The 72089-nt window shown below is 43.2% G+C and overlaps 1 protein-coding gene across 2 annotated transcripts; it reads left to right on the plus strand.

Annotated features, from left to right (window-relative positions):
• Positions 1-4650: 4650 nt before the first annotated feature.
• METTL16 (methyltransferase 16, RNA N6-adenosine) lies at positions 4651-57798 on the plus strand. Of its 2 annotated transcripts, none has more exons than XM_069944495.1 (10): positions 4651-4746; positions 8651-8785; positions 12339-12538; positions 24514-24654; positions 27047-27162; positions 29627-29769; positions 34240-34309; positions 38483-38572; positions 52034-52201; positions 56920-57798. In XM_069944495.1, the coding sequence occupies exons 2-10, from the start codon at positions 8658-8660 to the stop codon at positions 57481-57483; spliced, it is 1620 nt and encodes a 539-aa protein (XP_069800596.1). In that variant the 5' UTR covers positions 4651-4746; positions 8651-8657; the 3' UTR covers positions 57484-57798. The 2 variants fall into 2 exon arrangements, with proteins under 2 accessions (XP_069800596.1, XP_069800597.1); XM_069944496.1 differs by lacking the exon at positions 4651-4746 and adding an exon at positions 4778-5041.
• The last annotated feature ends 14291 nt before the right edge of the window (positions 57799-72089 follow it).

The following is a 72089-nucleotide window of genomic DNA, read 5'->3' on the forward strand; positions in this document are numbered from 1 at the left end:
AATCTTTGCTCAAAGCATCTGACCGCATGAAGGACCAGGCGGATAAGAGAAGAAGACCTGCCACGAATTTTCTCCCAGGTGACAAAGTCTGGCTCTCAGCCAAATATGTCCGACTCAAGATTCCCAGCTACAAGTTGGGTCATCGATTCCTCGGTCCTTTCTCGGTGCTAAAACGCATCAACTCTGTCACCTACAAACTCCGCCTACCCCCTACTATGCGGATTCCGAACGCCTTCCATGTTTCCCTCTTAAAGCCAGTGTCCCTCAACCGGTTCTCCAATAAGTCTTCGTTCACTGCTCCACAAGCCGTCTCTGACGACGTCTACGTTGTTAAAGACATTCTGGCCATGAAAACTGTCAGAGGGAGATGGTTCTTCTTGGTGGACTGGAAAGGATTTGGTCCTGAGGAGAGGTCCTGAGAACCCGAGGCTAACATCCTGGACCAAGATCTCATCAAGAGGTTCCTGCAGGCTAGAAAGAGGGGGAGGCCAAAGGGGGGGGGGGTACTGTCATGGTCCCGTGCTCCGGGCCGCCGCCGCGACCTCCCTCTGCCCCATGCAGCCGCCAGGGGCCTTGTGCAGGGACCCAGCGCTGCTACCTGTTCGGCCCCGGGGGGCGCCTTACCTCACCCCGCTCCTGTCTCCGTCTGTGCCGGCCGGCGCGCTCGTCCCCGCCTTCTAGGGCGCGCGCGTGCTGGCTGTCTCAGATTTAAAGGGCCAGTCCGCCCCTAATTGGGTAGTTGCACTATCACTCCCTATAAATTCCAGCCCTGCCCCACTACAGGTGTTGGAGCCTCTGCATGCTTCCCATAGCGTTTGGCCCAGCTCCCTGTTGTTCCTGACCTTAGTCCTTGTCTCTTGTTCCTGTCTGCAGTCCTTGTCCCTAGTCCTTGCCCGCTGCCTTCCCATTGTTCCTGAGTCCTGTCCGCCACCTGCGATCACGTCTACAGACCTCTGCCTGCACTATCTCCTGCCTACTGCTCCTGCCACGCCTCGCCTGCCCTCACTAGCAACCAAGCCAGGGGTAGCGACCTGGGGGTCGCCTGCCGCAGCAAGTCCATCCCTCCTTGCGGCGGGCTCTGGTGAAAACCAGCGGCCCCTTAGACTCCGCACCCTGGTGAGGTTCGTGCTATCGCTAGTGACGGTCCAGTGGATCCACTACTCCAGGCGTTACAGCCTGATTCATACCCTCCCAACCTCCAAGCAAACTCCTCAACCGCATATTCACATCCTGTGTATGATTTACATCTGTCAACCTCATATTTACACCTGAGTGTGATTTACATCCTCTCTTTCACATTCACTCGTGCAGACTGTGATTGCGGCACACCAATAGAAGTTTATGGGATAGTCCATAATTTGCAGACGTTACTGATCTGTAATTCTAGCTAGTGAACATTTTGACTATTCCTCCTCTTTTTTTTTTTTTTTTTTTTTTACAAGCAACTTCCAACTTGTTTTCCCCCCAGGGATCTACAAAAAGTATGGGTGATACAGACACATTACAGATAAACTTGTGAATGTAGGCTAGATGAATCTATTGCACACAGGGCGCTGAGGATGAAGGTAAGTCTCTAACCTTCATCCTCGGGGGCTGTTCCTGAGCTGTTTGTACTTTAATCTGACTTCTAGTAAGGCTGTTTGGAGCAATGAGGATGAGACTACCGCTCCTATAGCACCAATCCGGCCCACCCCGACCGGTCGGCTCCACTGATAATCACTAAAAGGGGTGGCCTGGCCAGGGGCAGATTGGAGCTCTGGGAGCTGTAGCCCCACCCCTAGTGCTTTAATTGGCCCTTCTACACACCGGACTAAAGTACAAACTGCACAGGAACGGTGCTGAGGATCAAGATAGCAGACATACCTTTACCTCGTGCACAATAGAGAGCCATCAGAAAGTTAGATTCGTCTAACCTGCTGATACAAAGAAGAAAAAGCTGTACCTTCTCTAACTCAGTAGTTAAAATAGCATAGCTTTATATGTACATCAATAAAATGCTGACGCGTTTTGGGTCTTCTGACCCTTAGTCATGGCAAAAAAAAGGTGTATACAAACTCATATACTTGCGAATAGAAAAATTATATACAGCTGTTAGAGACAAACATAGTTAAGAGAGTGTTGCCATACAAACCCATCACATTCCAGATAGTTTACCAGTTACATGACAAAAGTGGAGAAAATACATGACTACAGGATGTTTTATTTGGCTTTTCTCTAACCATTATACCCTTTCGCTTAAACCCTTTCCTCCTCCCGCCATTACCCATGTTCACCCCAACCACAAGGTGCTGGAAGCATTCCGCAGAGATTTTGGTCCATATTGACATGATGGCATCACACAGTTGCCGCAGATTTGTCGGCTGCACATCCATGATGCGAATCTCCCGTTCCACCACATACCAAAGATGCTCTATTGGATTGAGATCTGGTGACTGTGGAGGCCATTGGAGTACAGTGAACTCATTGTCATGTTCAAGCAGAAATCGAGACTCATCAGACCAGGCAACGTTTTTCCAATCTTCTACTGTCCAATTTCGATGAGCTTGTGCAAATTGTAGCCTCAGTTTCCTGTTCTTAGCTGAAAGGAGTGGCACCCGATGTGGTCTTCTGCTGCTGTAGCCCATCTGCCTCAAAGTTCGACGTACTGTGCGTTCAGAGATGCTCTTCTGCCTACCTTGGTTGTAACGGTTGGCTATTTGAGTCACTGTTGCCTTTCTATCAGCTCGAACCAGTCTGCCCATTCTCCTCTGACCTCTGGCATCAACAAGGCATTTCCGCCCACAGAACCGCAGCTCACTGGATGTTTTTTCTTTTTCGGACCATTCTCTGTAAACCCTAGAGATGGTTGTGCGTGAAAATCCCAGTAGATCAGCAGTTTCTGAAATACTCAGACCAGCCCTTTTGGCACCAACAACCATGCCACGTTCAAAGGAACTCAAATCACCTTTCTTCCCCATACTGATGCTCGGTTTGAACTGCAGGAGATTGTCTTGACCATGTCTACATGCCTAAATGCACTGAGTTGCCGCCATGTGATTGGCTGATTAGAAATTAAGTGGTAACGTGCAGTTGGACAGGTGTACCTAATAAAGTGGCCGGTGAGTGTATATATATTTTTATCCAGGAAGTAAGTGAAAAATGGTGATGTTACGCTCCCAGAGCTGTGCGGGCTGTGGCTGCTGGAGAGGATGATGGCAGAGGGATGCTCAGTGTCCTCTCAGTGCCCCCCTGCCCCCGTTACGATTACAACGATATATAACATGTATAACTTTCATTGTATCTGATGGCCTGTAAAAAATTCTAACCATTTTTAACAAATAATTCTTTAAAATCGTACCATTCCCAGGCTTATAGCGCTTTTATACTTTGGTCTATGGGGCAGTGTGTCATTTTTTGTGCCATGACATGTACTTTCTATCGATACCTTGATTGCGCATATGCGACTTTTTGATCGCTTTTTATTACAATTTTTCTGGATTTGATGCGTCCAAAAATCTGCAATTTTGCACTTTGGGATTTTTTTCCGCTTACGCCGTTTATCGTGCGAGATCAGGAATGTGATTAATTAATAGTTTGGGCGATTACGCATGCGGCGATAACAAACATGTTTATTTATTTTTATTTATAACCTGGGAAAAGGGGGGTGATTCTGGCTTTTATTAGGTTAGGGGGCTTTTGATTGACAACAACACTTTTTTTTTTTACACATATACTAGAAGTTCCCCTGGGGGACTTCTAGTATATACACTCTGATATCTCATTGAGATCTTTGCTGTATACTTATACAGCATAGATCCATGAGATAGGCACTCGTTTGCTTTCGGCTGCTGCAGCCGAAAACAAACGAGTGCCGAGCCGGGATCAGCGCCATCTTGGCGGAGACCCCGGCGGGCTGAAGATACGGAGATCGCTCCTCCAGGACAACATCCGATTACCTGACTAATAGCCGCAGTCCCGGGCTACATGCGGGACCCGGGATTGCGGCGGTTTAGAGCGGGGTCGCCGCACGGCCCCGTTCTGAACCACCTTAGGGTGTAAATTTACGCCCTTTGTCGTTAAGGGGTTAAGTGTAATCCCACATTGTCAGCAAACAATGGCCATTGTTTATGGCAAAAATACAATGTGTGAACCTGGCCTTAGTCTATGTTCCCACACAGTATTTTTGCTCAGTATTTTGCAACCAAAACCAGGAGTGGATTGAAAACACAGAAAGGCTATGTCCACACACCGCTGATATTGAGTGGATGGCCGCCATTTAATGGCAAATGGTTATTTTTTTTACCCTTAATTGCCGTTAAATGGCGGCCATCCACTCAGTTTCCACAGTGTGTGAACAGAGCCTTTCTGTGTTTTCTATAACTTTGTGGTAACCTAGCCTAAATGAGCTGAACGCTATTCATTTTAATTATTTCAATGTTTACTGCTTATTATAGTTCCAAAACCCATTGTAACATACAGGTCACATTAGTGTTCAGTTTACAGGTATAGCTGCATGTTACTTCTGAGCAGTCTGTCACACTGTGTATAGAGGTCACTACTTTCCTATGGAAAAATGCACATGACAGATACGTAAACAAACAATTGCTGATGCAACGCTCAAAGAGCGCGACATGAGAAGGTTTGTCCCAAGCTGCACACCGTACAGCACCTTCGTGGTCACATGACACAAGCAGCAGCGCGTGCATAGCGCAGCACGTGAGGCTGGCAGAGCAGGGTGCGGGGACGGGAGAACGCTGCACGAGTCACGTGAGTGTGTAACGTCACCGCTGCACGATCTAACTGCGTTATAAAGCGACGTGCAGACACGGTGCCTTCTGCTCATAGTACTCCTATCTGTTCTATGTCGTGTATACATGGTGCTCAGCACGTGTGACAGCATCGCGGTCTGAAAGTGGCGCAAACTGTCCACAGAGCAACCAATCAGAGGCCTGCTTTCATTTCAGGGCAGATATATAAAAATGCTTGCTGTAGTGTGATTGGTTGCCATGGGCAACTATCTGCTGTACAAGTCCTACACATGGAATGTGCGGCATCGCTGCAGGTGTAAATCCTGTGCTGTAATGTAGCTGCCTAGGTGTACTGTGACATCACTGTGTGTAGTGTCCCCCCTGTACTGTGACATCACTGTGTATTATCCCCCCTGTACTGTGACATCACTGTGTGTATTATCCCCCCCCCTGTACTGTGACATCACTGTGTGTATTATCCCCCCTGTACTGTGACATCACTGTGTATTATCCCCCCCGTACTGTGACATCACTGTGTATTATCCCCTGTACTGTGACATCACTGTGTGTATTATCCCCCCTGTACTGTGACATCACTGTGTGTATTGTCCCCCCTGTACTGTGACATCACTGTGTGTATTGTCCCCCCTGTCCTGTGACATCACTGTGTGTATTAACCCTTCCTGTACTGTGACATCACTGTGTGTATTGTCCCCCCTGTACTGTGACATCACTGTGTGTATTAACCCTTCCTGTACTGTGACATCACTGTGTGTATTATCCCCCCTGTACTGTGACATCACTGTGTGTATTATCCCCCCCTGTACTGTGACATCACTGTGTGTATTATCCCCCCTGTACTGTGACATCACTGTGTGTATTATCCCCCCTGTACTGTGACATCACTGTGTGTATTGTCCCCCCTGTACTGTGACATCACTGTGTGTATTAACCCTTCCTGTACTGTGACATCACTGTGTGTATTGTCCCCCCTGTACTGTGACATCACTGTGTGTATTAACCCTTCCTGTACTGTGACATCACTGTGTGTATTATCCCCCCTGTACTGTGACATCACTGTGTGTATTATCCCCCCCTGTACTGTGACATCACTGTGTGTATTATCCCCCCTGTACTGTGACATCACTGTGTGTATTATCCCCCCTGTACTGTGACATCACTGTGTGTATTATCCCCCCTGTACTGTGACATCACTGTGTGTATTATCCCCCCTGTACTTTGACATCACTGTGTGTATTATCCCCCCTGTACTGTGACATCACTGTGTGTATTGTCCCCCCTGTACTGTGAGATCACTGTGTATTACCCCCCCCCCGTACTGTGACATCACTGTGTGTATTATCCCCCCTGTACTGTGACATCACTGTGTATTATCCCCCCCGTACTGTGACATCACTGTGTATTATCCCCTGTACTGTGACATCACTGTGTATTATCTCCTGTACTGTGACATCACTGTGTATTATCCCCCCCCCCGTACTGTGACATCACTGTGTATTATCCCTCCTGTACTGTGACATCACTGTGTATTATCCCCCCTGTACTGTGACATCACTGTGTATTATCCCCTGTACTGTAACATCACTGTGTATTATCCCCCTGTACTGTGACATCACTGTGTGTATTAACCCTTCCTGTACTGTGACATCACTGTGTGTATTATCCCCCCTGTACTGTGACATCACTGTGTGTATTATCCCCCCTGTACTGTGACATCACTGTGTGTATTAACCCTTCCTGTACTGTGACATCACTGTGTGTATTATCCCCCCTGTACTGTGACATCACTGTGTATTATCTCCTGTACTGTGACATCACTGTGTATTATCCCCTGTACTGTGACATCACTGTGTGTATTATCCCCCCTGTACTGTGACATCACTGTGTGTATTATCCCCCCTGTACTGTGACATCACTGTGTGTATTATCCCCCCTGTACTGTGACATCACTGTGTGTATTATCCCCCCTGTACTGTGACATCACTGTGTGTATTATCCCTGTACTGTGACATCACTGTGTGTATTATCCCTGTACTGTGACATCACTGTGTGTGTATTATCCCCCCTGTACTGTGACATCACTGTGTGTGTATTATCCCCCCCTGTACTGTGACATCACTGTGTATTATCCCCCCTGTACTGTGACATCACTGTGTATTATCCCCCCTGTACTGTGACATCACTGTGTATTATCCCCCCTGTACTGTGACATCTCTGTGTGTATTATCACTGTGTATTATCCCCCCTGTACTGTGACATCACTGTGTGTATTATCCCCCCTGTACTGTGACATCACTTTGTGTATTATCCCCCCTGTACTGTGACATCACTGTGTATTATCTCCTGTACTGTGACATCACTGTGTTTTATCCCCCTGTACTGTGACATCACTGTGTGTATTATCCCTGTACTGTGACATCACTGTGTATTATCCCCCCCGTACTGTGACATCACTGTGTATTATCCCCTGTACTGTGACATCTCTGTGTGTATTATCCCCCCTGTACTGTGACATCACTGTGTATTATCCCCTGTACTGTAACATCACTGTGTATTATCCCCTGTACTATGACATCACTGTGTATTATCTCCTGTACTGTGACATCACTGTGTATTATCCCCCCTGTACTGTGACATCACTGTGTGTATTATCCCCCCTGTACTGTGACATCACTGTATTATCCCCCCTGTACTGTGACATCACTGTATTATCCCCCCTGTACTGTGACATCACTGTGTGTATTATCCCTGTACTTTGACATCACTGTGTATTATCCCCTGTACTGTGACATCACTGTGTATTATCCCCTGTACTGTGACATCACTGTGTATTATCCCCCCTGTACTGTGACATCACTGTGTATTATCCCCTCTGTACTGTGACATCACTGTATTATCCCCCCTGTACTGTGACATCACTGTGTATTATCTCCTGTACTGTGACATCACTGTGTGTATTATCCCTGTACTGTGACATCACTGTGTATTATCCCCCCCCCCGTACTGTGACATCACTGTGTATTATCTCCCCCTGTACTGTGACATCACTGTGTGTATTATCCCCCCTGTACTGTGACATCACTGTGTGTATTATCCCCCCTGTACTGTGACATCACTGTGTGTATTATCCCCCCTGTACTGTGACATCTCTGTGTATTATCCCCCCCGTACTGTGACATCACTGTGTATTATCCCCCCCTGTACTGTGACATCACTGTGTGTATTATCCCCCCTGTACTGTGACATCACTGTGTGTATTATGCCCCCTGTACTGTGACATCACTGTGTGTATTATGTGTATGCTGTGGCATATTGTTTCTATTATCCTCAACTTTGATATCACTGTTGTTCACATGATTACTGTGCTGTAACTTCATTGTGTGCATTATTCTACTATTTGGACACCAGAGTGAGGTCTATTCCAGTGCCATGACATCATTGTGTGTGTGTGTTATCTCTGTGTATAAGGGAGCTTTTTCTGTTATGAACTACTTGCTAAAGGTCGTCATTTTAGGGTAGGATTATAGTCCGATAACTCTTAGGGCCTGTACACACTACGGAATAATTGCCAAAATTCTGTGGGAATCTTCCAAATGAGGAGTCGGCACTGAATCTTGCCTTCTATCTCTTTGATTGGGAGGGCACATCTCCGTTCTATGTGTCTCTCCGCTCAAAGAATTGGCATGTCAATTCTTTGAGTGGAGAGGCGCGGAGTGGAGGCGTGCAAGCCCTCCCATTCAAAGGAATGGAAGGCAGGATTCGGCACAGAGTCCGTGCGTGGGGGGGTTCCCCACGGAAATTTGCCTCCAATTCCATAGTGTGAACCTGCCCTTAGATTCACTCATTCTACTTGTGAACGACTTTAGTCAATAATGTGAATATATCATATTCTGTCTTTTCAGGTAACAAATGGCTCTTAATAAATCCATGCACCCAAGAAATCGATACAAGGATAAACCTCCTGACTTTGCCTATTTAGCGTCCAAGTATCCTGAATTTAGTCAGCATGTCAACGTCAGTCTATCTGGAAGAGTTGGGTATGTTTGCTCTCTATAACATGGTTATTTAAATGGAAACTATGTAACGTATTTGCTGATATGTCCCACAACACAGATGGCCTTTTCCATGATATTAGGTGTTTAATCCCTATGCTAATAAGTAGAGATGAGCGAATAGTGAAATATTTGATAATTCGAAATTCAGTTTGAATAGCTCCCGATATTTGTATATTCAAACAAATATTGAATCCCATTATGGTCTATGGGAGAAAAATACTTGGGACCTGGAAATCAATATTTGACCACTAGGAGGTCACCAAGTGCCCAATGAAACCTCAGGAAATGATGCCAACACCTCTGGAATGCATCTGGGACAGCAGGGGAAGCACGCCTGGGTGCATCTAACACTAGTAATGAGCGAATATCCCAATGTTCGGTTCGTGTCCGTGTGCACCGAACATTCACGAACAAATTACGAACGTTAAGTAGAAGCGTATGTTTCAGTCTAGCGGTACGCACTTGCGTACGTATCAGTAGTAGCAAGATAACAGGTATTATCCCGCAATCACAGTATACAGCCGTATACCGGATATACAATTGTTTCTTACAATAATAAAATGAAAGAGCCATTTAACTCCTTTACAGAACGCAGACTGCGCAAATCAGTAGTAGCAGGAACCAGGTTTTATCAGTAGATGTCTGAACACACTGCCTGTCTCACAACTGCGTGTAAATCTCTGGTTTTTATAGTTTTAGCCCTAACAAGGGCTTTTGGGGGTCCCTTCCTACCTAACCTCACCTAAAAGCTCTCTCTCCCTGGTATACAGTCTCTCCCTCTCTAGCTCCAACCAGCAAGTGACACATCTGAAATCCCCTATTCGTATACTCAGGGGGTGACATAGTTTAGCCGGCCAATCAGTTAGAGGTTTTTTACTGTGTTATCATTCGAATATTCGAATACAATGGAATAGCATGAATAGCTTACTATTCGATCAAATAGCTATTCGAATACTATTCGCTCATCACTACTAATAAGTCATTTTAATATGTGGGGGGCAGAACTACCACCCTCCAGTGCATTGAACCACCCCAGCCCACTCTGCTGATATCCATTAGAAGGGACAGGCCAGCCAGGGACAGATAAGTGCACTAGGGGGTGAGCAATCCCCAGTGTACCAAAACTACTTATTAGCATAGGGGTTAAATTCTAGTATCACAGAAATGGTGCATAGGATGATGGAAAGAGACTTGGCATACTACCAACCTGCCAATAGTCTCCCTTTAATTTTATACAAAACTAGAAAATGTACCCGGCGCTGCCCGGGTATAAAGTGTCAGTGTGTTAATTAGATTTGTTCCAAGGTCGCCCAGGAGGCAAATCTATACCCTTGTTATTTTGTTTAAGGGGAAATTGCCAGGAGCCCTATATATCCCTTTATATGCTATACCCAGACAGTTCTGCACTGTTTATGTAAATTGTAGGTTAGAAATAAACTAAAAATTTTAAACATCCTAAATACCTAATTGCCAAACTGAGACGTCATCATGTGATCAGCTGGTTATATGCAACATTGACAGTGTTATACAGTATACAGCCTGGTGTACAACATTAACCGTGTTATACTGAGCCTGGTTATATACAACATTGGCAGTTTTATATACAGAGCCTGGTTATACACAACATTGTCAGTGTAATATACAGCCTTGTTATGTACACCATTAGCAGTGTTATGCTGAGCCTGGTTATATACAACATTGGCAGTGTTATATACAGAGCCTGGTTATACACAACATTGTCAGTGTAATATACAGCCTGGTTATATGCAATATTGTCAGTGTTATACAGTATACAGCCTGGTATACAACATTAACCGTGTTATACCGAGCCTGGTTATATACAACATTGACAGTTTTATATATAGCCTGGTTACATACAACATTGGCAGTGTTATATACAGCCTTGTTATGTACAACATTAGCAGTGTTATGCTTAGCCTGGTTATATACAACATTGACAGCGTTAGTGGAGGTCCTGTATACATGTAGTATATAGTTGGTGGAGGTCCTGTATACCTGTAGTGTGTAGTTTGGGGTCCCCCCCCCCGGTCGACGATTGCAGACCATAAGTAAGTTGTGTGTGCAGTAAACCTGCAGCTTATAATAATAAGTGCATACTCAATTCTGCATCATCATAATCTGGCCCTCTTAGGCACTACTTTCATCCTTGGTGAGGACAACACAGAAGAGGTTTCAAAGTTTCTATACACTCGTAGCCCCCGTACTATAAACACTCCCCGAACCCTTGCAGGTACACCTATTACACTCCCTCCCTGCAGGTAGCCCCCATATTGTATACACTCCCCCCCGCAGGTAGCCCCCATACTGTATACACCCCCCACCCCTGCGAGTAGCCCCCATACTCTATACACTCCCCCCACTTGCAGGTAGTGCCTATATTGTATACACTCCACCCCCGCAGTTAGCCCCCATACTGTATACACTCCCCCCCCCCCCCCCCCCCCTGCAGGTAGCCCCCATACCCCCATACTGTATACACTCCCCTTCTTCTTGCAGGTTGCCCCCATACTGTATACACTCCCCCCCCCCCCCCCTTACAGGTAGCCCCCATACTGTATATACTCTCCTCTGCATGTATCTCCCATACTGTATACACTTCCCCCCTTCAGGTAGCCCCAATGCTGTATACACCCCCCACCAGGCAGCCTCCTTTACTGTATACATTCCCCAACACCACCACCTGGCAGGTAAGCCTCTTACTCTATACACTGTATATACACTGTACACTGTTAGGGTGCCTTCATACCTACCGGATTCGCAGTGGATTTCCGTTGCTGATCCAGTGTCATTCAACCCTATGACACTACATACTCGCAGCGAGATTGACATCCCGCTGCGAGTATGTAAATTAACCCCCTTGGCGGCCGTAACGTAACTTACACTGACAAAGGCACCCATCATCCCGCTGTTAGATCGTGCAGGCTCCCCTCCAGTGTGTTCAGCGCTGTGCTGCTGCTCCCTCCTCACGGCTCTGGACGCTGCACGTTGCACGTCCCCTCCCGAAGCAAGCTGGAGCGGTGAAGCGGTGGAGCCGTGAAGAGAGCCGTGCCGGGCAGCAGCAGCACAGCGCTGAACACACTGGAGGGGAGCCTGCACGATCTAACAGCGGTCTGTGTGGGCGGGATGATGGGGGCCTCTGTCAGTGTAAGTTACGCTCCGGCCACCAAGGGGGTTAATTTACATACTCGCAGCGGGATGTAATGGTGAATATATCTGCTGACTCTTTGGATCTGTCTGGTTTTGCCATGATATCTGGAAAATTTTCTGACAAAATAGCGTTGCACCCTGCACTATTTTGTATAGACGTGGCTCTCCCCCCAAATTATCGTGTTACTTTGATAACTGAGTTGCTTTTATTCTTCCAATTGTATGTTTTCATCCACGTTTAGACCTCCGTGTACAGCAGCTTAAACTTCTTTGGCTATTCCTTGATTTTCTCCATTTCCATGTTTACATATTTTGAAAAAAATATTAATTAATTCATGTATTCATTCACTTTATTTTTCAAACCTAGCTTGAACTTCAAAGACCCTGAAGCTGTCCGTGCATTGACCTGTACCCTGCTGAAGGAAGACTTTGGTCTCACCATTGACATCCCCTTGGAAAGACTCATTCCCACAGTGCCACTTAGGCTCAACTATATTCACTGGGTGGAAGATCTAATCAACTTCCATGAGTCTGACAAAACCACAGTCCGACGAGGCATTGACATAGGTAATATAGTGCTTAGATTAAAGCTAGAATTTACCTGGTTTGCAATTGAATGCATTTGCCATTGGTACACGATAGGTCATTCTTTCTCAGGTGACCATTGTGGGTGAATGGAGCATTGTGGTCATTTATGGGGTTTCGCACTATTCCCAGTAAGCCAGAGAACAGATCATCTTATTGTGTTCATTTGGCTTGGCTATAGTGAATCTCATTCATGTCCCTCCTTGCTGAGCTGTCTGCACTGAGCTGCTGATGTTTCTTCTCGCTTGCCATCTGCTGCATGAGAGGAAACTGCAGGTCTCTGTTGCTTTTGTCGAGTCGACAGTTGTTGCTGTAACTCTGATAATTGATGGATCAGAGTATCCAGCATGCAAGCATTTGGATTGTTTTTTCTAAATTAAGCTTTAATGTTCTGTGAAAGTTGTCACAATTTTATGTCGTCATATCAGCCGACCTGCTGTTTTGTGTCGTTGGGGGAAAAAAAGTTTTTGAAAAGGCTATATTTACCTTAGTTGTTGTATTTTCCCTCTAAACATGCAATATGACACTTTTTTAAAATAATAAGCCTTCACACTATCTAATAGAATTGATGATTAAACATGTGTTTTTACAGTGTACTTGTCAGAGAGACATGTCTGTGCAGCGATGAGCGAAAAGGTAAAAGGAGGACTTCTCCTGCCTTATTCCTATGAAAAACAGTGGTGATAGCAATCTCTGCAGAGGCTGCCTCACATTGGTATCATGTTGGACAGCCTCTTCCCAGGCACTGTATATATGAATATAAAGTATACAGGGAAATAGGACCCTAGTCTGTATAGTGCTGTGCCGCAGTTTTTGATCAGAGCAGGTGATCAGGAACTGCAGGGCTTAGACAACCCTACAGTTCCCGACGCAAACATTGGTGGCAACAGGTGGGGCCTGTGTCGCCCTTACTGCTGCCACTCAAAGGAAGTGAATATATAAAGTAAAACCTATACAATTATTTAATGAAGTTATATTACAAAGTAATTTGGAAGGAGTTGCACATCTGTGGTAAAGTAGTCCCGTATTTGTGCACGATTTGAAAATCGTGGTGAAAATGCATCAAAAACACCATATGTGATCACAGCCCAAATGTCCCAATAAAGATATATATGTATATGACAGGTAGATGGTGAGGTAGATTGGAGGGGCTGGACATAGATGGGGACATCACTAGAGCTTGGAGACAAGATCCAGCCAAGCCTCCTGTGCAGTGCCGCTTCTGCCATGAGGCGCAATGAGGATTCTGCCTCGGGCGGCACAATCCTGCCCTGTCATTTTAGTAAGTCAGTCTGACATGCCTGAATGACAGGGCCTGGCTTGCTGGTTCCCCACTCCCCTACAACACATGTGCAGCAGGCTGCTGGTGACACAGGCAGGAGCCATGACAGGCTGGCCCCCTTCTGTGTGCATAGCTGCTGGCAATTCTCCAGGCCACAACACAGAAACAGCGGTGAGTTACTGGCACTGTACGAGCTAACCTGAGAAATTGTTCTGGGCCCTGAACAGCTATGCACATCGCTCACATTACTGCATTTTGCACCTATTTGCTCAAAATTGCAGTAAACTTACCGTGATTTTGCACAAGTCCGTCAGAATGCAATAATGTTAGTGATAAGCAGAGCTAATGAGGCTGCTTAGAAGACATAGAGGTTTCAGAAACTCTGTAAGGACCTGAAATTACCTTCCTAATGATGTCATCAGGTCCTTGCAGACAGCATAGAGAAAAAATATGTACACCGCATACACAAGACAGCATGTGAGTAAGGAAGTAATAGTGAAAGGGTAGGGGATGGGAAGTATATATGGGGGGGGGGGCAGTATAGAGGGATCATTATATGTGAGACAAGGTGCCATTATATATGAGAGGGGAGACCAGAGAGAGAAGTATCTGGAGTAATAGTGTATAAGGAACATTATATATGGGAAGGGGGGCATGGTAGCAGTATATGGCAGATAGGACCTATGGAAGCACCATATATATGAGAGAAGTGCTATGGGAGCTTGGGAGCAGTATATAGGGGATGCCATGGGGGAGAGGGGGTCACTGATGCTAACAGTGCTATTGGGTCTCTAAGGCTGTCACTATTAGGGAATCTCTCTATGCCACCACCCATGCAATATATTTACTGTTGGCATGCAGTAATGTATGCAATGCAATGTTCACTGCTGGTATATAGATATGTTTGAGAAAGTGTTGGGGGGGGGGTGCAGTTTCAATTTCCACCTCAGGCAGCAGAAAGCATAGAGTTGTCCTTCCTCCTTTGACTTTAGAAGATGATGATTTGTCTCATGAGAGAGGGAGGAGCCAGGGGGGTTGCTGAAGACAATACACATTTTAAAGTCCTTCTATTTTCCATTTCCTGTCAGGGGTGAAGCACATAAAAGCACACTGAAACCAGGATACCCTTTCAAGACCCTGGAACGATTGTAGTCCATATTGTAGTCCATCCCTACAGTAAGGGGTTTTTAAAATTGCCTGAAGCACCATACACATACAGTGCAAGGCACTGGCAAAAAGCGAATGTACCACTGGGTACATTGCCTTGCGTCTGTGTTTTTTTTTTTTTTTTTTGCTACTGCTACCTATGAGAGCAGAACTGAAAAAATAACCAATGCCTGGATAACCCCTTTTAATACACTGTGGATTATATTTAGCAAGTTTATTTAATATAAATAAATAGCCCAAATCTGTAGTGGATTACATTTGTGGAGCACACCCTCAGTGTAGAAAGAAAGGGAAGACAAAAAAGTAAAAAAAATGATTGGTCTCAACCACTAAAAATACAACCTACTTAAACGCTGCTTATTAGTATTCATGTTTCTGTAGTGTTCACAATGAAACGTGTCATGAACAGGAAGACTGGATTTTGAAAGGCAAGCACGTCCTTTTTTTTATTATTATTATTTTTTTTGTAAAAAAAACTATTATTTATCAGTGCACTCAAGATGTGACCTAACTTTATGTTCACAGATTAATTCACATTTATTGAAAAGGTTCTATTCAGCCTAATGGAAAGAAGCCAGCTATGCCCAAGTACATGATGATAAGAGATGCTTTTCAATTATTTTTTATAAACCTAATGTGATGTTAGTCGTTTTATTTCCTTTTTATTCCTTTATCTGTAAAGTGATGGCGGTCTTATGCACATGGCAGAAAGTTTAGTGTTGCAGGTGGTGAGAATACTCCCTGTAGTTATTGTGCTGTGTGTTGTACACAGATCCTCCATAGTATGCGCTGCTCCAGTGATCCCAGCACTATTTTAGACCATACGGAATGTTAGGACACACAGAGCTGTGAATTGATTTGCATAATCTTGCTGTCTTTCCCCCTGTACAGAGTGTTAGATGCAGCATTTGGCTTTCAAACCTCCTAAATCACAGTTGACTGCCTGTGCCAAGGCAATATTTTCAGCCACGGAAGGTGCGGCGGTCCCCTTTAGCACAAGCAGCCATGTGTGAAAATCATCCAGGTTGTGCGTCTGTGGCGAGTGCCTGGTTTTGTGTGGCTCCCATGTCTCATCCCATTTGTCGTGTAAGAAGTGCTGTGTCACCACGTCGACTGTGTCTGTGAATAAATTAATGAATCCCTGCCTACTAAAAAAACAACAGAGTACACTATTAACAATTCTGATATTATTGATCCATTCCCGCAGACCACAACTGTTCCATTTACAGCTTATTCTTTAAACAAGGTCATTACAACAAAGACATGCTCAGCTTATGTTTTGCAGAATAAAAAGGCAACTTTCACTTTTTTTTATAAGAATATTTTCCCCAAATCTTCCTCCCCCCTTCAATTTCTACATCAGCATCCTAAATCCAAAGGCCTCACTTCCAGCATGTTTAATGGGAGTGGTGCGTCAACATTTCAACATTGAGAAAAGTCTGACACTAGGGCGCAGGATGCAAACTGTTTATTAGGGGGGCGGGGAAAAAAAGGGAAGGTTGCAGACTGAAGCTTTGTACAACTTTTTTTTAAGGGGTTATCCAGGCTTAGAAACACATGGTCATTTTCTTCTAGAAACAGCAGCACTCTTGTTTCCTGTTTGTGTGTGGTTTTGCAGCTTGTTTCCATTGACGCTAATGGAACAATACCAAACATCTAAGGACAGTGGTGGCACTGTTTTTGCAAGAAAGAGGCAGTTTTTCCTAATCCTGGATAACTTCTTTAACCATAGACACATGCTAAAAAAAAAATCTGTATTTCCACATCAAAGGTGATCATAGCTTTAAAGGGGTTATCCAGGCTTAGAAATCACAACCACTGTCTTCTAGAAACACCAGCTCAGTGCCATTGAAATGAATGGAGCTAAATTGCAAATTGCATCAGAAGTGGTTCTTAAAGGACAAATCCGACGGGACCCCCCCCCCCCCCCCCCCCCCCCCCCAAAAAAAAAAAACAGACACCATACTCACCATCCCTCCGGTGACGATCGCCACTCCATTCGCCCGCCGTCTGCCTCACCGTCACCTGCGTCCGCCGTCCAGCGATGTCTCTTGCTTCCGGGTCCATGAGAGAGAAAAGGCTGCCAGTGCGCTTGCGCACCGGCAGCCTTTTCATTGGCTGGAGCGCATCACATGGCTTCCAGCAAGCTCAGCCAATCAGGGCTGAGCAAGCTGGAAGCCATGTGATGCGCTCCAGCCAATGAAAAGGCTGCTGGTGCGCATGTGCACCAGCAGCCTTTTCTCTCCCATTCATTCTCAATGAAGACACCAAAGAGGAAGAAGACCTGGACCGCCCCCCAGCTCTGACGTCACCCGACACCAGAGAAGAGGACCGTGACGACCATAATAGGTAATGTATACATTCTTTAACTTCCGGGGTGGGGGGTCGGGGGTCGGAAAGTGGGGGAAGGGGGCCAGACCGGGTATTTAACCACATTACAAAGTTATATAACTTTGTAATGTGTGTTAAATAAGCCAAAAAAAAATTTCGCCTGAGTTGTCCTTTAAGGCAAAGTAGGCAGGATATTAACCATTTTGCTCATCAGATATATATAGTATCAGGCTATGTTCACACACCATATTTTTTCGTATTTCTACGGCCATTGTTGCCGATTGCAACAACGGACGTAGTTAATACGAGAAAATATGTTGGCCTGGTGTCTATGGGATCATAAACGCTCCGTCGGGACCCCTAGCGGCGCTGCAAACAACTGACATGTCATGTCAGTGCACACTATGAAGCGAGCAGCAGCATCAGAACTCTGCGGGCCGAAAAATCATTCGGCTGGTACTGCAGTACCGGCTGGGATGATCTTTACAGAGACCGGCCGCCATGTGAGCATGGCCTCACACTATAAAACTGCTCTTGTGTACTGAAGAAACCAGAGGGTCAAAAACATATTGACTTATTGGGCCTAAGGATTTAATACATGTAATGCCTCCATAGATTTCTTTACTTTTGTCTATGTGTAGTTACTGGTATGGCTAAATACATGTAAATTAAAAACCCTACTGTCTGTTTTATATTTTGGAAGAAAGCTTGTGCACTAGAATGTGTGGAAGAATAGTGGGGAAAAGTCAGTACAGAGAGTGGCTGCTGTTGTTATTATAAGAAGTAACTTTTTAAATGTTTCAGTTTCATTTTCTGTTTGTATCTTGCTTTTACACCTGGCTGTTACATTTGTTCCTGCTTATTGATTTAGATCATTTCCCTCCTCTTTCCTAGGAATAATTTTTGTGTTAGAATCCCCTGTGATACTTCTTATTTTTGCTTCATGGCTGAGGTCTCCACATAATCCATCTGGCATCAGATTCCTTCCTTCTCCTGCTTGTCTACTTCATTTGGCTCCCTGCCCGCTGCTTCCCACAGCTATTCCTTGCAGGATAGAAATTAAACGAATGTCAGCGTGTGATGAGACTTGATGGGGGTACTACAGCTTACAGACGGCTGCTCCCCCCGCCCCCCCCCCCCTCGCCCTCTCCACTCTCGACCACATCACAAATGTAACTGGGGCACACATTTTCCCTTATAATTCAGCATTATGCAGTGGAAAAGATATTGGTTAATAATTTATAACAACTCATGAGAGACATGTAATAGTATTGCTATTCTTTAAGTTGTCACATTGTTAGTCTGTGTGCATGTTACAAAATTTTACGTACAGCATTATCATGTAAACAGTAATAGGTGAAATGTTAGGGTGCCTATACTCCTTCACTAACTGTCCGACAAACAATCAGCTAGTTATCTCTGCTGGCCTCCCTGTACCCATAAATATTCGGCACGGCTGAACGCTCATTTGTCCTGGGAGGGAAGGGGTAAGCCTCATCTAGCCGGCTCTGGTGCCGACGTATCCCTATGAGAACAACTGAACATCCAACCCTTCAGTCCACCAACATTATCTGTTGTAGGAGAGTTAGGGCCCTATTCCACGGATGATTATCGTTTGCATAATCGCTAACGATTAACGATCTCAAACGACCTCTATACATACATTTTACATTTTATACTGTTGGCTGAACATGCCACCAGCAGCAGGTTTGGCTGGTTTTGGTATAAAGTGTCCAAGACATTTTCTGCTCTGCACCGCCTATAAGGGTGCGTTCACACAAGGGAATCCAGGTGAATCTGTCACACACATCTCTGCCAATGCCATAGACTTTATTCTATGGTCAGACGGATTCCACATGTCAATTCTTTGGGCGGACAGCGGAATCCGCCCAACCGTAAAGTGGAGTTTATAGCAGGGCGAAGATGCAAGCGCCGGAATCTGCGGCCGCTTATCCGACCGGCTTCCATAGTGTGAATGCACCCTAGGGGTGCGTTCACACGTACAGGATCCGCAGCAGATTTGAAGTTGCATATTCCCTTGAAATCTAATCTGGGCCATCAAATCTGCTGCAGATCCTGTACGTGTGAATGCACCCTTAGGGTGCATTTACACTATGGAATCCACAGATCTGCAGCACTTTTTGATTGCGCAGATTTGAAGTTGCAGATTCAAAGCAAATCAAATTTGGGCCATCAAATCAGCTGCGGATCTGCTGGAGATCCTGTACGTGTGAACGCAGTCTATAAATCAGCAGTAATCCAGCACAGGCAGGGTTACAGTGAGAGGTGACACCAGTATATAGATAAGATGAGATCAGTCCATTCAGAGAAGGTTACAGTTCCCCTCCTGCACCGTCCCGCACACTCACCTTTACACAAGTCACAGAGCATGCCTAGAAAACCTTTCCATAGTCCCCTCCTCTGTGTTGTTTTCTATATTCATGCAGCTGCTGTAACTAATAACTCTAAATGCAGTTACCATAGCAGAATCTCAGGAAAGATAGCTGCCCTCTTTATAATAGATACAAAATGACACTAAAAAATAGAAGCACATAAAAAGAAACACAATTTTTCAGTGTCACTGGCTTTATAGTGTAAAAAATCTAGATGACACATTCCCTTTAAGGTGTGGAGAGACACAACAACGCACTGGATGGTACAGTTGTCAAGGCAGCCGTATGACATCCAGTGAGGATCATGCCTGCGTCTTGTTACTTAGAATAGGACTTGTGAATAACACTCGTTGCATGGTTCCTTGATGAATGTACCACTCAGTATACATAGTATACCCCCTATATGTGCCAAATCTGTATACAGCATTTGCACTGTTAATAAATTCCTCTGAACACCTTTGGGTTGATGTCACCAAATAGAGTAGTTGTAGGAATTATGAAGGTGCTTTTAGGTAATGTCTTGCCTCTTGTAATCATCTGCCTATTGTTATTGGGTAAGTCTGCTCCAGCAATGAAGATTAACTTTTAATTCAGCGGCTGTGATTAGTGATGTAGCAGGTGACTAGCCAAGCAGGGATATCCTCCGCCGCAGACAGCCTCTCCTTGTACACTGCTCAGGTTCAGACATAACAGGATTAATCTATAGGAACACTTAGTTCTGGGAAATATATGGGCTTCTGGCTTCATTCAGGCTGTCAGTCACATGTGTAATTACTCCGAAAATTGTAGAATTAGAAACCTCTTGAATACAAGTGGCTGATAATTGATTTTTTTTTTTATTATGCACGCCTTGAGCGGGCTAATAATTGATTGTACTGGGCAACAGGATGCATTCATTTACCACTGACACAAGAACTGGTGGATTTCAATATTATGTGATATTTATTCTTCTAATTTTGTCTTTTTATCTGTCATTTAGTTTGCTACCATAGTGGCTATTCCATGCCTAGATACACATTTCGCCAGATCAGTACAAGAGAAATATGAGTGTGCTGATTTTCTTATGAGAGTAGTAATCCACTATAGAAAATCATTCCATCCATAGCTAATATCTGTGTTATCCTAATCAATACCTGAATGGACATAAGGATTGTGAAGTTTTTTCAGCAACAAGCAAAAAAAAAAAAAGAAATTATAATAAGGCCAAAACTAGGGCCATTCATGTGGCAAAATTTCATGCTGTTTTTAGTGCACAGTTTAAGTTGCTCTCTTATTTATGACAGTGATCTTATGTGTACAAAGACCCTCGCCAATGCTGCAATTAATGGCTGGGGCATTCTAGGAGTAATATGCCTCTTTGGCTTCTATTGGCTGTAGGGCTCATGCACAATGCCAAAGTCAGGGTCCATAATACTTATTCAGGCCTCACTGATATTTCTTTGAGAGAAGCTGATGGATTGGGATCATTATCAGCCTCTATTGATGATATGCCAAAGCATCACAGCCCCTTCGGTCTAGCGATCCATAGGCGTCTTGGCTCCTGGATGCTCTGACACGTGTTATCGGAGACCCATGATTAATGGAGTACACACTCTTATTACTGAAGTCGAATTGTTGCACCATAGACATAGTTAAGTATTCAGTATTAAGAAATATGGACCTTGCTTCATCTTTCTCAAAGAGCCCCCTAATCTTCCAGAGCCGAATTAACTAATGAGATCTCTTCCCGGGCCTTTCAAGGACAAGTCTGCAGCTGCTTCCCGCTTCCCATATACTGCTGTATTATGATTTTAGCCCACATTCCCTGCTGTCTATTGATTTCTCTTATTAATTGTGGGAACATCATTTCATTTTCTGAGATTTAATACGTTTCATTACTTACTAACTTCAACACAATCATTTTGTTTTTCCTTTTTAGAGAAGTTGTAATGAAATGACATAATAATCAGATGTTAAATGGCAAAATGTGTTGATTAATAAGAGCGGGATAAGAGGCAGCATGGCTTGTCTTTAGCACAGTCAGCGTGGAGTCGGATTAATATACTGTGAGGAGCAGGTTTTCACCATGCTGTATCCTTCCTGGTACAGAATCTGTTTATACTAGGCAGCGCAGTCTGTCCCTTTTGTCTGTGTTCTGAAGAATAAGACTGCCCTAAAGGCCCTATTCCATGGAATAGAAGGCAACGATCAGCCGACATCATTCATGTCGGCTGATCGTTGCATCGTTTGTCTTTCAAACATGTTGAAAGACAAACGACTCATACAGCAACCATATGCTGCCATCGCTTCATGGAAAAGGAGCAGTGGCAGCAGACCTCTGCTGTATGCTATGGTCTGCTCGGATGATCTAGCGATCACCCGGGCAGCCCCTCCCACACTCACCCGCTTGCTGCTGCCGCACTCACCCGCTCGCTGCTCGCGGCGCAAACGATCGCTAATAGCACTCGTTTGCTCCTCTCATTCGGCCCTTGGAATACGGCCTTGACATATACGGGTCCATATCTATATCCATACTAGTCTAGATAGTATTTTCTAATTTCATTGTGGTTGTTCACTGCAAAAGATTATTAAGGTGTGTATATATTATAAAAGAAATTGCACAATATATTGTAGTAGTCCAAAAGAGAAATACGGGGGGCACTCACTGTCCGATGAAAACCTTCTTTATTTCATATCACAACAGGCTAAAATGTAGCATGCAAGAGCAAGTGGGGGACGCCACACGGAGCAAGTAGTTACAGCTGTTTCTACTTGCTACGTGTGGCGTCCCCCCACCTGCTCTTGCATGCTACATTTTAGCCTGTTTGTGATATGAAATTAAGAAGGTTTTCATCGGAAGGTGAGTGCCCCCCGTGTTTCTCTTTTGGACTGTTATTGTATACGTGATTACATAAAGGGATGTGAGCACCAGTCCTGAACCATTAACCCACTCCTTGCTCGCAAAAAGAACTCCCCGATACCGCCACCTGCTTTATCTGCCTTGTTAAGGTAGTGCCGGCCTTGTGTCTACTGTGGAACAATATATTATAGTTTATATCAGTAGGACAAATCAGCATAAGCCATCATTTTTGTTGTAGTTTTTATACTGTTAGGCTGAAATCACATCAAAATGTTACCACTTACGCAGTTTTTTTTCTAATACACCAGCCACTATGCTAAAAACCTAATTGAGCCCCTTTAAGGGCCCTTTTACACAGAAAGATTATCTGACAGATTATCTGCCAAAGATTTGAAGCCAAAGCCAGGAATGGATTTGAAAAGAGGAGAAATCTCAGGCTTTCATGTATGACCTGATCTCTGTTTATAGTCTGTTCCTGGTTTTGGCTTCAAATCTTTGGCAGATAATCTGTCAGATAATCTTTCTGTGTAATGGTGCGTTTACACAGAGAGATTTATCTGACAGATTTTTTAAGCCAAAGCCAGGAACAGACCATAAACAGGGAACAGGTCATAAAGGAAAGACTGAGATTTATTTTCTTTTCCAATCCATTCCTGTTTTTGGCTTCCAAAATCTGTCAGATAAATCTGCCTGTGTAAACGCACCTTAAAAGGGCCCTAAATCAGTGGGATCCATTGGATGCAGGTGTGTCCAGCATGTAAAGGATCCACGAGCACAATTTTTTTTTTTTTTCTGCACCAGTGTTGGAGCAGAACAACAAAAAATACAACACCGGTGTAAAGCCAGCCTTAAGGTGGCCATAAATATGCAATGGTTATTGGGTGAGTGTTCTTTCAGCCAACCACCGTTTGTCCCTTTCGCCCCATACACGAGTGCCCTTTTTAACCAAGTGTTTGTGTTTCAAGTGAAGAGAGGAGGCGTAAGCTGCTGACAAAACAAATTTTATTGGGAAGATATCTGTAACTGTACTAAATGTATTGTCATTTAGTACAGTTAGATATCTTCTAAAAAATAGTTTTTGCCATCTATTTAATGTACAGTATATGTTGAAAGGAAAAACTATGCAAATTGGAATGGAATGGATCCACATTTTTCTGTACATTAAAATTAAACTGAATTAGTGAAACAGATGGAACAACACAGTGTGAACCTAGCCTTATACAATACGGTATATATGGTCTCCATAGGGCTGCCTCATATTGAAAGTTGTAGTTTACCACTCCACAGTTAAAAATGTATGCTGTAGTGTGAACATTGCTTTCTTTAGCCTTTTTTGTGGTTTTATAGATTTAGTTTTTTGACATTAGGCTAGGTTTACATTGCATTTTGTTGTCAATTTAATATACCCATTTTATGGGCAAAAACGGAAAACACAAACAGACGCAGTTGTATGACAACCGCCAGGATCCATTTTCTATTGACTTACATTATAAGAAAATTAAAAAAACAAACCATGTTAACCACATTTTTCTGTATGTTAAAATTAACAGATCAGTTAAACAGTTAGCAAAACCGCAGTGTAAACCTAGCCCTAGGGTGGATTCAGACATACAAGATCCGCAGCAGATTTGATGCAGATATCAATGTAACTACATAACTAAACACGGCATGAAATCCACACCAACAGATCTGCTGTGGATTCTGTATGCGTAAATGCACCCTTAGGGTATAAACCCACACACCGTATACGCAGTGTATTTACTGCTGCGATACGCAGCAAATACGCAGCAGATTAGATCTAAATAACTGAACACAGCATCAAATCTTTCACCATCAAATCTGCTGCGTATACGGTGTGTGGGTTTGTACCCTTAGAGTTTTTAACAAAAGTGCTTTTCATTGAAATGTATGAATGAATTGAAACATTCTATTGTGTTGTCCACAGGCACTGGTGCATCCTGCATATATCCATTACTAGGGGCCACCCTGAATGGCTGGTACTTTCTCGCAACAGAAGTGGATGACATCTGTTACAATTATGCCAAGAAAAATGTGGAGCAGAATCATTTGGCAGATCTCATTAAAGGTAGGCATCATCTACACTGAACACTGGCATAGTCGTTAATTTATTCACAGTATCTGCCCTCACACACTAGTGTTTTACGTATTGTACCCCTTTAAGACGCTGGTTAGAAAAAATGGAGGAGAACATTGTTTGATACAAGCTGGGATGTTTAATAGCCTACCTCATGTTCCTTAACTGGCATACTCCTATCCAGGGGGTACAGCATTTACCTACAAACTTTGGTGTTCTCTATAGCAATAATCTTAAAGGGATTATCTGGAGGACCCAGGGTGACCTCACAGTACATGGCCAGTCCATAGATTTGAATAGCTCTCCTGTAATTCTTCATTTCTCCACTTCTCTAGTTCTTGCCACAGTGGCCGTGACTCCATGGACTCCATTGACTCCATTGAACTTTTGCTGTGAAGTTCCCCTTCAGATTACTGTCAGTGATTAGGGATCCTAGCCTCCTTGTAGTGATCTTATTGTTATCTTGCCTTTTTAACAAAAATCTGATATGTCCAAAGGAGCCGATCCCTTCCCGATGTTTGCATCATTCTGCCTTATAATAATGAAGACAACACAGGCCAGACATTACACTGCACAGGCCATTGTGGGCTGAAGGATTTCTTTACACAGTGGGTTATACACGTGTGCCTTAGACAACCCGAGCTGTGAATATTCTATATTTGTTTTCCTTTTTATATATTAATAAAGGATTTATAATTAAAGTGGAAGTGTAACCGTGTCCCTGGATGTAGCCATGGAAACCAGAATGAAAACCTCCATTGTTTACATTGGTGGCTGCATTCAGAGAACTGCAAAGCGCTTCACAATAGAATGAAAGGTTTATGTTAGAAACTTACCTCTGCTTTATTATATTTTCTATGGCAAAATAGTTTCTTAGAGAAATAAAAGCCACGCAAAGTTTTGTTCCTATTGAAATCTGATTTTAACAGGTATATTTTGCATTTCAACCGCTACACGATGTACATACTGGGTCATACTGAAAAGCTCAGATACATTCAATGTAACAGGTGCATGGGACACAGTTTCCAAGTTAGTTGACCTGTATTAGTTACCCTGCTCAACAGTAAGTGCAGTTATGGTAAGAGAAAAGAGCTCAACGTCCCTATACACAATAAGTAAAGAGCCAACCAAAAGTTTCACTATAGTGTAAGGAGGCCTCTTTCAAATCTCTGGAAGGTTTGGGTATGTTAAATATGACTTCCTTATCCCTTTGTTTTCACTGTATATAAGCCGTCACCAGAGGAAACTAACTCTCTGCATGGGCTGATCGAGTATTCACCCAAGAGCTATGGAAGATGTCCCGGCAGGTTCAGTCACAATTGCTAGGTTACACATGATTACCAAGTCGGGTATGCCTTCTCGAGTTTTTGTTTGTACTGTGGGATAAATTAGTTAAAAAACTTTTTTTTTTTTTTTTTTTCAATGAAAAAAAAAAAACAAAACAAAAACACATGATCACCAAGTACTGATGTGAAAGTATGTAAAAATCATCTGTTCTCCTTGGTAAAACCCGCAATGACCTTACTGGCAGAAAGCACACCACCATTGCATGCTAGAAGTTGTGGAAACATTCATCCACCTAAGGGAATGTTCACACCGAGTAAAACAGGCGGAATTCCGCCTGTCTCAGTGTTCCATAGCCTGACTATGGGAGAGCACGCACTCCTCCACAGCCGCCGCTCTCCGCTCAAAGAAGTGACATGTCACTTCTTAAAGCGGAGGTGCGCTCGCCCTCTCATTCACTCACATCAGGACACTGAGCACGGTATTTGCTCAGTGTGAACATCCTGCCCAAATGCATGGAGGATTGATAATCTGTGTCTTTTTCATGTTTGGATCCTCTTTTAAAGAGGACCTGTCACCCCCCCCCATGTCGGGTCAGAGCCCGGCTGACCCCCCGCTAGAGTCCCTTATAGTCACCTCGTTCCCGAAGTCCCGCTTCTTCAGCCGGTCCCGGGACAAAGATATCACCGTGGGAAGCCTGGTGCGCGCGCTGCTGAGGAGAGTCCAACGCTGCTGAGATGAGTCCAACGCCCATAGAGAATGATGGCTCCATTCATTCTCTATGAGCGTCGGACTCACCTCAGCAGCGCGCGCACCGGGCTTTCCACAGTGATATCTCCGTCCCCGGACCGGGAACGAGGGTGAGTATAAGGTGCTCTAGCGGGGGGGGGGGGGCAGGCTCTGACCCAGCTTGGGGGGTGACAGGTTCCCTTTAAATGAGAAATGTTAAACAAAAATACTGACTAGAGAATAATAACCAGCTCTTTTATTGAATGATGCACTCATCTTTCACCATGGTCCATCTTCTTATGCTTTATCCATATTACTAGTAAATGATCTAATTTGTCTCACTTCACTGCATTGATTTTATGTCTTTTAGTGGTTAAAGTCCCCCAGAAAACACTTCTGATGGATGCATTAAAAGAGGAGTCGGGCATCATCTATGATTTTTGTATGTGCAATCCTCCTTTTTTCGCCAATCAGATGGAAGCCCAGGTACAGCAGCATCAGATTGTGGTGATCAATCTCTAGTGTTAGGAACGTCTGGCGATATAAAGATGGAGTGACATGTTAGTGCCTGACTGCTATAAAACTTCATGGCCTGTTTATCTTGATCACATCAGGCTCCATAGCTGTCAGTCTGTGCTGTCATTTTCCAGTGAATTTCTAATTATTCTTTTAATTTAAAGAGGATTATGGTCAGATATACAGGTTACCTATATCGGCTGCAGCATTGTATGCATTCTCGGGCAAATACAGGGAATATTGAAGACAGAATAAATTCATAACCAGGTCTGTGCCAATTGTTATCTGTTGCATAAGCCATATCTCCTGTGAAAGCCGAATACTGTGCTGCACAGGATGCTCTGCCGTGACTTATTCTTCCTGAGGTTTCCAAGGCAGCTCTTATTAAGGGAAATTTACTTTGAACTGTCCTCTAATAGCCTTTATGGCTAAAACAGAACATAATGTCCATTTAATAAGATGATGCATGTGGCTTTTGTCATACTCAAAACTTCATTTTGATCCCTTTTTGTGATAATGGGGTGTTTGCCCCCCCCCTTTATTCATTAGTAACATCTCTTGGAACCCTAGTTTACGTCCACAGTGGCCTCACATTACCATCTGTGCTTGTGCGGATTGTCACTTGAGGCTGCTGGGAGAGCAGGGGCCAGGCTGAATGTGCAGGCCTTTACCTGTCAGTCAAATCACTGTCTGTATAAACTAGAGGGCTAGAGGAGGGGGGCGGGGAACACCCTGTGGGATTTTACAACTCCTTTACATATTTCTTTGTGCTGTTAATTGTTATAAAACTGACATGTACAGATTTAGGGTAAGCAGACCTTTTCTACAGTGTTAGTTTACTAACAAAAGCTACTGACAGGAACACTTAATAGGGGATGGTCACCTTATCTATTGTTTGTTTCACCAAAACGATAGCAGTGAGTTTAGCAAATAACTTGCTAACTTTGGCGGACTTCTCTGCACTCCTGTTTCTTGTAGTGTGGTCGTTCCTCTCCCTTTAAAGCCTGGCCTATAAATGCAGCCAGACGGCTGCCACTACATGGCTGCCTGTGGAGAAGCAGGTGATGATACATGTCATTGTGCTTCTTCCACTGAGTGCAGTGTACCACTTTAGAGGTTGTAGAGTGGCATATATCATCTCCTGCTCTTACACAGTCAGACATGTATGGATAGGGAAGCTATTCGGCTGTCTTTAAAGACAAAGACAGAGCACGGGTGGAGAGTGGCTTTGCTAGTGTGAACAGGACCACACAGCAAGGATCCCAGTATGAGTAAGTTGGCAATTATACTCACTGCTGTACTTTTTGTAAAAAAAAGAGCGCTGACACGTTAACTCTTGAAGAGGATTCCGTGCAGAATTATGCCATTGCACTTTGAATTTTGACTTCATATCTGCTTTGACAAGGATTTGCTGAAAATTTTTCTCATCAATTTACTCTGTGTGAACATATCCTTGGGTGGTTCCCAGTGGCTTTTGCCTACTCCACTGACCTTGATTCATAAATCTCTCCCTATACCCAAATAGGAGAAAGCTATAAGTCAGGGTTGGTAGAACAGGGAGAAGCTGCCAGGTATTGTATTACCCCCCCCCCCCCACACACACACACACAAAAGTTATACAAATCACCAATATACACTTATTACAGGAAATGCACATAAGTGCTTTTTTCCCTGCATCAAGGCTTTTCTACTGCATCAAGGCTTCACTTCCAGGATAACATGGTGATGTCACGACCCGACTCCCAGAGCTGTGCGGGCTGTTGCTGCTGGAGAGGATGATGGCAGAGGAATGCTCAGTGTCCCTCCAGTGCCCTGTGCCCCTCAGTGTACCCCAACCATCATCCTCTCCAGCAGCCACAGCCCGTACAGCTCTGGGAGTCGGGTCGTGACATCACCATGTTATCCAGGAAGTGAAGCCTGGATGCAGTAGTAAGTGCAGGGAAAAAAACACCTTATAATTATTTCCCGTAATAAGTGTATATTGGTGATTTGTATAACTTTTGGGGGGCAATTCAATACTTGAATAAAACATTTTTGCCAGACTTCTCCTTTAAGACATGTAGTAATGTAATCCAGAATAAAGAGCCAAGCTTGTCAGCCTTCAATAAAAAAAAAATTAGTAATGAACATTGAGTTGCATTTCTATTAGTGATTGGGTGGCATGAACAGAATATATTAAATTGACCATCAGTTTTGTATCCTTATTTGACATGCTAGTTCTCTCTGTGTCATGGCAAACTTCACTTTTAAAATGAAGGACATACTATCTTAGATTGATTTAGCAGATTTTCTACATTAATATACTCTGATTTCCTCCAGTTATTTCACATGCTTTTTCTTTAAGGTAAATGGTTTCTAACTGCACTATTAGTTCCTCTTCTGTACTATAAATGTGTTATCCATTCGTTCTTGATAAAATTATTTGTCCTCACAGGGAGTGAACTCTAGAAACCCTCGCCGGCCACCCCCCAGCTCTGTGAATACCGGGGGCATTACAGAGATCATGGCTGAGGGGGGAGAACTGGAGTTTGTAAAAAGAATCATCCATGACAGTCTTCAACTAAAGAAGAGATTAAGGTGAGTCATTTTATTTATTAGTGGGAAAAAAATACTAAAATAGACCTGGTATAATGCACAGATGGGTTGTGATTGCCACATGTAATGTAATAGGTATCCCTATTAAGGAGCCTAGGGCATTACATTGTCAGTTAGGTCATCATGTTCATTCACAAAGTAGAACAGCTTGTAACTATCAAAATAATATAATGGTAAGTGATGGTAAATGGTAAGTAATTGGAATATTAAAGTTTTGTTGTTTGTTTGTTTTTGTCACACGGTCTTTGGGTTGCATTACATAGCCAGACCGCTAACTATTTGAGTGCCAATCTTGTAGACTGTGAATGTTTATTGAGCCCATTACACCTTATTAGGCAGCTATGGCCACATAAAAGATCGCTTGACCGTTTGTGTGGCCCTTTACGCCTCTCACTCATCGGCTGTACAATCCCTATTAAAGAGGGAGCTTTGTGACCGATATACTGTACAAAGATTTTTAATTGTGTCAAAACTCTGTGATCAGCCGACGAATGGGTGTTTGCTTGTTCAATGGCTGATTGTGGGCGATATTACAAGAGGTGATATAAATAAAGCTATAGCTGCTAATAGATGAAGTTGTCACTCTGCATAGTTTTCACTCTGCAGAACTAATAATAAAATAATATTTATTAAAAAATTAATTGATATATTCTGCAGCATTTACAACTTTGTTCAGTAAGAGTAGTGAGAGCCCTGCTCATAAAAGCTTTCAATCTATGAGGAGTGGGGTTGGGATAACAGGCTTTAGCGAATGTAACACTAATGGTGCGTTTACACAGACAGATTTATCTGACAGATCTTTGAAGCTAAAGCCAGGAATAGACATAAACAGGGAACAGGTCATGTAGGAAAGACTGAGATTTCTTCTCTTTTCAAATCCATTCTTGGCTTTGGCTTAAAAAATCTGTCAGATAAATCTCCCTGTGTAAACGCACCATAAGGCTAATGAAATATTTTTTTTTATATATTACCTGGTCAGCACCGGCACAGAGATTCCCGGTGGCGTGGTCCATTTTTCAAATGGTGAGAACTGGGCGCCTATTTAAAAAATGGCCGCACCGTTGGGATCTCCACGCTCCAAGTTCTTTATTTGTATAATTGTCCAGTCATCATGTATTGCATATAAAAGTGGATGAAGCATAGGATGACATTGTTGTGAATTGAAAGGTGGTGGTGATGTTGGGGGTAGGGGATTGGCATTTAGGGTATGTTTTCTAAATTCATATGATATGAATTTTAGGTTGTATATAAAAATATATTGATAACAAGGTTTATAAAAAGACATACACATAAGACAGTGGATTTACCACTGCAGTATTTGGTGTAGAAATCGGCAACATCAACTAGGGACTTATATTTACACACTGTGGATTTCAATTCTAATAGTCTGTAGATGACAATTTCTACAAGGAAAATTGGAGGGGAAATTAGGAGCATATCTGCTACTTGTGTAGCTACCCTATCTGTTACTTCCCATTCCCTACACATGTAGTAACCCAATAAAAATGCAATGTTAATGCATCATTTGATTGCAGTGCTGCATCGTTTCATTGGGTTACTGCATCACTTCATTGCAGTGATTAATCATTTCATTGCCATCCAGCCGTTCTTCATTAAAGCAATGAAACCCCAATGTGTGTGTGTGAACATACTCTAAAATGTATCCATTACTATATTTATCAAATGATTTCTTCTATTACTACATGCTGCATTGTGAATAGTGCGACCATGTTCAAAGGGAATGCCTTCTGGTTGATGGCCTCTTAGTAATAAGTTGTGTCAGGCTTGTAGCGTGTCCTCGTGGCGTATTTTGCTTAATTACAAATAAAATCATAGAGTTTGACAGCTCATCTGGCCCAACCACTGTGACAATTTTCTCTGCTTACTGCTAAACCAAAGGCGCTGTGTAAGCTCCCACTCTTATCTTCCTATGTAACAGTCAAGTGTAGTATTAAGCATGATTTGAGATGACTGTCTTGTTCCTGACATTGACACCACACTGAAGGCGAGAGCAAGTGACTCCAATGCTATGTGATTAGTGAACAGATGGGTTTCCCGACATAAATCCTGAGCCTGACTGCACTGAGAGAGAGAGAGCAAAATCCTCCACTGGTTTGTAGTCATAAGAATGGCCCAAAACACATTACCTGGTGCTGCAACATTGAGTCGTCTAGAGCTCGATCAGGGGGAAACTGATGTGGTGAATCCTTCCAGGGAGAAGTGAAGGAGTTCTGCTGATAAAGCCCAACTACTATTGTGCTGGAGGGATACACTATAGTCACACAGGTTTTGTAGGTGGCAGAATTTTTGGCGCATGGTAGGTACACAAAAATTTAGAAAAAAAAGGAGACCTACATTTTGTAATCTATTTCTTCAAAAGGTGTGTTGTAGAAACCTGCAGATTTATCATCCGCCATTTATACCCTTAGGGTAAATTCACACGGGCGGATCCGCCGGGAGTCTCACGCATGAAATCCGCAGCTAATCCGCAATACACATATTAAGAATAATAAGAATAATACGTGTATTGCGGATTTCGTGCGTGAGACTCCCGGCGGGTCTGCCCGTGTGAATTTACCCTTAAAGCGACTCTGTACCCACTGTGCATCCCCCCAAACTACTTTATACCTTTGTGTAGTTGACGTGAAGTCCTTTCTGGTGGTCTCTTTACAAACGCTGGTGGTGCTTTCCTGTGGCCCTGTACCCGGATCTGCCTCTCCTCTTTGCACATGCTATCAGGCGCAGTGACGCGACCAGCCTTCTCCTTTTAGCCTAGTGCATCATTGCTCCACAATGGCGCATGTACAAAGTAGAGGAGAAGCAGATCCAGGCAGAGGGCGTCACTATGGTGTGCGGGTGGGCGGCGACAGGCATAGGAAAGGCGGTGTGGGTCCGGACCCGTCACTACCATGGGCGGCGTGGGGAGGACACACCACAGATGTGGCACGGGACCGCCAACTTCACTGCAGATGCGCCGTGAGGAGAACAGCGGTGCATACGCAGTTACAGCTTACAATGTGCGGTCGGACAGGGGGCGGAACAGGAGGCAGGGCAATGCAGAGAGCAACACCACATAGGCCGCACTGGCCTAGGGCACAAGCGATCTAGGCAACGCCTTTTTGACACGTCTAGACCCCAATAAAAGTTTAATTTTTGGCATCGGGATAGCACCATCAGCATTTGTAAAGAGACTACCAGAAAGTTTTATTTCTTTGCTGTACGTACCTTTTATTTGTAAAATGTTGACTTCAGTTTCTGAAGCATTTTTATATTTTTAGTGCAATGCCATATAATAAATATGTAAGAAAACAAACAGGTTAAAAATAAACTACACAGTAGGGTTTCTATAGGTTGAACTTAATGGACTCTTTATTTACTATGTAACTATAAATTTCTACTATTGTGTCCATATAAATTCATGTGTTCCTTTTAGAAAAATATCAAAACCAATAAGCCTAGAAGGTAGCAACATGAAGTGTGTTGTAGAGAGAATACAATGATTGGATCAGTTAGGCCAAGTTTAAGTAGGAGACCTGTGAGCAGGAAAATGGGGGTGTAAATAGGCCCATGGTGCGATAGAACATCTAAGCAGGCTTACAGGTGTACTTTAAAATATATATACATAGAGGACATGGACTAGACTTGAGTACTGGAGAATGCCTCCTTGGCAGCTGACCCTCATTTATATATTTATAACAAGGCTTGTATCTCAGCACTGGAGAGGACCATGGAGATAAAATGGTATGCCATGGGAATCATGATATCTAGCTCTATCTAGACATCTGATTATTTACTCTCCTGTTTTCCTGCTGACAGTTTTGTCACTAGACAAAAGTTTTGATCGGTCAGGGTGTAGGTGCAGAATAAAGCAGCACTATATAAATAAATGAATTGGTATTATTGATGTTCAGCCCCATTACCTTGTGTCAGACTGAACTTCAATACCAGACGGCCATTGATAGAGAAGTCAACTCCTCACATTCTTCTTATAAAGATTTAAAAGTAGAATAAACATGTTGATAAAAAGACAAATGTTAAACCAAGAAGCTGGGACAGCTAAGAAGATCTGCAGTATAGACTTTTTGGATTTCAATGCTTCAGCTGCACAGCAATGTTTGAAATTGTAGCGTAAGTCTAGATTTTGGCTTTGACTGCAGCCCCAGTTGTAGTACCTGAGGTCTTTGTCTACCAAAACGTGCAGTCAATTATCGCTCCATGCCCCATCTCCACAGAGCAGCATCAGAATGAGGCAAAAATGATTAATTAATGCAAATCAGAAATTGTGTTTCTCATGTTCACGCTGTTGCAGGGAGAAATGTCAAGATGTCTGAGTCACTACCTAATAATTTATTCCCAATACAGGGGATGCTGGGCTGCCCTTGGCTTGTGTGGCTTTTTCTACAGTGATTTAAAGCTCCCCAATTATATACCCTGTTGGTTATTTTGTTCTAGATGGTACAGCTGCATGCTGGGTAAGAAGTGCAGTTTGGCTCCTTTGAAAGAAGAGCTGCGAATACAAGGGGTAGGTTTATTCCTATAGTTATTATTCCATCGTTGCCATTTTTGCTACCGAATTAGAATTTGATGGCAGATTTCAAGTAGATCACCAGCTGGGATAGATTTTACTACGACTCAGCTGTTTAGAGGGGGAGAGTATTTCTAACATAGATGTTAACCCATTTCTAAAAAAAAAAAAAAAAAAATCATGTTCTTATAGTAATATTTCTTAGGTTCTTCTTATAGGTAAGTAGTTTAAAGAGAGTGTTCTGGAGATTTTCTGTACTCGGGGCACAGTTAAATTTTTTGTGTTTGTCTTGCACAAGGACTTCCTGCTCAGCCAAAAAATTGGGAGACGGGATACCACTGTTGCCACTGATCTGCTGAGTGGGAAGGTCTTTGTACGACACAGAGACAAGGAAATGCGAGCAGGACAAACACAGAAATAACAGCGAGTGAGGGGGTAAAAATTTTAAGTGTCACTGTCATTAAAATTTTTTGCAGAAATCAATAGTACAGGCGACTTTAAGAAACGTTGTAATTGGGTTTATTAGCTGAAAAATGAATTTTTATTATGAAAAAGCAGTTTGAAGCTCTACCCCCTGTCTTCATGGTTTTCTATGGAGAGGAGAGCGGTGGAGGGAGATGAGGCACCAAAACAAGACAACAAAGAGTTAATTTACAGCTACATAACCAGGCTATCTCCTCTGAAGTCAGCACTAACCTCTCTGACCTCTGAATACCGGCTTTCACACAGCTCCCACTGTGTAATCCTTTGTTCTCTGTTTTTTGCTGGCGACTAATCTCCCTCCTCCCCCTCCCCTCTCCATAGGTTAGACAGGGCTGGACTGATGTAAAAGAGTCGAGATTTCCTGATAATGAGCAGTAAATGAGAGAGAGGAGGGAGGGGGGACCTAGGGAAAGTCTTTGTAATTGGGTTTATTAGGCAAATATGCCATTATCTGCAAAGTTTCTTAAAATCGCCTGTACTATTGATTTCAGGGGGGGGGGGGGCGGGAGACACCAGTGACACTTAAATTATCCTTTTCAATTTAACTGCTCCCTAAGCACACTTAAATAGGAAAAAATCCCCGACCGCACCGTGATGCTCCCGGCTCCCCTCGCTGCCCATTAGCATCAGTGCTGCCGTCCATCACACAGCCACGGCCCGAGCAGGTGATGTATGCTCGGGGCCGGGGCAGCGATCGGGCGTGCGGGGGGGGGGGGCCGGGGCGGCGATTGGGCGGTGCGGTGCGGGGGTTTAAGTGGGCCGGGGCTGTAAGCTGCGGGTGGCCGGCGGCGGCGCAGGGGTTAAAGGGGCCGGGTCCCATGCAGGCAGCGGATCCGCTGCGTGTATGGGACCCATTGAGATTCACAGTACAGGATCCTGGCTGATTTTGCTGCAAACTTTCAGTATGAAAATCAGCTGCGGATCCGGTAGGTGTGAACGCACCCTTAAGGAAAAGTTCACTGGGAACTTGTTGGTGCAGCCATGGAAACTGACAGCAGATATGCATATCCTTACTGTCAGTTTCCCCTTGCTACTGGCTGCACATTGCCTGTTTAAACAGGGAGATACATAACTGATAACAATAGATTATTAAAGGACAACTACCACGCTTTGTAACAGTTTTCTTTTCTTTTCTTTTTTTTTTTTTTTTACTAACACAGTTTTCATAGTTACCTTTCCTCCTAAGTCTGTCTCTGTTTGAATTTCCCGCCAATCATAGCCTCAATGAGTTCGGGGGGGAGAGAGTAGGGAGGGGGGTCCCCTGTAGCTGATAAGATGCAGGGAGAGGAGGAAAGAGCAGCAGATAAGACTCCTTCACACACTGACTCCGGCTGGGTTTCAGAGGGGGGGGTCCTATAGCTGACATCTTGCTGGGAGACAGTCTCTGAGGACAAAGATAAACAAACAAAGCAACTCGCTGAGGGTACTATTACACGGAACGATAATCGGCGATTATCGCTCCATGTAATAAATACAACGATCAGCCGACGACAACGATCATCGGCTGATCGTTGATATAGGTTTGGACCTATTTTCGTCGTGCGCCGGCTGCGCACCGCTATTACACGTAGCGGTGCGCGGCCGGCGACTGACGATATACATTACCTATCCACGTTCCAGGGCTGCTGCTGCGGTCTTCTCCCCGGGACCTGCGCGCTCTAGCTTCAAAGTGGCCTGTCAGCTGACAGGCCGCCCGGCCAATCACAGGCCGCTGCGGTCCTGGCCACTCTGACAGGCCACTCTGAAGTTAGAGCGCGCGGGACCAGTGGAGAAGAAGACCACAGCAGCAGCCCTGGAACGTGGATAAGTATTGTATATAGTTAGGCAAGGGCTGCAAGGACATCGGTAACTATGTCCCTGCAGCTCTTGTTTAACGATTATCAGGCCGTGTAATAGGTCCAGTAAACGAGCGACGATCTAGCAGATCGCTGCTCGTTTACAGGTATTTTCGGGCCCCCATCGGCCCCTGTAATACCACCCTGACTGTCCTTATGGCTGAGGAGGAGAGGGGAGGGGGGGTCTGTGTAGCTTATGTGCTGGAAGAAGTCAGTGAAGAGAAGCAGAAGAAATCATTTACTTACAGCAAGCAGCCTTCTCTGTTGCTGCACTAGGTCAGATGGCTTGCAGTTGCCCAGCCAATGGGAGCTGAGCAAGCTGAGTCACCTAACAAGGCAAGGGAGGGGGAGGCTGGTGTAACAAGACCTAGACTTGCACTCCTCCTGATGACAACATCGTCACAAGATGGAGCTGAGAAAAGAGCCTGGTGTCTACAGTAATTAGGTATGTATGAGTTTCCTACACTTCCGGGAGGGGGGTCAAGGGGGGAAAAGATAGGAAAGAGGGGCAGATAGGTAATTGAAGCACATTACAAAGTTAGATAACTTTGTAATGTGTTTCAATAAATGGAAAAACGTTTTTCACGTGAGTTGTCCTTTAAGCCTACTCTTAAGATGTGATCAGACGAAAATCAGGCGATTTCCTGCTTCTCAGCTGATCACTGTCACTTTTACACAGGCCGATTATCAACCGAAGGAGCTTTCCTAGCAAAGCTTCTGGATGATAGTTGGCCTGTGTAAAAGGCCCTTTATACTCATCAGTTTCAACATACTGGAGCCAGTAGAACCAGGTGCAGACAAAACAGTCATTGTGGTCATACAGTTGAGTAGTTATATCTTCCATACGGTTGACGTTTTCTACCTTACTCAACCAGTGAAATATGGGTGGGAGTTCCAGACCCTCCCCAGTCCCAGGATACATGCTTTTGCCACATTCCCCATCTGAGGGACAACTGAGCATCAGTATGTCTTCAGAGGAATGTCAGAGGTGCAGGAGGAAAAGGACTGGTGCAAAAGAAGGATAGTAGTCTGTGAAGGACAAAACTATCCTCCAGACTTCCTTCCAAAATAATAAGGGTTGAGGACAGCTCCAGAAGGTATGGAGAAAGGTCCCTTCATCACCACAGCCTCTCCAGCAGGTGACAGAAACCTTAGGAAAGATTTTTAAAGAAGGGAGGAGACACTGTACCAACAGGATCAGTCTCCTGTTCTTATTATGCTTGAGTTAGTGTAGAAGAGTTGTGCACCTGAGTTTGGTGCATGCCAGCAGCCGCTATGACAGCTCACAAGGTGAGATACACTTGGACATGCTGCACCTAACCTGGCAAGTATTTTATGGGTATTTTATGTATATTTATTTAATGTATTTGATAAAAACAAACAAATGTATATACAGGTCGAGGCATAGAAACCGATAACAAAGTAAAAAATAAATCACTCCCTTTGAAGAGGTTTTCTGGGCACATTAGACTGAAGAGCTATTCACGAGATAGCTCAGCCTTTTTTTTTGAGTGAACAGGAGCTGAGCTACAGTTACACATCGCTGCTACAACTCAATGTACGGAAAGGAACAGCTGCCGATCAGTGACTGAAGAACCATTCTTAGGTTGCTTGTCGGTCCATTTTATCTGGAAAACCTCTTTAAACTATTTAAGCCTGTTAGAATATTACCTGGATAATGTGTTTAGCATGATGTTTTGTGGTTTTTGTGCTGTATTTGATAGAGATAGGATAGACTTTGCAGTTTACCAGCTTTGTTTTATGTATTTCAGATACATTAATTTAGGGAAAATACTTCTTTTTGTGAATTACTTTAACCAGAAGAATATTCTTATTCTTTATTGCATTTTAGGTTCCTAAAGTAGCACACACAGAATTTTACCAGGGGCGTACAATGCGTTGGGCACTGGCCTGGAGTTTTTATGATGATGTGCTCATTCCGGTAAGTCTTTGTCTGACACCAACACTAGAGTCTTTAACAGGTAAACCCTATTAACCAAAAGAAAGCAAGATGAGAAAGCCTATGAAGGTTTTATTGCACGACTTACACAAGTATTTTTATCTATTCCACAGTGATATCTAGCATGCAACTAGAGTTCAATTATTGTATTTTTAGTATTACAGCATTTGTTATTTACGCTTGGCACTTTAGTATTTATTTGAAGTTCACTTTTATCCATTTCACAGTGACATACAGCATGCAAGTATATAAAAAAAGGAGACCTATTGTTGGACTTGTAGTACTACAGCACATGTTTACTTGCGCTTGGCACTTTAGTATTTATCAAGATAAAAAAGAAAATAATATAGGTCATACCTGATCTCCATTTTTTCCATCTGTTTAGAAAGACTCTTCAACCAGTACTGTAATCTTAAGTTCAGTTCTTTCAATTAAATAGGTAATAGTAAAATCCAATATAGTTAACACCAGAACAAAATTTAGAACAGTAACCCCAACCTCTTCCAATCCAGGGTATTTCCCACCATATTCATACTACCAGAGATGATTCAGGCCCATCTAGCTTCTTGTCCCATTGCTTGACACTAACATTATTAGAAGTACAATGCATGATAAAGTGGAAAGGTGGTGCCCAGTGGTCGGTTTATTCATAGATTTCCAGAAGCAATGACAACATCCTTATTTATTGGGGAATACTAACATAGAGCTGACATGGTCTTTATAAAGTAGAATTTCAGCAAATAACTGTCATTCATGTCATAAAAGTATAGGTATAAGTCTAGCTACTGGGAACTCTTTAAAAAGAAACTGTCATCACTTCTAGGGCCCTATTACACCGGACGATTATCGTGCGAAAAATCGTTATATCGTTCGAATTTAAACGATAATCGTTCTGTGTAATTGCAGGCAACGATTGAAATATTGTTCATGTGTCGTTGATCGTTGATTTAGATCTAAACCTAAAATCATCCTTAATCGTTCGCTAATTATTCGCTAATCGTTCGCTGTAATTCCACATTTGTTCGCTGTAGTTCTGCATTTTTCTTACTAAGTGTTCAGTGTAGTTGCACATTGTTCATTGTTTTGCTGGGATCAGATAGTTAATGATCGCAATAGCTATCGTAGTAACGAGGTTAACTAACGATTATCGTTCTGTGAATTATGGTGAACAATTTCAAGTTAACAATAAACTATCTTGTTTGCGATCGTTTATCGACAGTCGTTAATCATTAAAAATCGCTCCGTGTAATAGGAACCTTATGCTGTCCGAACCACAAGTCACAGGGCAGTCCCCACCACTGTCTCTCTACCACACCAGCCATGATAAATCCCACTTTGTTTAGGTGTAGAGAAAGATCCATTATTAAAGGCTGACAGGGCAGGGAGAAGCTGCCAGGGACCACCCTGATGACTCAAGGATCAAGCAGCATAAAAGTAAAGACATGCTCCCTTTAATTCTTGAAAACCAGACAATGTCATTCCCTAGTCATGATAAAGAGGGGCCTGTCCTTGCTTAGTCACTTATCTAAGTGATTGGCAGTAAGAGAAATACTAAAGCAAATGAATTAAAATTTGATGTGATGGTCAGAGTCTTTGAAAATCTAGGAGACAACCCTTCTCAGTACCTGAAAAGCATTGTTTTTTCCAGTGTCTTTTACAAATCATATTGGAGTGGAAATGATTCATGTAATAAATCACTTTTTGGCACAGCCTTAAACTGACAGTGCAGTATTACTTCCTGTAGGTCTTTATATTAAGCATAATTGCAGGATATTGCTTTTGTGTGTGTGTGTTTGTATGTATATGTATATGTGTGTGTGTGTGTGTGTGTGTGTGTGTATATATATATATATATATATATATATATATATATATATATATATACATATATATATATATATATATACATATACATATATATAATATATATATAATTAAATTATATTTTTTAATTTTATTTTTTTAATAAACTATTTCCATGTGACTGCCATGCATGGCCTAACCTTTACACTCTTGGAAAACTTAAACTGACAGTGCAGTATTACTTCCTGTAGGTCTTTATATTTAGCATAATTGCAGGATATTGCTTGTGTGTGTGTGTGTGTGTGTGTGTGTGTATGTATGTGTGTGTATATGTATGTATGTATGTATGTATATATAAATAATATATATATAATTAATTAAAGTATATTTTTTAATTTTATTTTTTTAATAAACTATTTCCATGTGACTGCCATGCGTGGCCTAACCTTTACACTCTTGGAAACATGTTGCCTGTGTTCTCCAATCCTTGCATATAGCCTCTGGGTGAACATGCTCCCTGCCCTGAGTCTGATAACTACCTATTGTACAGCCGTCTTGTGACAGACTGCCCCGCTAATGCCCATTTGTCTGAAGGATTAGACATGCACACTGATTTTTCTGAGCTTAACAAATTAAAAAGGCATTAGCTGACAGCTTCTATCACACTATCAGCATAATCACGGGCTGGTGTGAAACAATGAAAGTACGACGGTGTCTTGGGCGACCTGTCAGACCTCCTTTTGTAGCCTAGGCTAGTGAGTATGTTGTCTATCGATTTCAGGGCTTTTTTCCCCCCTTCTTCCTGTGGGTTGGGGGTTAACTGCAGATGTCTAGCCTGGCAATTACAATTCAGAGGGTTGGCATTAAATTGGTATGATTGTAAGCAGTCAGTGAAAGGTCTTAAAGGATGACTAACTGTGATTTCAAGCTGAGCATGGCTTGATAAAATTGATTGTTTGTGCAGCCTGTCTCACCATTTAAAGCTGTATTGCTACATTTTAGTGATTTTTTTTTCTTTCTTTATTTGTTTAATGTCTGATATTAACAATGAAAATTCGTAACATGTTCAGTTTGCAGCAGCTTTAAAGGAAAAACACCATCTTTTATAGAAAATCCCCTAAGCTTTGTAGCCCCCCGTGCAGGCCATGCTTGTCAATGACAGACACGGTCTGGCTTCTAAGATGCACCCCCGCAGTTTGCTGTAAAGGGAATACAGTATTACAGGAGATTTGAAGCATAATTTGGACGTTAAAAGGTGACCTCAGAGCTGCACCTGCTAATGCTTTTTATTGTTGTGGGTTAAAGAGCTCTTTTATAGATTTATACCAGTGATTTTACATTTGCAGCTAAAGGTGCTAAAACAAGAATCTAGTAGGGCAATGAATATTGATGTTGTCTAGTTTATGTGCTTTCCATGAAAAAATTATATCCTGTTGTAAAGTATTTAAAATTAATGTGCAGAGTTAGTGAGCAGGGTCTAAAGATTTTATTAATATTGTGAAGTATATACCAATATATTTAACCCCCTGGTCCAGTAATGAGTAGTAAAAATTCTAATTAAATGTCCTGCACCACCCCAACCTCTGGATACTGGTAGCACCCCTAAAGTTATGGCTCATCCATTTTAGGCAGTCACTTTTTTGTAGGGATGGTCCCTGATGATCAGCTGATCAGAAGTTGTCCAGTGTCCTCTGTGGGGGAATCTGGGGGAATAAAACATTACACAATGCCCATTGAATTTAATAAATTGTACATGCTTGTTCCTCCAGAGAGACAAGTTTTGTAGCTGTTCTGGCCAGTAGATGAGGGTTCTGAATGTAGATTTCCCCTGTCTATTAAATGGGGTTATCCTGGCTTAGAAAAACATGCCCACTGGACTTCCCTTTTGGCTGCAAAAGCCCAGCACCGATCGACCTGTCAATCTTAACAGACTGGTAATTACATGCAGGCATAGGGGTGTTAGAAGAGAAGGATCTGGAGGTTGCTGGCCTTTTGTGGCCCAGGTGAACACCCTGTGGGCTTTATTTCCTAAGTTTCATTAAACTTCAAAAGTTTATATTAAATTTAAATAGATTGAAAGAGTTATTTCTCCTAATCCAAAGTAAGAAGGGTTATCATACACCGCCATTACTTTACTCAGCTAAAAGCTGATGACAAGATCTATCAAACATGGTGTAAAGTGAAACTGGCTCAGTTGCCCCTAGCAACCAATCAGATTCCACCTTTCATTCCTCAGACGCTTTGGAAAATGAAAGGTGGAATCTGATTGGTTGCTAGGGGCAACTGAGCCAGTTTCACTTTACACCATGTTTGATAAATCCCCCCCCCCCCCATGGTGTCCAGTTATTGGGTGATATAGCAGAATTCAGATTAGTGGAATAGAGCATCTGTGTCTGGGAGAGTATCAGTATAAGCTGGCGTATGTTGTGAAGCTGTTAGGGCAGAATAGCACATCCATTGCACTGTACAGATGACTAAGCTTTTCCTTTGGAAATTTGGAGCCTGTTTATTCCTGAACTTCAGCTATAGACATTTGGCTTATCCTCACTATCGCTATTGAATTAAAAAAAAAAAAAAACATAGTTGCTTTGTTCCAAAAACAGCATCACTCTTGTCCTCAGTTTGTGTGTGATATTGCAGTTCAGTTCTATGGAAGTGAATGGAGCTGAGCTGTAATACCACACACAATCTGAGGACAGGGGTGGTACTGTTTTTAGCATTCATGTTTTTCTAATCCTCAATTTGCATTTGTACACTCTGTTAATACTTGGGGAGCAGCATGTCTTGTGATCAAATGTAGTAGACACCAGTAAATGTGGAGTGAACCACAGCTTGAGGAAAGTGGCTTAATAGTGTCATAATGTAGACAAACACTAAGGTAAATTAAAAGTAAAATACACTAGGAACACTTACCATTGATATTCCTATCTGGGTATGAATGTTTTCAAAATGCAGCCTATACAATATCTTGTATTCCCTTGATGGATTTTATTTTGTCTCCCTCCCATGCTACAGCCATGTTTAAAGTGTACCAGTCAAGAAAAATAGCTTGTGACATATCAGAGTGACATGTCAAATGTCTTTATTGGTCATAGTCTGAGTGTTCATACCCTGACTGATCAGAGGAATGAGCAGAGATAGGACGATGCCATGCTGTCCGCTGCCCGCTCTGTGTCAGTGTGGGGAGACGTGCACCATAGACTAGTGATGTCACAATACCAGAATTATTAGTTCAATACCAATACCAACTTTTTTTTTATATCAATTCTCGATACCATTTTAATACTTAGCATATAACCCTTCCCCCCCCCCCAATGATAATTCAATATAATGCCCCAGCGCCGCCCCCCCCCCCTGACTGCAGATATAATGCTCCCCAATTTTTAGACTGTTCACTATATAATCAACCTGACTTCTTTTTTTTGGTGCAAACACTGTATTCTCTTTTTTTTTTATTATTATTATTATATTAGTTTAAGTTAGTAGCAGTAGTATGGCTGACTCACAGTATAATATGTAGGGGTTGTAGTATGGCTGACACAGTATAGTATGTTGGGGGTAGTAGTAGTATGGCTGACACACAGTATAGTATGTTGGGGTAGTAGTTGTATGGCTGACACATAGCACTAGCATAGTACAGTCATGGCCAAAAGTTTTGAGAAGTATACAAATATTAATTTTTACAAAGTCTACTGCTTCAGTTTTTGAAATGGCAATTTGCATATACTCCAGAATGTTATAAAGAGTGATCAGCTTAACCACAATTACTTGCAAAGTCAATATTTGCCTAGAAAATGAACTTTATCCCCCAAAACACATTTCAACATCATTGCAGCCCTGCCTTAAAGGGGTACTTCAGCGGGGGGGCACTTTTGTGCTGGGACCGGGGAGGAGGTGGCCGAGGGAAAAGATGTCCACTCACCTCCCCGGTTCCAGCGCCGGGTCCTGCATCGCTGCGCCGCTTCCGGGTGTCTGACCACTGGACACTTTAAAAGGAGGCTGGTGCTTGGCATCATTGTTTCTCTTCTGTTAACCATGGTTATCTCTAAAGAAACACGTACAGTCGTCATTGCACTGCACAAAAATGGCCTAACAGGGAAGAGTATCGCAGCTAGAAAGATTGCACCTCAGTCAACAATCTATCTCATCATCAAGAACTTCAAGGAGAGAGGTTCTATTATTGCCAAAAAGGCTCCAGGGCACCCAAGAAAGACCAGCAAGCGCCAGGACCGTCTCTTAAAAGTGTTTCAGCTGCGGGATCGGGCTACCAGCAGTGCAGAGCTTGCTCAGGAATGGCAGCAGGCAGGTGGGAGTGCATCTGCACGCAATGTGAGGCGGAGACTCTTGGAGCAAGGCCTGGTCTCAAGGAGGGCAGCAAAGAAGCCACTTCTCTCCAGAAAAAACATTAGGGAAAGACTGATAATCTGCAAAAGGTACAGGGAGTAGACTGCTGAGGACTGGGGTAAAGTCATTTTCTCTGATGAATCCCCTTTCCGATTATTTGGGATATCTGGAAAACAGCTTATTCGGAGAAGACGAGGTGAGCACTACCACCAGTCTTGTCTCATGCCAACTGTAAAGCATCCTGAAACCATTCATGTGTGGGGTTGCTTCTCAGCCAAGGGAATCGTGTCTCTCACAGTCTTGCCTAAAAACACAGCCATGAATAAAGAATGGTACCAGAATGTCCTCCAAGAGCAACTTCTCCCAACCGTCCAAGAGCAGTTTGGCAATCAACAATGCCTTTTCCAGCATGATGGAGCACCTTGCCATAAAGCAAAGCTGATAACTAAATGGCTCAGGGAACAAAACATAGAGATTTTGGGTCCATGGCATGGAAACTCCCCAGATCCTAATCCCATTGAGAACTTGTGGTCAATCATCAAGAGACGGGTGGACAAACAAAAACCAACAAATTCTGACAAAATGCAAGCATTGATTGTGCAAGAATGGACTGCTATCAGTCAGGATTTGGTCCAGAAGTTGATTGAGAGCAGCCAGGGAGAATTGCAGAGGTCCTGAAGAAGAAGGGTCAACACTGCAAATATTGACTTGCTGCATTAACTCATTCTGTCAATATAAGCTTTTGTTACTCATAATATGATTGCAATTATATTTCTGTATGTGATAAAAACATCTGACAAACACATAAAAACCAGAAGGCAGCAGATCATGTGAAAATATAATTGCGTAATTCTCAAAACTTTTGGCCATGACTGTAAACTCTATGTTTTTGCACAGCTTAAAGGGGTAGTGCGGCGCTCAGAAATAATTCACAGAATAACACACATTACAAAGTTATACAACTTTGTAATGTATGTTATGTCTGTGAATCGCCCCGTTCCCCGTGTCCCACCACCCCCACCCGTGTACCCGGAAGTGTGGTGCATTATACATTACCTGATCCGTGTCGAGGGCCGTCCGCCATCTTGTGCCAAACGTCATCTTCGGACGGACGGCCGAGTCGCTGCCGCCCGTCCCTCCGCCGCATCACAACTGTGCTCAGCCGCGATTGGCTGAGCACAGTTATGCTCAGCCAATCGTGGCTGAGCATCGGATGACGCTGCAGAGGGCGGCTGGCATTCGGGACAGTCGGAGCTGTTCGCCGTCCGCCCGAAGAAGACGTCACTCGCTGAAGATCGGAGACTGGTGTCGGCACGTGACAGGTAAGTATAGCGCACCACACTTCCGGGTACACGGGTGGGGGTGGTGGGACTAGGGGAAGGGGGCCATTCACAGACATAACATACATTACAAAGTTGTATAACTTTGTAATGTGTGTTTAGTCTGTGAATAATTCTTTACCACCGCACTACCCCTTTAACATAAAGTATAGAATACCAGGAAATCCTGGTACTGAACCATTTTTTTCCCCCCGAATGTCAACATTAGTATCAATATTTCGGTGCATCCCTACCATAGACTATGTAGCCATCTCCTGACACAGAGTCAGGGGAGAAATGCACTTAGCGTGAGCTTCTCCTGTCTTCTTCTCTTGATCGATTGCAGTCTGAACACTCAGACCTCGACCAGTCAAAACTTTGACGTCTCTGTGAGGGTAGGTTCACACTATTGAATCCGCGCTGAGAAGTTTCAGCGGATTCCGTCGCTAGTACCCGCCCGCCTTTCCGCTAGTACCCGCCCGCCTTTCCGCCCGTACCATAGACATCATTCTGTGGCCAGGCCGATTTCGCTGTCTGCCAAAAGAATATACATGACGGATAGGCGCAAACGGGTATATGCCACGGAATCCGCCGGAAAGTCTCCACGCTGATTCTGTAATGTGAACCTACCAGGGGCGGAACTACCGCAGTAGCAGCCGTAGCCGCTGCTACGGGGCCCGGCACATCATGGGGCCCGGCCAGGCTGTCATGTTCTCAGTTAGCTGTTCAGGACCTTTGTCCTGACATCAGCTAACCCGGCAGAATAGTGTGTTCTGAAGCCGGGCCGACCTGTTCCGAACTTCCTGTCTCCTGGCTCCTATGATACCGCTGGGTGAGCAGAGCGGGGACTTCCTTCGGCGCTGGTGCTGTCTCTTCACTCACCCCCACAGCAGGTGTACGTAGGTAGGTCCCCCCCTGCAGTGCAACTACATCCCCTCCCTGGGCCCTAGTGCTGGGGCTATGCCCCCTGCCCCGAATCCCTGCTGCTACCATTTGCAGGTAATAGCTGACACACACTGATCCCCACTTACAGTGTGTGTCAGTAGCCAGCAGCAGTGAGGAATCTCCTTCTCCGGACCCGGCCTCCTCACAGGCATCGGACAGCTCGGGGGATGGGAGACCAGCAGGGACGTGAGTATCCCGGCTACGGAGCTCTGTGCAGCCTCATTAGCATAATCTCCTGCCTGAGATCTGTGGCTACAGCTGCAGTGTTGTGTCGGGACAGACAGGAGGGGAAGGAAACACACACAGGTCCTGGCTGTATATATCATCCCCCTGTCCTGGCTGTATATACCCCCCCCCCTGTCCTGGCTGTATATATCATCCCCCTGTCCTGGCTGTATATACCCCCCCCTGTCCTGGCTGTATATATCATCCCCCTGTCCTGGCTGTATATATCATCCCCCTGTCCTGGCTGTATATATCATCCCTCTGTCCTTGCTGTATATATAACCCCCCCTGTCCTGGCTGTATATACCCCCCCCCCCCTGTCCTGGCTGTATATATCATCCCCCTGTCCTGGCTGTATATATCATCCCCCTGTCCTGGCTGTATATATCATCCCCCTGTCCTGGCTGTATATATCATCCCTCTGTCCTTGCTGTATATATCATCCCCCCTGTCCTGGCTGTATATATCATCCCCCCTGTCCTGGCTGTATATATCATCCCCCCTGTCCTGGCTGTATATATCATCCCCCCTGTCCTGGCTGTATATATCATCCCCCCTGTTCTGGCTGTATATACCACCCCCTGTTCTGGCTGTATATAACCCCCCCCTGTCCTGGCTGTATATACCCCCCCCCCTGTCCAGGCTGTATATATCATCCCCCCTGTCCTGGCTGTATATATCATCCCCCCCTGTCCTGGCTGTATATATCATCCCCCCCCTGTTCTGGCTGTATATATCATCCCCCCCTGTTCTGGCTGTATATATCACCCCCCCTGTCCTGGCTGTATATAACACACACACACTGCTGTCCTGGCTGGATGTAAGTATATAAGTAGTACTATTAATATTATTGGCGTGACTGGAGGGGGGGCCCATTCAAAAGTTCGCTATGGGGCCCAGCAATTTCTAGTTACGCCACTGGAACCTACCCTCACATGGCAAAAGTTTTTTTTTTTTGGGACTGTCCCTCTTAAACAATAGAAAAGCAAGAAGTACAGGTCCTCTAGTTAGATATATAGTGCTTCAGGTTGTGAGTCAAGTTGTATTTGTATAAGAGTAAATGGCGGGGAGTGGAAGTCCTCTAGTTAGGTATGTAATACAACAAATCTGTCGATATGGCAAAGACAGTATAAATATGTATATAAAATAAGGAGAGGGAAAGGTCCTCTAGTCAAGAGTTTTATTGGCTAAAAGTGGAGTAATAAGCATGTGTATTCGCAATATTAGCAATAAGTAAAAATAAAGACATAACAGTAGATTTGTTGTAATGCATGGGCCTTACCTTAAAGGTGAATAACGTAGGAATTTTTTCTTTCTTATTTTTTTATAAAGTATTCCAGTATATGTGTTTTTTTCATATTTGCCCTGGTCCCCCACAGCTCCCTTTTACATCCAGTTCCCTGCTGCTTATTAATTCTCAATTCTGAGATAAGCTGTCTGAGCAGGACAACCACTGGCCAAGATGTGACATGGCTGCAGGCAGTGATCGGCTGAGCAGGCAGCTCCTGCTACCACATCTAGTTTTGGAAGCAGGTAAAAGAGATGAGCAATTCCCCCCCCCCCCCCCACCCCCCAGTGTAATGTAAAACTTTTAAGTTGGAAAAACCCTTTAACTAAAATGGATCCTGAAATAAGGAATGTTAGAAGATCAAAAAATGAAATTCAACATGCCCAAACTTTCTTTCCCGCAACATCATCTGTTAATGGAAGGTAAGGAGGCCCCCATACATATAAGATAGCTGGCCGTTCCCACCAAAGTCATTGGCTATGGATGACTTGTCTGTGATGTGGGAAGGAGCCAGGCTGTTGGATATGCTTTATCCCCTTGTTTTGCCTTGTAAAAACAAGTGTTAGTGCATGCTGTAATCCTGCAGCGTCACTGCTCCCAGACAGAGCCTATAGTAACAGCTGGCACAATGTGGTCGCTACCATATTCGACTATTGACACCCATAGGATCATAAGGCAGTGAAATGTGTCTGGTTTTGTTCTATATACCATACAGCCAGTCCTCTAATGCTTTGTGTGTGCACATTAACCTCACATTGCTATTTTGTGTTTTCAAGTGAGCACAATGAGTTGGTGAAATCTCATGCCACGTGCACATTCTCAGTAAAAGCTCAGGGGATCAGTACCTGTGTAATACGCTCTGCTCCCATGCCAGCTGTGTTACAATGTGCTATAGCAGCACATAGCTCAGAATGCTGACTGTGGAGTCCACATCTAAGATTAAGTTTATACTACAAAGTGAAATAAATTCTATCTCATATCAGCAAAACCATCAGAAAATAAACCCCCTGTCGTCTGTGTGTTTGCACAAGGAGGGGGGGGGGGGGGCACAAGAAATATGCAGTTATATTCTGCTGGATCCGTTCCTTGTAGACATTCCATACAACATATGGTTTTATTTTCCTGAATAAATGAGTTTTGTTAAATAAAACAAGAGAACCTCTGCTTTCACCCAAGTTGAAGTAGTGGACCTCATTGACTATAGTTGGGTATGTTGAGGTTTAAGTGCCACTAGAGTTCCATCATGTGTTTGTTTGTTTTTCCAGTGATAAAAAGTACTAATATGAACATACCCTTACAAATCACATCCACATGATGCAGAAATTCAGCTTTCCCTACTTATATATAGCTGGTAAGGAATCCATGCGGAAACCTGCATATAAACCATACAGATTTCACCGCAGATTTGGAAAACATCTGCTGAGTGAGGACTAGTGACACGCATAAGCTGGTGTGGTTCCGCTTTACTACTGTTTGCTTTTCTTAGCCTTTGCCTCCATTTACACATGGCATATTTTGCATGTGTATACTCTATATGGTTTATTGCGCCGACGTAAAACAGAACAAAGCTGTGTACTGTGTGATAGGTGCAGTCAGCACTGTTCTGTATGTTACTCTGTCTGATGTCTGTCTTGTTCACTAACATGGGTGGATTCGGCTGTAGTCCACAGATATCATAGTTGAGTGGATCCATCTACTGGCAGATTTCAGGAACTTCACCAGTAAACATCATTTGCTGCCCCCATTATTGGGAAATACCAATTCAGTTGCATTATGGGGAACATTTATCCAGACTTTAATACTCGTAAGTCGGTCTTAAATAATGCTCTGCCTCCATGCAGTCTGCCAGATTTACTAAGGGCTTATTCTCACATTCCATATAACACAGAACATAAAGACGGGGAATCCCTGTAGTAGACTATTTCCTTGCCTGCCATCATTTATCAATATGATGGCGTGAGCAGCTGTGTGAGTACAGTGCTGTGAAGATTGATACACTTTCCCTGCTCCCGACATCATATTGACGCATGATGCTGGGTGGGAAATAGGTCCTAGAGTACAGGGCTTCCCCGTCCGTAGGTTCCGTGTTATAAGTAACACGCAAATAAGCCTTAAAGGGTTATCCAGCGCTACAAAAACATGGCCACTGTCTTCCTGAGACAGCCCCAGTCTTGTCTCCAGATTGGGCGCGGTTTTGCTGCTCAGTTCCATTGAAGTGAATAGAGCTTAATTGCAAACCGCACCTGAACTGGAGACAAGAGTCGTGTTGTCTCTGGAGGAAAGTGGCCATGTTTTTGTAGCACTGGATAACCCCTTTAAGAGGCACACACTCTTAGTAAATTCCTGCAGGACTGGCGCCTATTACAGGGTGAGCGCAGGAATATACACCTGCTTTGCAGCAGGTGTAGACTTCTTCCATGATTTACTTCTGTGTGCATTATTAGCATATTAGAAGCAGGAGGAGATCATGTCTTCTCCTCGCCGCATCCCCCTGCCTTCTTATCAGGTAAACGCCCATATGCCACGGAAAGGGCACAGATTTTTGCGCTATCTGAGTGGTTTGCATAAAAATCTGCTCCTTTTCTGTGGCGTACACCAGAGCGCACCTTGATAAATGTGTTTCTATGTGTTACTTCAGCCTTATGTGCTTATAGAATTATATTCACACATCAGTAACTGGATGTTTAACCACCCCCGTCTGCATTTGCACAAACCCATTGATTGTAACAGCCCTTTTGCAGATCCATAGCAACTACAGGTGAGTAAAAGGGTCCATTTATATCAATGGATATGGATCTGTAATTGCGGACAGTATAATACTGATGTGTGAAAGGGGCCTTAGTAACCGAGGTAAAACTCATAATGGAAACATTAACATTTCTCTTTTCAGGCTTTGTTATTGATCTATAGGATCTGTAGTTTATTATTAAGGAAATAACAAGTGTTGCATGTACAGAAGGTTTGCAATTTCCAGCAACATTCGCTTATGGCAACTGATATTAAAAAATAAAAATAAAAAAAATCTGAACGTGATAGCAAGTTCTGGAGAAACTCCTTTTGTGTAGGAAATTAGTCCAACATTATAATTATAATATTATAATTAGTCCATATTATTTTTAGTCTCCATAAACTTCAGAGGACAACATGAGAGCAAAAATAGGACAGCATTATATTATTATATATTATCAAATAACAGGTACAAGTGCCCATGCAAACCGCTCCTTGTGCAGTGACAAAGGGATCAAGATAATCTGGAGGTTCTCTTAAAGGGGTTGTCCAGACTTTAGGTATATCTACTGTGTTGCTTGTGCTACACTGAAAATAACAAAGCTGTATACACACCCCATCCACTTCACTGTTGCAGAAGGTTTCCCAGCCTCTTGTTTTCTGCTTTGTTCCCCTTCTCCACTACTTCTGCTTACGTGCTGTACAGACAAGAAGTGCCTGTGCAGTATGGAGACCATAAAGAGAAAAGGAATGAAGATTGCAGACTCAAATTTCTCTTTTTTAATCATTCAGAACCCTCCTTCTAAGAAAAGAAAACTGGAAAAGCCACGGAAACCCATGATGTTCTATGTATTGGAGACAACTGTAAGGATGCTTAAGGACAAGCCTGACTGCTCAAGTGATTTGGAAGATATCTCTGTGGTCACACATTGCTTAAAAAAGATACTTACTGATCTAAAGGTTGGTGCCATGAAAGTTGCATCCAAGAGTACTGGAAAGGTCTAAGGATTCAGTTCTTATTTAGTTTAATTCCATCAGCTAAGTGTAAACTCTGATTTATCAAATAATAATCTTCATTACTTCATTAGTCCTGCTGGGTATATACCAGTGTCCTGGGACTAGAATCTCTATTTCTTATGGTGCGTTTACACAGAAAGATTTATCTGACAGATTTGTGAAACCAAAGGCAGGAACAGACTATAACCAGTGAACAGCTCATAAAGGAATGACTGAGATTTCTCCTCTTTTGCAATCCATTCCTGGCTTTGGCTTAAAAAATCTGTCTGATAAATCTCTCTGTGTAAACGCATCCTTATACCGCGCAGTATGCAAGTGTTAGACTTTATAGGTGAGTCTGTAGGTCCAAATACCCAGATCCTGGATAGGTGTAAGAGCTCTAGACAGGATATAATTCATTAAAGGGGTAGTGCGGCGCTCAGCAATTATTCACAGAATAATACACATTACAAAGTTATACAACTTTGTAATGTATGTTATGTCTGTGAATCGCCCCCTTCCTGTGTCCCCCCACCCCCGCACCTGTACCTGGAAGTGTGGTGCGCTATACATACCTGACGCTTGTCAACCCCCGTCTTCTGTCCATGCAATCTTCGGGAGGCCGGCCGACTCACTGCAGCCGTCCCGCATGCCGGCCCCCCTCTACAGCGTCATCCTCTGCTCAGCCGCGATTGGCTGAGCATAACTGTGTTTAGCCAATCGCGTCCGAGCAGCTGATGACGCGTGTCGCGTCATCAGCTGCTCAGCCGCGATTGGCTGAGAATAACTGTGCTCAGCCAATCGCGGCTGAGCACAGTTATGACACGGCAGAGGGGGGCCGGCAGGAGCGGGTCGGCCGGCCTCCCGAAGATGACGTCTTTGAAGAAGATGGCAGACGGGGTCGGTCGACACGGATCAGGTATGTATAGCGCACCACACTTCCGAGTACACGTGCGGGGGTGGGGGGACACGGGAAGGGGGCGATTCACTGACATAACATACATTACAAAGTTGTATAACTTTGTAATGTTTGTTATTCTGTGAATAATTGCTGAGCGCCGCACTACCCCCTTTAAGCTAATATTGGGCATACACATTTCTTGCATATTTGCCATATTTGGTTTGTAATTACACCCTACATTTTACCAAAAAGTATACTGCAAAAATGAAAAAAAAAATTTTGTGAAGTGAAACTGAAAAAAAAAATGCAAATTCAAAACTATGTGGGGGGTGATTTGTTTTTCCACCACTCACTGCATGGTAGAACTGACATGTTATAAGTATTCCTCAGGTCAGGACAATTACATTGATTATATATTGATTTTATATAGTCTTAGTTATGTTTTACGGTTTAATATAATTAGAAACTTTGCTTTAGATCGTCATATAACTTTTTTTTAATGTTTACAGGGCTGTTTATTTTTTAACATGGTGTGTAGTTTTTATCTCTACCATTTTGATGTAGATGGCACTTTTTGATAATTATCTGTTCTTTGTTTACAACATTCACCATGCGGTGTCAATAACATATTTTAATAGTTGAAACAGTTCTGCACACAGTGATATCAAATATATTTATATAGTGTTTTTTATGTTTACAATTTTTATGTGAAAGGGGGGGGGGCATTTGAACTTTTAAAATTGGAGGGTTTTTAGAAAATTATTTTTTAACATTTTTTTTGTACACTTTTTAAGTTCCCATAGGGAAATTTTATAAACAATTATTAAATAGCTAATACTGTTTGATCAGATTATCACTCTGCTGGCAAAACTCTATTAGCAGAAATGCTTCAGCATCAATGGAAGATAAGTATAGACAGATCAGCCCTCCCACAATCTTATTGCAGGGGTGCTGATTAGACATCTGACAGGTGCAGCACCAGTCATTTAGACACTTAAAGTGTCACTGTCGTGAAAATTTTTAATAATCATTAATAGTCCAGGTGATTTTAAGAAACTTTGTAATTGGGTTTATTAGCTGAAAAATGAATTTTTATCATGAAAAATCAGTTTGAAGCTCTCCCTGACAGTCAGTACTGACCTCTCTGACCTCTGAATACCTGTCACCCAGCTCTTTGTTTGTGTGATCATTTGTTCTCAGCTCTCAGCTGCTGGCTAACTCCCTCCTCCCCCTCCCCTCTCTATCGAACAGACATGGTTGTGTCTGATGCAACAAGTCACAATTTCCTGGTGGGGGGGGGGGGGGGGGGTGACCTGGGGAAAGTCTTTTTAAATGCAGATAATGGTATATTTGCCTAATAATAAACCCAATTACAAAGTTTCTTAAAATCGCCTGGACTAATGATTTCTGCAAAAAAAAATTCACAACAGTGACTCTTTAAAGGAAACCTGTCACCCCCCGTGAGCATCAGACTCCCAATTCATTCTCTGTGAGCATCCGACTCTCCCGTGAGCGCGCGCGCGCTGGGCGCTGAAATCTCAGTCACCCGACAGGCTCAGGAAGCGGGACCCGGCGCATGAGGTAAGCATAGGGGGATCTAACGGGGTCGGGAGCCTGTCACCCCGGCACGGGGGGTGACAGGTTTTCTTTAAATCCTGCGATCGCTATTGGTTGTGGCATTTAAATGGTTAAATGACTGTTTAGTCATTAGCAGCAGACCCCCACTGTGTATGCAGTGGGCTCAGCTCCTGAACCCCCTCCATAAATACTGATTATTATCACTATAATGGATGGGTCTGTGTCTGAGGAAGCTGCAGGTCCTGTAATGGGTGCTAACAGTATTTACTTTCCACATGGTAACCAGTCAGAAAACAAGTGTCCAAAATGAGAATTGTTGATAGGTTACTATATTAGTATAGATTTACAATTTTTTTTGGCCGTTTTGCAACCTTTTTTTTTGGTCTGACATTATTTTGACACCAAAACACAGATCGTAACTTACACTAAACTGCTGCGTTTGGTCACCAAAATGCCAGCCGCCCGAAAAAATGGCCGCTAAACAGCCAAAAATAAGACAACGTGGGAACACAGCCTAGAAATGTCTTGTCTCTCTGTACGTTGTATATACGCAGTAGTTACACACATGCAGCCTTGACAAATGAATGCAGACACTTATGATGGAGAACTTATGACTTTCTCTTTCTCCCGTCTATTGTTTAGTATGTGAGCTAAGCGACAATCCAACTGTGTGTTTTTCTAAGTATGAAGATGCAGCCTGACAGATGGAAGAACAGATGAATTTGTGAAATATTATTGCAAGTTTACCCAATTTGCAAAAAGTTAATTGACAGTAAATAGCCGAGCGTCCTTAGTCTTTACAGAGAGATGCCAGCAATGCGTAATCAGTGTGGAATAATGGGAAGATGGCACAGGGGCATAATTTGTTCAAGAATCCTTGGCAATGTTATTAACCCCTTGGCATTTAGGGATATTTTTGTTTTTGCTGCATTTTTAAGGAGACATAACTTTTTTAAATTTTTCCACTGACATAGCTGAATGAGGGCTTGTTTTTTGCTGTTGTATTTTTAGTGGCACCATATTGATGAACATTATAACTTATTGCTTAACCATTATTAACATTTTCTGTGGGAAAAGAAAAAAAGCTGAAATCAGTGTTTTTTTATATTTACTTTTGTTTATTGAGTTGCATACATAATTTAAGAGGTCATCCATTAAAGTAATTCTGTTTAAGCAAGTGGAAAGAGTTAAAATAACCTATACCTATTTTCCTTGCTCCCCCATCACTGCCTGCTCAACCATTCAGTGGCTTAGGTGGGAATCCATTGCAACCACAGATTGACTGAGTAGGCATTCCTCGTGCCCTCCCAGTCCTGTAAGAGCTGCACTGTGGGACTGGGGCAACATGAGAATGGGGGTGAAGGGAATAAAAAAGGTGGGTATAGATTATTTAAAGGAGCTGTGCACACCAAAAAAAAAAATCAAATCAACTGGTGTCAAAAATTGCCAGAGATTTGTAAACTACTTCTGCTGTATGTCCTGCAGGAAGTGGTGTATTCACTCCAATTTGACACAGTGCTCTCTGCTGCCACCTCTGTTCATTTGAGGAACTGACTAGAGCAGTAGCAGATCCCCACAGAGAAGCTATCCTGTTCTCCAGACTGGAAAGAATACACCACTTCCTGTAGTACATACAGCAGGTGATAAGTACTGTAAGACTTGAGGGTTTTTTTAATAGAAATAAATCACAAATCTGTGGCACTTTTTGGTACTGGTTGATTTGAAAGAAAAATTTTTATGGTGAACAACCCCTTTAGATTCCATAAGACAGGTAGCCTCCAGCTCCAAAATTGTGCATAAAATTTAGATCATGTAAAAATAAGGACATCAATATCCATAAAACAGACATCCCCAGTCCCAGCAGTTGGATATTACAGCTGGCAGCAATGCTGAAGGCTGTGGCAAAAGGATGTAGCATTACACCCTATTGCAGTTAGAAGATAACAGTTTTAAAATGTGTTGTTATGCCCATTTGTGCCAACTGATTAAGAAAACAGCAACCCCTTTTCTCTATTTCTTTATAAACCTAGCACCTCTGTTGATCAAAAAAGTAAAAAAAAAACTTTCATAGTGTCACAATTGCAAAAAGGTGGAAACTATCTTTTGAACTGATAATTTTTCTTGTGTATATGGAGTTTTTTCAGGGTTAGATGTTTATTAGTGTATTATGTGATCCAGAAAAAATTGTCTTCTTTTCCTACAGGTACAACATAAACCTGTGCCCTGTGAGAATGGAGAAGAAAGTTTATTTTTGACTGCGATTGAAAACTCTTGGGTACATATCCGTAGAAAGAAGAGGGATCGAATGAGACAGCTGAGAGAGTTACCTCGAGCCCCGGATGAGAACTTCCTGGTAGCTCAGAAGGATGAAAAACAAGCGGAAGATGAAGAGACAGCAGGAAAAACAGAAGCCTCTGATGAGAAAAATCCATCTCCTTCCGGTATAGGTGATCCTGCAGTTTTGACTTCAGATCCTAAAGATGCCATTCCTGAGTCTATGGAGGAGGACTCCAAACATTTGCCAGAAGTCGTCATTGAGGTTGATGAGCATGATTCCACTGAAGACGTCAACCAGGTTACTGCAGAATCCTCACAAGCCGACTGTAGCGGCAGCTCTCCATTTCTTTTTAAATGCATAATAAATATTAAGAAGGAGACCTCCAGTGTATTGGTAGAGATGCATTGGGTGGAAGGACACAACAGAGACCTGATGAACCAACTGTGCACATACTTGAGAAACCAGATTTGTAGACATGCTATCAGTTAGTGCTTCTTTAACCAAGCAGTTCTCATGTTCTGTTTTCTTTCTTCACTTCATAGAGTAACCTTTCTTAGGACTTGTTCACATGGCCAATATGCTGTGGATGTGTTGAAGATTTTACCAATTAAGATTGTAGAAAGTCAAAATCTACAACCAAATATACAACGTATCTGCCATGTGTGAACATACCATTGCCCTTGTTTGTGCCAGTATGACCAGGATTTTTTTACCTTACACACACTCATTTATTTTAAGCATTTAAACTACTTAGTGAAATTCCTAGTATCATTTAAATAAAACCAGGCAAAGAATTGCTGAGAAGCGTGGTTACACATTGATTTGTGTTAATATTTTACTTTTTGTTATTTATAAGTATTACTACTTTAGATATATAAAGCGTGTATAAAGGTGAGAACATGGAGAAATGTTTGTCCTGAGGTTGTATTTTCATATTGAATTACATGAATTCGTTCTAAACATATTTAACCCCTAGGCGACCCTGGACATACCCGTACGTCCAGGGCCGCCTCCACTCGTTCAGAGCGGGGCCGCGCTCTGAACCGCCGCAGTCCCGGGTGCCACTCGTAGCCCGGGACCACGGCTATTAGCGGGCAGGGTCCGATCACCGTGCCCACTAATAAAGTAATCGGATGCAGCTGTCAAAGTTGACAGCTGTATCCAATTACTTACTGCAGCACTTCCCTGGTGTCTAGTGGGGAGGATCTCTCCTCCGGGACGATCCACACATCTTACCCTGTCCGGGGTCAGCGCCGTAATGGCACTGATCCCGGCTCGGCACTTGATTACTTCCGGCTGCAGCAGCCGGAAGCAATCGATGTGCCTATCTCATCGATCTATGCAGCATAGATCTCAATCAGAGATCAGTGCACTTATACTAGAAGTCCCCCATGGGGGCTTCTAGTATAAGTGTAAAAGTACAAATAAAAGTGTTATTATAAAAAAAAAAGCCCCCTCCCCTAATAAAAGTCAGAATCACCCCCCTTTTCCCAGGTTATAAATAAAAATAAACAAAAGAAATAAACAAACATGTTTGGTATCTCCGCATGCATAATCGCCCAAACTAATAATTTCTCACATTCCTGATCTCGCACGGTAAATGGCGTAAGCGCCAAAAAATCCCAAAGTGCAAAATTGCGCATTGGTCGCATCAAATCCAGAAAAATTGTAATAAAAAGTGATCAAAAAGTCGCATATACGCAATCAAGGTAACAATAGAAAGAACACATTATGGCGCAAAAAATTACACCTCACACAGCCCCATAGACCAAAGGATAAAAGCGTTATAAGCCTGGGAATAGAGCGATTTTAACCCCTTCGGGACCAGGATAATTTTCGTTTTTGCGTTTTTCGTTTTTTCCTCCTTGTGCATAAAAGGCCATAGCACGTGCATTTTTCCACCTAGAGACCCACATGAGCCCTTATTTTTTGCGTCACTAATTGTACTTTGCAATGACAGGCTGAATTTTTGCATAAAGTACACTGCAAAACCAGAGGAAAATTCAAAGTGTGGTGAAATTGAAAAAAAAAACGCATTTCTTTTATTTGGGGGGACTGTGTTTTTTTACGCCATTCGCCCTGGGGTAAAACTGACTTGTTATGCATGTTCCTCAAGTCGTTACGATTAAAACGATATATAACATGTATAACTTTTCTTGTATCTGATGGCCTGTAAAAAATTCAAACTATTGTTTACAAATATATGTCCCTTAAAATCGCTCCATTCCCAGGCTTATAGCGCTTTTATCCTGTGGTCTATGGGGCTGTGTGAGGTGTCCTTTTTTGCGCTATGATGTTTACTTTCTATCGATACCTTGATTGCGCATATACGACTTTTTGATCGCTTTTTATTAAATTTTTTCTGGATTTGATGCGACCAAAAATGCGCAATTTTGCACTTTGGGATTTTTTTGCGCTGACCCCATTTACCATGCGAGTTCAGGAATGTGATTAAGTAATCGGGCGATTACGCATGCGGCGATAGCAAACATGTTTATTTATTTATGTATTTACTTTTATTTATAACCTGGGAAAAGGGGGGTGATTCTGACTTTTATTAGGGGGAGAGGGCTTTTTACTAATAACAACACTTTTTTTTTTTACTTTTACACTTATATCAGAAGCCCCCCTGGGGGACTTCTAGTATAAGTGCACTGATCTCTCATAGAGATCTCTGTAACATAGATATGCTGCAGAGATCCATGATATCGGACATCGTTTGCTTTCGGCTGCTGTAGGCGGAAGTAAACGAGTGCCGAGCCGGGGACGGCGCCATCTTGGAGCGGTCCCCGGCCGGCTTCAGTTACGGAGATCGCTCCTCCGGGACAATGTCCCAGAGGAGCGATCTCCGCCACTAGACACCAGGGATAAGCTGAATCCGGTAATCGGATGCAGCTGTCATGTTTGACAGCTGCATCTGATTACTGTATTAGCGGGCACGGCGATCGGACCGTGCCCGCTAATACCGGCGGTCCCGGGCTACAAGCGGCACCCGGGACCGCCGCGGTTCAGAGCGACCCCGCTCTGAACGCCCGTCCCCGCGCGAGGACGCACAGTTATGTCCTCGTGCGGGAAAGGGTTAAGGAACATATATTTATTAACAATGATTTGAATTTTTTACAGGCCATCAGATAAAAGTTATACATGTTATATATCGTTGTAATCGTAACGACTTGAGGAACATATATAAAAAGTCAGTTTTACCCCAGAGCGAACGGCGTAAAAACGGAAACCCCCCAAATAAAAGAAATGCGTTTGAATTTTTTTCTGGTTTTGCAGTGTACTTTATGAAAAAATTCAGCCTGTCATTGCAAAGTACAATTAGTGGCGCAAAAAATAAAGGCTCATGTGGGTTTCTAGGTGAAAAAATGCAAGTGCTATGGCCTTTTAAGCACAAGGAGGAAAAACGAAAACGCAAAAATTGAAATTGGCCCGGTCCTCTAAGGGTTAAAGTTAATGTGTCGTCAGAAAATGGCCAGTGGTTCAGATGAAGTTTTTATGTTAAAAATATTTTTAAGAATTTTTAATTTTTTAAATGTTTTTCTAGTTTCCCGTTTTACTATCTATATTATAGAATAATACTAAAATCTTGCCATTTTCAGTCTGACCATGAAGCTTTTCAGCAGTTTCTTCACCATCCTCAAAGCAGAATTAAAGTGATACCAGTGTGTAGATACTTCAACAGTCCAACAACGGTTCAGCACTCTCACAGTTCAACACCATAGAACTCTATAGATGAGCAAAACCTAAGGTGTGTTTACACAGACATATTTATCTGACAGGTTATTGAAGCCAAAGCCAGGAACAGACTGAACCGAGAACACATCATAAAGAAAAGATTAAGATGTCTCCTCTTTCAAATCCATTCCTTGCTTTGGCTTCAATAATCTGTCAGATTAGTCTGTCTGTAAACACACCATTAAGCATATTCAGGTTCATCCAAACCCGAATGCTCCACATTTGAATACCAGTGGCTGAAGAAGTTGGATGCAGTCCTGAGGCTGTCTGGAAAACATGTTTTCCAGGACCCCCTAGGGCTGCTTCCAACTTCAGCAGTCACTGGTAATCAAAGGCCGCACACTCTGGTTCGGTTGAACCCAAGCGTGCTCGGGGTTCGCTCATCTCCACCAAGTCCAATTAATTTAAGACTTGAAGGGTTTACAGCATTCTGCCTTGTGATTAAAGAGGTTTTTCACCTTAAACTTAGCATAGAGGACAAGTATCCCTCTGCCGATCTCCAGATCGTCCGCTGGCTCCTTTGTTTTGAATACAGCTGCGGCTCTTTCCTTCGGCTCATATACCAATGTACATTGATATATAACTTTAAGGCCGGGTTCACACAGCATCAAACATCGGCCATTCTGTGACCTGGCCGTGCTTGTGAAGATCATCCCGGCCGCTACTGCAGCACCAGCCGGATTAACTTTATTTCTGTTGAATTAGGATGCGGGTGCATCCGTGTGTGGCCACCAGTGTGGCCAGAGCCGCACGCTCCATTGTGTGACCTGTCAGCCTTGTGCAGCCGCTATTCACTGAATAGTGGCCACACAAAACTGACATGTCAGTTTTCCATGCGGCCGCTAGGGATCCTGGCCGGAGCGTATAATCTATGTATACACTCCGGCTTGGATTCCCTCTGGCTACAGCACAATGTAAGTTTAGTATTAATCACGACCGTTGTTGCTGATTTGCATTAATACAAAACTTGCGTAGTGTTAACACGGCCTAAATCTGCAGCAGATCCTGTGCGCGTCAACAGACCATAAGAAACACATCACGATGCTGTAACACAACACTTTCTTTACTTGGGACACCCTTGTGTCCTCATGTTCCTGATTTCTGTATACATTGTACGTCCATGTGTGAGGGTAATGCCATCATGGATAAAACACAATTTTTAGCCTGTTGCATGGCAGCCTCCGCTACACTGGATTTATCAAGAGGCAACGCACAAAACTGGTGGAATTTTGAATTTGTTTAGGACGGGGACCCGGCAAAATCACTTGAGGCACGCTCCCTGCCAAGAAATGAAATTTGAAAGCAGTGCACCATGACAGAGGACTGGCAGCACAGAAAAAAAGTTTAACCTGTCATTAAAAAAAATTTTTTTGACATGTCAACAGTTTTGAACGGCCTGGGTCTGAGTGCTTAGACCTATACCAATCCAGAGATGGAGCTGGGAGAAGACGCGCTACAGCGTGTCCGCTTTCTCCTCTGAATTTAACTCACAGCGGGGAGCTGACACTCTGCAGCTTCAGTCCTCTCCCCACTATCTCCTGATCGGTACTGGTCTGAGCACTTAGATCCGGACCAATCAAAACTTTTGAAATGTCTCTAGGACACCAAACGTTTTTAATAACGACATATACACTTTAATATAGTGATCTGAGCTTCAAAAAAACTGCTAAAAAACCAATACGCGTTTTATTTTTTTTATTGAATCGCCAGATAAACCCTTTAAAGGACCTTAGTGATGTCCAGTAGTGCTTGCATTCAAAGTACCCAACACTATAGTAAACATGGAGAATGAGCATCATGTTTCTTTAGCTCTTTCTTCATTTTGATACAGTGCAGCCTTATTTTAACAACGAACATATGGATTTAATTTCACCCAGACTGAAAATAGCTTGTCAAAATTAGTTAAAATCTGTTAATCAAAAAAAAAATGAAATGTCACATCTACATAATTATTCAGTCTCTTTGCTTTAAAGCTCAGATCTCCTGTGCATCCTGTTTCCATTGATTATCTATCCCTGTCCTACCTGAGGGGCTTCTAATGGTCCTATTAGACAAAGCGGTTTCTAACGATTAGTGGTAATGATAAACGATCGCAAACAAGATTGTTTATTGTTAAACCTGAAATCTTTAACTATATTACACAGAACGATATTTGTTAGTTATGTTTGTTAATACGATTGTTTACACTACCTGATCCCAGCAAAAGAAGGAACTTTGGAATTACACTGATCAATTAGTAATCGAATGTGAAATTACAGCGAACACGTTGGCCGTCTGGGCCTGTGGGACATCATCTAAAGTCTCATGATCTCATCAGTATAGTCCAGTGCTTCCCAACCTTTTCCAACTCGGGGCACCCCTTGGAAAAAAAGAAATTACCTTGGGGCATCCCTACTAATGTTCTACAAAATACGAAAACCGTCATTCAGAGGCTCACAGGTGACGTCTTCTTCGATTTGAGGCGTCACTTTCCCTTTTCCTTTCTATCCTTCCCAGTCCACCATGATGATTTCTTCCAGCTACGTTTCATCTCTTCAGAACCTCCGAGACAAACATCTTAGGCTCCGCACATTTGTAGCACCTTCCTTCCCTTTCTCCCTTCTATAGGCTCCCATACAGTAGTAACTGCAGTAAAGTGAGTAGGAATGCGGGCTGCCACTGTATGTAAAATCCTCTGCTGTGCCCTCATACTAATAATGTCCCCTGACATCCCCCTGGTATGCCCCTTTATACTAATAATCCCCCTGGTATGCCCCCTTATACTAATAATCCCCCTAGTATGCCCCCTTATACTAATAATGCCCCCTGGTATGCCCCCTTATACTAATAATGTCCCCTGACGTGCCCCCTTATACTAATAATCCCCCTGGTATGCCCCCTTATACTAATAACGTCCCCTGACATGCCCCCTTATACTAATAATGCCCCTTGGTATGCCCCCTTATACTAATAATCCCCCCTGATATGCCCCTTATACTAATAATGCCCCCTGATATACCCCTTATACTAATAATGCCCCCTGATATACCCCTTATACTAATAATCCCCCTGATATGCCCCTTATACTAATAATCCCCTTGACGTGCCCCCTTATTCTAATAATCCCCCTGATATACCCCTTATACTAATAATCCCCCTGACATGCCCCTTATACTAATAATTTCCCTGATATGCCCCTTATACTAATAATGCTCCCTGCTGTGTACCCCATTAAATAATAATGCCCTTGCTGTGTACCCCATCAAATAATAATGCTCCCTGCTGTGTACCCCATCAGATAATAATGCTCCCTGCTGTGTACCCCATCAAATAATAATGCCCCCTGCTGTGTACCCCATCAAATAATAATGCCCCTTGCTGTGTACCCCATCAAATAATAATGCCCCCTGCTGTGTACCCCATCAAATAATAATGCCCCTTGCTGTGTACCCCATCAAATAATATTGCCCCCTGCTCTGCCCTTAGTAATTATTTCCCCCATGATTTGCCCCCACCTGCTGTGCACCAATAGTTAAAAAAACAAACATCCTACTCACCTACCAAACCGATGTAGAAACAACAACTGAACCTCAAAATTATCTAAATATAGCAAAATGTTAAACACATATAACAGAACAGAAACAGGAAAGAAGCAATGAATCGCAACTGGAAAGATATTAAAAACAAAACGACATTGAACATACAAGCAGGGATACCGCAGGTGGACCACATAGGGTGTGATATATATAAAAGTAAAAAGAATACTGAGTCCAGAAAATGTATGCAAACACACACCTAGGTACCACTTTGAAGAAGGCCTATAGCCGAAACGTACGTCGGGGTGGGGGCTGCCGGTGGACATTTTACTACACCTTATTTTGGTAATATACTTTTGTGACTTTGTTGGCACTTTATATTCAATGTTGCTGTGTGTATAAACATCTAGGTGTGTGTTTACATATATTTTCTGGACTCGGGGTGTGATATATATAAAAGTAAAAAGAATACTGAGTCCAGAAAATGTATGTAAACACACACCTAGATGTTTATACACACAGCAACATTGAATATAAAGTGCCAACAAAGTCACAAAAGTATATTACCAAAATAAGGTGTAGTAAAATGTCCACCGGCAGCCCCCACCCCGACGTACGTTTCGGCTATAGGCCTTCTTCAAAGTGGTACCTAGGTGTGTGTTTGCATACATTTTCTGGACTCAGTATTCTTTTTACTTTTATATATATCACACCCTATGTGGTCCACCTGCGGTATCCCTGCTTGTATGTTCAATGTCGTTTTGTTTTTAATATCTTTCCAGTTGCGATTCATTGCTTCTTTCCGGTTTCTGTTCTGTTATAGCAAAATCTTTATTTAATTAAAAAACACATATATTTAGATAATTTTGAGGTTCAGTTGTTGTTTCTTCATCGGTTTGTTAGTTTGTGACTAGAACCTAATACATATGCTTTAACTCTTACTTACCCCCTCATCTATTATATGGGATAATCAAGGTGACAGATTGAGGGCACTCTGTTTAACTTAAAATTCTGTGTATCCTACTCACCTAATCCGAGCTGTGTGGCTGCAGGGAGCAGTTCTCCTTCTCTTCTGGCTCCATCTTGCGAGCCGCGGGGACGGGACCTCTGGCAGGTGTGATGACGTCACATCATCACACCTACCAGAGAGGTCACGTCCCATAGGCTGCAGGTATGAAGTGTCAGCGGCCTATGGGAGTGAATGTAGGAGTGGGACGCTGACAGGTCCTGCTCCTACATTCTGTTCACTTTAATGTTCCGCCCGCTCACTGTGCGGGCGGAACATCAAAGTAATCGGTGCATTCCTAGGTGCATCCGCCGGGATCCCACGGCACCCCTGGCGGGTTCTCCCGTCACCCCGGTTGGGAAATGCTGGTATAGTCCTTTGCAGTTACTACTTCTGCTGTGGATCCTGGACTGTAATTGGGTATATTCTGATCCTTCTCTATTTATGCTTGCGTAGGGGGGCAAGAACTCAGATGCTGTGGCTAAACCTAAAACCAAGCATAAGATCAAGAAATGTGATGTGTATAGTAAAGAGCTTTCTGAACCCTTTTAAGGGTAGCTTCACACGTACCGACTCGCAGCGTTAATAACTCTCCGAGTCGGCTAGGTCCTGGCAGATCACTTTCACTACATACACACAGCGGTCTGAGCTTAATAAAGCTTTGGTGCGGCCCCATCTGGAGTATGCTGTCCAGTTTTGGAACCCGATTCATAAAAAGGATGTTCTAGAGCTGGAGAGGGTACAAAGACGGGCAACTAAACTAATAAGGGGAATGGAGCATCTTAGTTATGAGGAAAGATTAAAAGAATTACATTTGTTTAGTCTGGAGAAGAGACGTTTAAGGGGAGATATGATTAACTTATTTAAATATATAAATGGCCCTTACAAGAAATATGGGGAAAAGATGTTCCAGGTAAAACCCCCTCAAAGGACAAGGGGGCACTGCCTCCGCCTGGAGAAAAAAAGGTTCAATCTCCGGAGGCGACAAGTCTTCTTTACCATGAGAACTGTGAATCTGTGGAACAGTCTACCACAGGATCTGGTCACAGCAACAACAGTAGAGGGCTTCAAAACAGGGCTAGACAAGTTCTTAGACCAAAATAATATAAATGCATATGTATAGAACCTATCACCCCTCCCCCTTCCCTGTATCCATCCCCTCCTTGGTTGAACTTGATGGACATGTGTCTTTTTTCAACCGTATTAACTATGTAACTATGCGTGTATGTAATTCTGCCGGCCGCTTAAAACCTTCAGCTGCCGCCAAGCTCCCTCTCCCGCTCTGTATACATTACCTGTCCTCGCTGCACGGGGGCCCGGCGTACTGCTCTCCCGCCTGGCCAATCAGTGTGTTGCTCTGCCGCAGCCACTGATTGGCCGGGTGGGAGAGCAGTACGCTGGGACCCCGTGCAGCGAGGACAGGTAATGTATACAGAGCGGGAGAGGGAGCTGGGCGGCAGCTGAAGGTTTTAAGCGGCCGGCAGAATTACATACACGCATAGTTACATAGTGCTGCTGAAGGGGTTAAGCGGCCGGCAGAACTACATACACGCAGCGGTCGTTCAGACCGCTGTGTGTATGTAGTGAAAGTGATCTGCCAGGACCTAGCCGACCCGTTATTAACGCTGCGAGTTGGTACATGTGAAGCTACCCTGTAGGGAATCTGTGCTGTCAGTGAGCTCTCAGGACACACTGTGTGTGTGCAGTTGACTATTTTGTTGGCTGTCAACTTGTGAGACCCTCCCTTCCCTCTGGTAGGTGTCACTGGCTGCTGGGGTCTAAGAAAAAACAGGGTGCTGCTGTAAAAAAAAAAGGCAACACAAAAAAAACAGGCAACACAGACCCCTGCACACAATGGAATGATGCACAGCACAGACTTCGAGCCCACCACAGAATTCTCTGGTGGGCCTTAACAATTGTTGTGTACTACAGTGTGATCGGGCCCCTCCACCACCCCAGGCCACTATGCAGCTGAACCAGCTGCACAAGCAATATATCTACCCCTGTTTGTAATGGAGCATTTAGACCAGAGTGGTGGTGGGTAACCTAGACCAGTGCTTCTCAATTCCAGTCCTCACCAACAGGTCATGTTTTGAGAATTACCTTAGTATTTCACAGGTGATATAATTATACTCAGTGCATCAGGTATTATCACAGGTGTCCTTTGTATGGGATATCCTCAAAACATGATCTGTTGGTGAAGCCTAAGGACTGAAATTGAGAAGCACTGACCTAGACAATAAACTGACAAGTCCAAAATGTGACTAGGTTAGTTGAGATGGTAATATGGTAAAACGATACTCAAGCGATATTCAATGAAAGAACAGGGACCTGCAGAAGTGGCGCTTGGAACAGGACCAGAACTACCAGGCATGGACACATGTACACAGACACCAAGAACAGGCCAAGAAACAGACATGGAGCCCAGGAGTGCAGCCAGGAGCTTCATGTAGCTGCAGCCCAGGAGTGAGATCAGGAAGGGAGAGGAGCAGTACATGCAATAAACCTGACTTCACGATCAGGCAAATTATCGTTCCGTGTAAACGTAGCATTAGACTATCTAATCAAAGTTTATTAAAAATTTTAAATCATACTTCTATTGTATGTATTGTGTCTTACAAATCCTATAGATTTAAATTCAACATCTGGCAACTGCATTTTTGGCCAACAAAAAATTCACACAAAAATAACATTAAAAATGAGTAAAGCATTGTGTGCATAACCAACCAAGACTAGGAGAAGGAGTACATAGTTAAGAGAGAAGAAATAAAGGGATATCCTTATACACCTCCCCTCTCCCCATTCTTTAGTAGTTCTTTTTCTAGTGCCCTATCCATAATAGGATAAAAGTTAGAAACCTTACTGCAAAATGATTCATTTTACCTGAAGAGGGTTTTTTTTTTTTTTTTTTTTTGGATTCTCATTTTATTGGTGGTGCATTAAACTTTTATGTTACGCCCAAAAATTTAGACATGAAAAATTGTGCAGTTCTGCAGTTTGCCAGTAGGTGACACCTTCTGTCCATATAGCTGTGATTGCATCTGACTACTTTGGCATGATGGTTCAAACCCATAACACTTGATCAAGAGTAAAATATTTCAACAATTTATCTCTTTGTCTAACACAACAGAAAAATGACTGACATCAAAAACAGTTCATAGAAAATCTGTAATACGTAATAGAGATAAGCACAACTCTTTAGCTTGCTCAAGTCTGATTGTTCGGCATTTATATACCAGTAGCTGAAGAAGTTTGATGCAGCTCTAGGGAGTCTGGAAAAAAAACATGGATACAGATATAATTTTTCTGCAATCGTGAAAAAACTGGTGTTATTTTAGTTTGATTATTATTTTTGGCGGTTTGTATAATCATGGTCAATTAGTGACAAACATGTGGAAAACACAGCTGAACTGCACTGTTTGAACACAGCCTAGGGGAGGTAGGTCACCAGGTAAATAGAACTTAGGTGCCAAAGAACAAAATAGATTAATGCCCAAGGGCCACATTTAACCATAAATATAAAAAAAATCACCCCAATATATATTCCGACCGTGTTTCCCCAAAATTATTTCTCTCCCCCTGCCCACGGGGAAGAAAAATAAGACATCCTCCCCAGACCTTCCCGGACCTCCCCGGAATACTCACCCCGGCACCAAGAGCGCATCAGCAGCGGGACGTGCGGAGGACATGGGGGCCATGGACCAGTATGCCTCCCGAGGTCCACGAGGGGATTAGGTGAGTCCTGGGTGGCAACGGGCGGCCTTACTTTCGGGGGTGCCCTAGTTTACAGTAGGGGTGCCTTATTTTCAGGGAGCATGCCTTAGTTTAGGCTAGAGGGTAGGGTAGTTGGGGTGTCTTATTTTAGGAAGGTGTTTTATTTTTTGGGAAACACAGTAGTAATTCTGAAAGACCTCAACATGTTTCCCCTAACTAAACCTATTTGAGGACACACTAGCACAGATAAAAAAAGTTATAAGGAAGTGAAAAGGATTTGATATTAAATAAATGCAATGGTAAAAACTGAGTAAACTCATTGAGGAAACTCTGATTTCACTGGGTATCCCCTTACAGACACATGCAGCCTTTAGAGCCGTTTCCTGATTTTGTATCCATACCACAAATACTTATCTTGTGACCCCCATTGAGCTGCCCCCTACTTACTAGTTTGTGCAGATGTTTCATGTTGAACCTCTCAGAACGTTGCGATCCAGATCACAGAATCTGCCAGAAAAGTCTCCGGGAATGTTCTGCTCCATACTGTGCGCCTTGTGGTCGAGCTGCATTGCGTGTTGTTTTTGTATGCTCACATGACATTCCTTTTCAGCAAGGATGACACTGAATGTGCAACTCAGGTTTTCAGCTATGGTTTCAGCTGAGTCATGTTTTCCATCTTCCTTTTTAATGGAATTTATCAGAATATCATGGGATATATAAAGGCTACTTTATCCAATTTTACATTTTCAGTAGGAATTTAGGTATCTCATAAAAAAAATATACAGAGTTCAACTGTGGTTGGAGATATGGCTTCATCTTTGGTTTTCAGGAACAGAATGTTACTACTTTTGTGAGGGGGTAATGTTCCTCCTTGAGGAGAGCACCAAACTGCAATATGGAGCGTGCCATGCTCCACCAGAAGAAAAGAAAGATGACTCTGGTGTCACCTATTGGAAGTAGTACTCCTGCAAGTCAAGGCACATCTTCTGTTAAAGCCTTGAAACATTACCAGGGGTTGTTAGCCAAGCTGCAAAGACATACAAACTCCAGAAACAAGCTGCACTGCTCCTGGCAAGAGGGGCACAGCCAGGGTTGGCCCAATCTCTTTTGCCACTAGTAGGAAACTGAAGAACAAGTGTCCCCAATGAACTGCTTTGACAGCAAATGAGGGGATGGTGTATTGGCCTAAGGTTTATGGAACACAAGAGGAAATAATCCCCGGAGCTTTCTGTCCCAGGATTCAAAATCTCTTCCAACATAGACAGGCATTTCAGGGCCTTATGCACATTATTTTATCTATTAGTACTCTTTGCAACTTCCAAGTTGTACAAAGCAATAACTCGGTATAGACAGATGTCTACTGTAACTCTTTATGCCTATTTCATAGAGATGTCTTTCTGTTATATGTTCCATTGTATTGTGTAGATATTCTCTTAAGCATTGTAAGTAAGTTAGTATAGGTGCTCGATAAACCAGGGGTGGGGAACCTTTTCCCAGTTGAGGACCATTCGGCCATTAATAAAATCATTTGAGGGCCGCTGCACTCAATGTTATACTGTGCATGGCAGTTAGTAGCGTGAGATGGCAGCACCCGGGGCAAGGCAAAGAATTGTTCCCCTAATGCCCCTGCTATTGTAGTTAACCCTCTGTTGAAGCCTCTGGTACCTGATGTGAATCCTTTGTAAGGGTGCGTGCACACTGCGGAATGGCGAACGTGTTCATTCTTTGGACAGATGACGGAATCCGCCCGTGCATAGAATAGAGTCCATGACACAAGCAGAGACACGCCCGCCCGCATCAGTCCGCCAGCGGGTGTGAGCTGCGGAATGCGCAATGGGTTATCCGTTGCCATTCCGCAGTGTGCACGTACTCTAATGCCCGTTAGCCAGAGTTAACCCCCAGTGATGCCCCTGGTAGTTGTAGTTAACCCTTTATTGATGCCATGGTAGTCTAACCCTCAGTGATGCCCCTGGTAGCTGTAGTTAGCCCCCCTGTGAAACCCCTGGTAACCATAGTGAACCCACCCCAGTTATGTCCCTGTCTAGTTAACCCCTAGTGAGGTCCCTTGTAGTCCTAGTTAACTTCCCAATGATGCCCCTGGTAGTCCTAGTTTACCCTCCAGTTATGTCCCTGGTAGTCTTTTTTTTTTATTCAAATCTTTATTTTTACAAATTTATAAAAAAGAAACAAAAATATTTTACAAAAGAAATTCAAGTACAAATACAAACTCGAACAGCGTGTACATTCCAAATACCAAGTACCAATAACCGTTATGGCCCAAAAATTTATCGAACCCACAACAGTATCAGTATCCAGGTCCCTTGGCACAAGCACAGTTATATAGCAAAAACAAATACTCTATTTATTACTTAAAGGGCAATCGACCTAATCATTTTCACAGAAAAAATGTACACATTGTATACCTTCTCTTATCCCCAATCCCGTCCTCCCCACCCCTACCCCCCAACCCCAGGCGTGGCTGCCCTTCCGAGAGGAGAGAAAAAAATAAAATAAATAAATAAATAAAAATAAAAAAAATTATCCTTCCCATCATTTTATTTTTCTTCAAAATAATTAAATGGGAGACTGGCTGTCCCTGGTAGTCTAGTTAACCACCCAGTGATGTCCCTGGTGGTCTAGTTAACCTCCCAGTGATGTCCATGGTAGTCTAGTTAACCCCCCAGTGATGTCCCTGGTGGTCTAGTTAACCCCCCAGTGATGTCCCTGGTGGTCTAGTTAACCCCCTAGTGATGTCCATGGTAGTCTAGTTAGTCCCGAGTGTCTGTACCGAATAAAAAAATAAACATCCCACTAACCTTTCCTCCGCTCCCACGCTGCCCAGGTCTTCTCTAGTCTGTGACGGTGTTCACCCTATAGGCGGCGCGCAATGAAATGATGTCATTGCACCCGGCCCACCGGAGAAAGAAAAACTGCCAAAGATTATCTTGGTGCTTTTTCTGGTGTTTTTTACTTTAGGCCAAAGAGCCAGAAAAACACCACAGAAAAAAAACTATGTAAGTATGGCATTTCATAAAAGTCCCGCAACCAATTTTTCAATTTTGGCCCACTGTGTATTTGAGTTTGGCACGCCTGCTTCAGAATAAAGAGCCAGTCTTAAAAAA

The sequence above is a fragment of the Dendropsophus ebraccatus genome, chromosome 11 (assembly GCF_027789765.1).
Source record: "Dendropsophus ebraccatus isolate aDenEbr1 chromosome 11, aDenEbr1.pat, whole genome shotgun sequence".
NCBI classification, from domain to species: Eukaryota; Metazoa; Chordata; class Amphibia; order Anura; family Hylidae; genus Dendropsophus; species Dendropsophus ebraccatus.

What these genes read in the sequence shown, in the direction of transcription:
- METTL16 (XM_069944495.1), top strand. Translation starts at nt 8,658, where the DNA reads ATGGCTCTTAATAAATCCATGCACCCAAGAAATCGATACAAGGATAAA. An exon ending in TTTGGCAGATCTCATTAAAG is followed by an intron (nt 24,655 to 27,046) that starts GTAGGCATCATC and finishes TATGTCTTTTAG; the next exon opens with TGGTTAAAGTCCCCCAGAAA. An exon ending in AGATACTTACTGATCTAAAG is followed by an intron (nt 52,202 to 56,919) that starts GTTGGTGCCATG and finishes CTTTTCCTACAG; the next exon opens with GTACAACATAAACCTGTGCC.